Source organism: Aphelocoma coerulescens, chromosome 1A (assembly GCF_041296385.1).
Source record: "Aphelocoma coerulescens isolate FSJ_1873_10779 chromosome 1A, UR_Acoe_1.0, whole genome shotgun sequence".
NCBI classification, from domain to species: Eukaryota; Metazoa; Chordata; class Aves; order Passeriformes; family Corvidae; genus Aphelocoma; species Aphelocoma coerulescens.
Genome location: NC_091014.1, coordinates 49,400,702 through 49,461,649, shown reverse-complemented (window position 1 = coordinate 49,461,649; position 60,948 = coordinate 49,400,702). Strand labels below are relative to the sequence as shown.

Genomic DNA, 60,948 nt, shown 5'->3' with positions numbered 1-60,948 from the left:
GAGCATTCTCCAAAACAGTGCAAAAACGAAAGAGTGATGACATTTAATTGCAACGAAATTCAGTTTGCAGTTTGTTTTGATTGTGGCTTTGATGATGCTAACAGTATCCCTGGAGGAGATCAGTTGAAAAGTAGTTCATGTAACTAGGAAATAAAGATATCTTTTACATTAGAACACACAGCAAATGGGTGTGAGAAATAATTTAAAGTGAAAAGGAAGTTCCTTAAGCATTGAAAAACAAATGAAAACTATCTTCTCCTCCCATCCAAATTAAAGGCCTAAGAGAGGCTAAAGGATTATGGCACAAAACTCTGATACTGCAAACATGATAAATATTCCTCCCACCAAGTGTCAGGGACTGAGTTTATTATCAGATTTTTAATTCTTCTTTTTCAATATGGAAGACTGCAGCAGCACAAAATGAGACCACTGATACATCACTTGTCTTGCTTTTGCTGCCTTTCAGCAACTCATTTATTTTGATAAGGAAAATCCACACACATTAAAATCATTTTTATTTTTCTCCATTTTTGACACCAAAAGTGAATGTCTTATGTTACAATTCTCTATAGGATGGACACAAGTTTAGCTATTTGGATTACTCAAAAAAGCAGTTTAGAAGGAAAAAAAAACATTAAACAGGAAAAAAACCCCAAAACTATTGCTTTGCTACAAATTACCATGTTTGTCCCAAAGTTCACAGAAAGTAAAGCTTCCCCATAGCTATAGTCTACACAATAATTGTACCTAGAGTAAAAAGATATTGACTATTAACTAATGTTCTCAGCTTTTTATAAGTAGCACTTAAAGAATAAGTAGTATGATTTATTGCAATTTTGTACCAAGCAATAAGACTGAACATCTGTATGCTGCAGATTTAAGCACACCAAAAATGTATACATTCACTTTAAAAAAATTGTTGCTTATCACTCTTCATTGGTAGTAGTGAAGTCAGCTGCCTGCTCAACCAAGTTACACAATAGAGAGTGTTTCAGCATGCTTCCACTGAGAAGAATAGTCAATGGCATGAAAGTAGTAAATCTCACCTTAAAAGATGAAACTGTAGCAGAATATGCAGCAATGCCCTCTTCATACAAGAATAAAACTTCATATGGAATTTTCACACTTTGAGAATACTTCTCTACATGACTATTTAAAGATAATCACATAAAGCTGTGTTGGAAAGACCTCGCTTTTTTAGAAAAGAAAAAAGACCACTGCTAAGGTTGGAATTTAGACTGCTTCAGATAACAATCTTGACCCAAAAAAGTATTTTAGTAGCAAATTATTATGATGTAGTTTTTATTTCCCACACATATTACTAATAAATAAAGTTCCTCTAAGACATCTCTTGCCAATTAGATTTGTATTCAGCTCCTACAACACTGTAAGCACTAAAATGAAGGGATACATTTAAATGAAGTTACATTTAAACAGTTACTAATATGATACTAAGACTTTTACAGAAATGCAAACAGGTTTACAGTTACATTTACTAAAAAGTTACAGTAATCTACAGAAAAGGTTGCTGTTGTACTCTATCTACATCCTAAGAGATCAAATTCAGTTATATCATTACCAAAAAATGCATACAGAAATGCATTTCCCTTTATCCCGTGTTAAAACCCTTCTCCACTATAATCTAGAGACAGAAGTACAACTTCTTTTCTGTACAAAGGAAAAGCTTTAAAAACACAGCTTCACATTTTACTACATTTTTGCCCTTCTCAGCTTCCAAGTTCTTGCAAAAACAAATATACATTTTCTCAAAAGTGAATTTAAAGGATGTCCACATTAAAAAAATAAAGCCTACAAAAAGTTCAAAGATTTAAAAAAATGTTACTCCTATGGCAGTGATCTCCTACTAGTCCAAAGTCCAGAAAGTTACCGATGTCCATTTAATATTTCTTCATTTATCCAATTTATCAGGTTCCAATCACATTATTTGTAAGAAGTCCTTGAGCCGATGAGAGGGCAGAAGAGTTCTCTACAATTAAAAAACAGGAGATCAAATTGGGTGTGCCTTTCAGAAAGATATTCACTTGGCACCGCTCTGAGTGACAATATTCATGTATTTAGAGAAGGGATTTCCTTGATTAGTTTCCATTGACTGATAAACCAAAAACATGAAGACTGAAACAACAACAAAGAGAAGAACTTTTATCCACAGGGGAACAGAGCGTTCTTTTTTTATTGGTGGTTTCTCCGACTTGATGTCAGCCGAAGTTCCGTATTTTTGCGCATACTTAGAGTAACTTTCCTCCATTATGAAGTCACTGTGCTCTAGAGGCCGGCTTGCAGCTCCTTTGATTGGTCTACGGCAGCTAGCACTGTTAATTAAAAAAAGAAAATTGAAATACTGCATATTTAAAAGAGCAATCTAAAGTACATAGGGAAGTTTTGGTATAATTAAAGAACTAAGAATTATTTCTGGTGAATACAGTACCTGAAATACTATTTTATCATTATCTGTCAAGCTTCAAGACACATTAAAGTTAGTAATTCAGTGTTCAAGCAAACTATCTTTAAAAAAAAAATCTCAAATGCTACTTCACCTTATCCACATAAAAAGGATCATAACTGGCAGTCAAACTGTAGAAAGCATCTCCCTCTATTTGCTTTTTTAATGATCACTTAAGCAGCCCCTTAAGCGGCCCTGGGATTTCTAAACATAAGATTATCTCTGGCCAATAAAATAGCTACTGATGGCCAAGGCAATACACAGAGCCAGAAGACAAAGCAGTAAGGATTAAAAAACCCCATGTACTCTGCCAAGTTCTTATATACAAGGAGTACACATATATGATTTTTATTTAAAAGAAAAAAAAAAGTGGTATGGATTTAACTAGACTTCAAAACAAGAGAGCAAACTTGAGTGGTTAGCAGGTACACTACAGTAGTACTAACTGGTACTATATATTCACCTTACAAGTAAGACTTTATGCAACTGCAGTTTAAATTGAAGCTATAATTAACACGTTGGAAACACAGGAGATGATTTCACATCTTAACATGGGGAAACTTTTTCTCATATCCTCTAAACAGAGCAGTTTTTAAAATTGCCTAATTAACTAGAAGGTTGTTTCAATTTTTAAATATAAAGATGCAAAAAAAAAACCCAAAAAAAAACCCAAACAAAAAAAACCCCAAGTAATAGCCTTTCCTAGATGCCATCCTTATTCATGCTAAGCATAATCAACATGACTGCCACGTAAATGAAGAAGTAGGGTATATGAAAGTTCCTTCTGGCTTTGCAAAAGAAAACTCAAATATATGCTGCAAGATATTTCCTTAATTTAAAAGCAGGTCTAAGCAGCTGCATCTAGCTAAAAACTTAAATACTGCAAATTATTACTACAGAAAAGCCCTTTCCATTTAAATTCCACATCCAGAAATTCCAGTAATAATTCCTACTACAGTACTACCTTGTTCTCCCTCCTCCAATTTAAATAAAGAGGTGGCTGCTTTGCTAACAAAACTATGTACACAGAATGGAAGAACTGGTGGCTGTCACAAATGTCATTGAGCCAGAGTGCAAAAACTGTTCCTCAGAAATCTATCAATATAATCAAAAAGTATTTCGCAGCTTAAGTAGGTTTACAAGAACTGAGAAAAAAACCCCCATAAACCTTAGAAATACCTAATTCCTGTAGGTGTTGATACTTCATAAGGGAACATTTCTTTAAGAATATCCCTTTCTACTCTTCTTTCTTCTGTAGTTCTCTCCAACACCTAGGAAACAAAAAAGTTAGAGGCCAAACAGACAGCAAAACAAAAAGCTTCTGCATAGCTATCTCAGAGACCACAACCACGTGCAATTTGTAAGAATGAATGAGTCACCCAGTGACATTCAAGAAGTCTGCTTCTTGAGTTTTAGAAGTTTGTTTAACCTTAATTATTGGCATCCAGCCAGTCACTTTTAGTGTCTCAAAGCATCCAGCGATCTCCTCAGTTTCCTTTAAGATAAAGAATACATTGTATAAATCCTATAGCCTGCCAGCCGATGATGTAGATGATCAAAAAAACTTAACCATCACCTCTATCATGGCTGTGTTGAGCAGATCACAGGAGTGGTTGTGGCCAGCATAATTTAAAAAGCAGTGATGTGGGTAATCTGTCTCTTCTTGCTGTAATAAACAATGCCACAGTACAGTAAAATACTGACTGAAAAAAACCATCAGCAGTTTGGAATTAATCATAAGTTTACCCACAACCTTCTACTTGACAACTAAGTCTACACTGCAGTCATATTGTAAATGAAGTGTTAATAGCAGCTTTATCTACAGCTACACGAACAGACAAACGGTATCTTGCAATGTAAAATTCCACATTACAGTATTACATTAATACAATTACATATACTTGCAGGTGCTTTAGACAGTTCTCCAAGAGACATAACTTTTGACAGCTTGAACAGGTTAACAGTAAAAGAATTATTTACTTTCTTGATAACTGACAGGAATCTACAGATGCTTTTTAAATTCAGGCATTTGGTCTATAGTAATCCTACTCCTTAATTTCCTAAATTAAAGTACATTATGTTTTTTCAGAATTGGCTGTTTCACAAGCTCAAAGGGAGACAACCCAAGTCTACTCTATTTTGAGCTATTCAAAGAATTTAAAAGAAAAAAATCTATACTCTGTTCAGAAAAATAGCAGCACAAGGAGAAATAACATATCAAAACATATTTGTCTTAGGAAAAAAGAAAAAAGCAGATTTTCACACACACACAAATCTGAAAGGGGAAGATAAAAATAAGTTTAAATTCTCATGTCATGTGACAACACTAGTTTATTTTGACTGGTGTCACCTGGGCAATGACATCCTCCACCCCCTCTGTACTAAGAAATAAGCACATGCACACGAGAATTTTGTTCACAGAGAGTAAGCAAGAGCAATCTAAGTTTTAATTTATTTACTTCAGCTGCCATCAGTGGTTTCTTTGGTGTTCTTCTGGGCATGTCTGAGAGTTCACTGACTGACAGTGTAGGAGCTGCATGCTTGAAATTTCCAGGCACCCTATTGCCAACCTGCCGAGATTCAAAATTGTTCAAACTCAGAAACAGCCAAAATACAAAATGCAAAGGGGCAAGGTGGCAGAACCAAACAACAAAACCTTTATGTGCATTGAATATATGCGTGTTAGAAGTTAACTCAAGAAGGTTATGTGACACATACTCCAAGGTCAGCACAGGAAACACACTGGTTATCATTCCAAGTAGTTTCCTTTAAGCCATTTAGAAACAAAAGTTATTTAGTTCACTAGAAAAGCCAAACTTAAAAGCAAATACTCTGCATGTACTTAAATTAAGAAAGTAACTAAGCTTTTAAAGTGATTCTTTTCAGCCCTCCCCCCCCAAAAGACACCTAGGTGTCAACCTAGTCCCATCTCAAAGTGAGCATTACATATTAAAACAGATACTGAGTATGTGGTTTCAAAGACTACTGAATAGTCTTACTTTCTTTAAAATAGTCTTCTATTTGTCCAAAACAGAATGATTCTGTCAGTGAAGATATGTTACAGAAGAATACCACAATTGATTAAACATATTTACTAAGAATATTTACTAGGGTCTTGTTGCTTGCAGCCAATATAGTTTCATTTATGGAAGTATTTTCTGATATTACAGCATCATCTATAGGCAACTGTGCTGTAGCTTCCACCTGTTTGTTTAAAACAAACAAAAGACAACAATTGAATAGAAGAGCCACTGGGACCCTAAGAGTGAGAGAAAAAAAAAAAGCTTGTCTATTATAAAAGCCTCTCATCACCCTTTTTCTTGGTGTTCTTCTTGACACTCTTGTAGTCTCCCTAGAAAATGCCTGCAGAGGTCCACTTTTTGAAGATCCACTTGTCCAGACAGTCTCAGTAACTTCATCTTGAGAATAGGTCTATTCAAGCATCAAACACATGATCATATACATGAAAACCAGCTCCAAACATCAGATACTCACAACCAAAGGCCAAAATAGCATGCATACTCTAAAAGCAACATGTCTACAATCAAAAAAAAGTGGATCCTAATACATTCATTAATGAATAGCTAGCTAGATTAGTAGTGTTGACCATAATACTTACATTTGAGCACACTGTTGTTCAAATACACAACTGAATAGATAATACCCAACAGTAAAAACTGCTAATTTGCTCACTGCCCTTGAATGAGCTAACACTAGGAGAAGTTACATCGAGTCATGGACAGCAGACATGAAGCTTTCAGGACCATTATATTTCCTGCCTACACACACGCACGCACAAAAATAAATCTATGAGCATAAGCAGAAAGCATCACCTTCTCTACACAGATGGGGTTCTATTCTCTCAAGCAGAGTTGGGAACTGTTTATGCACAGCCTACATTTCAACAGGAACTAATCTTCAGCCACAGGGTCAGGGGGAGACACTTCATGATCTTAAAAGGTTCCACATACAGGGATGAAATTAACAATTTTCATGTAACAGAAGGTTTAAACAATCAAGCCTGACACAGATCTCTCACAATCTAACAGCATGAAGCACCAAACTTTTATAGGCATTAAACACAGATCATTCCCTATGCTTTACTGCACATTTCACGCTCAAAGCAAATATCCCCCTCAAAGCTAACTCCAGGATGGGAGATGCGGATCTGCTTCTTCTAGATGACACAATATTTTCTTTTTTATTAGGCTATGTTTAAAAATAAGTATTATTACTTTGTTAATACTTTTAACTTTGCATTAACACCTCATACACCTTGCATTACCAAGTTTTTTGAAGTTACACACATTGCTGGATAAAGTTATACACTGCAACTGTCAGTTACAGGTTCAATAGTGGAAATTACTTCACTAGAACAGTATTAGCCCCAAAACAATGTGTTAAGAGAAAAGGCTGAAATGTATTTATTAATTGAGAGGGTACAGTGGAACTAGAAGCTGAGCAGCTTTATGGTTCTATGATAAATTCTCTATTACAGCTACTACATACCCAGCAGAGGGAGCACAAGTGCTTCACTTCATTCCAAAGTCACTGAAGTACTTTATAAAACAAATGCACAGACCTCAGGTCCAAACAGATACAGATTTTTTTGTTTAGAATTGTAGATCTCAGCCTAATTCTCCAAAATTCTTTACAATTTAAACAGACTTCTGATGAAACATCTTCTAACCCCTCCCTAAATATTTACCAGACACTGCATTCTCTTTTCTTCCTGCAACCTACAATCACAGCTCCCCGCCTCAACCCCATATACTTTTTATTTGAGAGGTGTTCTTTAGAAGCTTAGAGAAAAAATACTAATTTCAGAGTGTTTTCTACTCAAACACAGTCCACTCAGGAAAGCAGGAAGGCACTCATACTAGCAATGACGAACTCCCCATCCCAGACTACTTGACTAGGAATTACTTATCTTCTAATGGAAAGTTAGAAGTACTTCGCTTATAACTGCCCCTCTTCTTCAGACACTTCAATCATATGTTTTAAGTACCAAGTTTCAATTTTTTTCTTGCATGTAAAGTCTAAGAAAAACCAGAATCTACTGCATAAAACCAATCCAGACTTCAGCAGAACACAGTCAATGGACAAAATAAAAAAGAAATAAAAATTGTTGTCTATAGTTATAGTTATTCTCACTGTCAACAGAGCAGGCTTCTAACCCTACCAAAACGTAACACTCGTGTTAGGTACACCAACACCCTGTACCTACCCAGAGAAACAACAACACTGTGGTACACAAGCAGTCTTCTGCATGTGCTTTTAACTGTCAAATAACTCATGAGGAGTGGAGCTATAGATTATGACTTTACCTCACCTATCACCTACCAAGTTACTATACAGGTAGTCAAAAAAAAAAATACAGGGAGGAGTAGGGGAACACAGCATATGCAGAAGATCACTGTACAAAGTCTCAGGAGAGAGAGTAGTTCTACATTGCTCCTTAACATTTACATTGTTTAGCCTGCCTCTTTTTGTCCAGTGCCACTTACTATGAAGTATCAGGCTCAGTTTTGAACTCCAACTCTAGATTCACCTACTGGATCAGAAGGGGGTATTTAAATTAGGGTTTTCTGCCAACTTTTCACTATGAAGAGGTAATTAAACACAAACAGCTGAGCTCAAGTTCATCCAGCCCTCCACTGCTAACTGACTGGTAAGACCCATACACCTGCTCAACCTCCTCACCCAATTTCTTTTGCAGCAGTCTACTTTAATAAATATCTATTTGCACTCTCAAGAGAACAGCTACACCCAGCCATGCCAAATGACAGACAATCTTGTCAGCTGTGTATGTCTGGTCTAAAGGGCTGCACAGGACCTAGAAGCAATTAGCAAGTCTGCTCATACCACACTGCCCATCAGCTCAGCCTCACCATTCTCATAATCCTTGAGCCAATGCCACACAGTGCACAACAGTTGAAATAGTTCTGCAGAATAAGCATAGATCCTTGACACATTAGCTGAAAACCTACACTCCGATTCCAAAGGAAGAAAGGGAGGAAAGAAAAAAAAAAAATCTTCTCTGCCTTCTGGTTTTGTTCTCAGCAAAATACATGACTACACACACTTTCTAGCCAAAAGCACAAAGTTGTTCTTGGCTTCAAGCAGCTGCAAAATTTTACTGGGGGGTGGGGCTGTTTGTTGCAGGTTTTTTAGATAGTTTTGTCTGTTTGCTGTATTAAAAAAAAATAAAAAAACAACAAAACAAAAACCAAACAGAAGTCCAAAGGTTAAAGGTTTAACAAACTAAGGGGAATTTCTGAAGAATTTGGCAATTTTGAAATTAGGTAATTCTTTTGATATTCCTGTGATTAACTCCTGGTAATTAAAATATGCAAGTTGCAAAATATTGCATCTATACCGCACATGCAAGATTGCAAGATAAAACAGTAATGACCTGATACTAATATAGCAAAACTGGATGACAAAAATATTGAGTGAACAAACATCACTTAAAATGCCACAAAAATACCTCACTAAATCTCTTCTTTTATTCTGTAAGTGGGCTCCTGAAGACTATAAATGTTGTTTGCTGACAGCAGAATGAAATATCTCTATTGCACTGAAGCTGTCAGGGATTTCTGGCAGAATAACAATCTTGAAAAAAGTAATTCTTAAAATACAAGAACATAAAAGAGTCAGATGCTCATTATAAAGCCCATCACAAGCAGAAGCTGTCTGAACAAATTAAAGAATATTTGGTGTATTGAACTGTGTGTGTGTTTCAATTTTTTGAAGTAAAATCTGTTCAGCTCATACCCTAAAACTCCAACTTAAAATAAGCAGAATTAGTTATGGATCTTCATAACTGTGTTGTATTACTCCAGGCCATATAGCAGCAATTTACCTGCTTTAAGAGACATCCATAGCTAAAGCATGTTTATACATAAACACACTCACTAAATAGCAGCATCAGGCATTTAACAAAGTGTTGAGAAAAGTCACTGCCATCTGCTAAAATACACCAAGCGATTAACAAGTCAGATTCTGAGTCACTGAATGCTTCTATACAAGTCCTCTACTGTAGCATAACTCCACTTCTTACTGGTCAGATGAACACTGTAAAGACTCTAAGTGTCCTAAGCTGGAGAACAGACTATTTAGTGACACTTTCACATCACAAGGACAGATCAGCCATCAACTACCAAACCCTGTATTCAGCAGTTTGAAAAACAGAGGTGCTTCTGTAAAATCCCTCCTGCATCAAGACAGCAGAGCTAGTATTTTTAAGTAAGGGCAGGTAGTACATACAGGAAGATCTAAATTTGTTATTCTTTTTCTTCATAGGAGAAGCTTTTCAACAAATTCATGTCTACTCTAGTAGTGCTGCTACAAACATAGCTGAAGAAAAAAATATTATATAGATAGTGTATGTGTGTACATATACACACACCTATATATGGGCATATATCCAAAAACATTACTGCACATATTTCATGAAAATAAGTCATTAAACAGACATATTTAAAATGCAGATAGAATATAGACAGATATAGATAGAATATAGAATATAGATGCATACCTGTATCTATAGATACCAAACCTGATATATACATGTATTTAAAAACACTCCTTAAAAAAAAACCAAAAAAACTCACACACCCCTTTTTCCATTTTTTTTTAAGAAGCCACTGCTTTTATTAAATCAAGTTGATTACAAACATCCAACAGAAAGCCATCAGCCCATGTGACTTAATCTGTCAGGTTTCCTAAACTAAACATGTTAAGATTGCCTACTATTCTTCTCTAGGAGGTGCTACAGCAGCTGGCAAGTCAGACAAAAGATTTTAGCAGACCATAACTTTGAAAATTATCAGACAGGCTAAAAACAGCCACTATAGTTAATTCACAAGGTTTTCATGCTGTAATAGAACAGGCTTTCTAAAAAAACTTTTAAAAAACAGCATAGCTCACTTAGTCAAATGTGATGTTAAAAGTAGTGAGGCGTTTAGTGAGCACATCACCTGCAGTTAGTAGCTGTTCCACATGCCACTACAATAAACATACCTGGTTGTGTTCAACGACTCTTTTTTGTTTGAGTGCTACTGGTGTCTTCGTCCTGGCTTTCAGAGGTTCTCTCTTCTCAAGCCTCAGCTCAGTCTTCGGATCTGCAACCAGTTTTAATATAATTAGTTTCTATAATACTACTGGTTGTTGTACCAATTGAAACCAAATGTATTTCAATAAAAATTCATTTTAAGAGGCGACAAAACTCATAAGAGTTACCATTTCCTTAAAAAGCTGTGAAACAGTTATTTCTCTATTGAATGTACAAGAACAAAGACTTTTGAAGAATAACCTTAAAATTATTTTAAAACACTGACCCATGTATTTATATTTTGTGCTAAAAATCCTACATTTCAGATAAGCCTTGACCAATTCAGCAGTTCCATTTAGAAACTGGTATCAAATTGCAATTCCTTTAACTGAAGTACTATTCTACTGTTGATTGTAGTAAAGGTATTGAAGCTTGTCAATGTTGTTTGAAGTTGTTAGTTTAGTTTCCTTTAAAATATGTCCTTTTACATAAAAACCCATTTTTGATGCAGTAGAAAGTGGTTAGCAGTCATCTCATCAATAAGAGGATGTATTATTTCCACTGCTTTTCTAAAACTCTAATAGCATTACACCAACATATTTAAGATTTATTTATAAAAAACTTTTTTTGGCAGGGGAGAAGGGAAATTTTGGGTTTGAGTTTTTTCCCCAGTGCGTGAACAGTTCACTAATTATATGAAGCATATGTAATTTTAAGATGTTAGCTGTCAGTTGTGACTGGGCTCTTGGCTGTCCCAAAAACTAATAAATCAATCTCTAACATCCTTTCCCTCTCAAAAGTGCAAGAGAAAAACTGAAAAACAAGCCCAAATATGCAAGGGACATCAATCCAACTACTAGCTGTATTTCAACCCTGTCTGCCCTATGCCCATGGAAATTCATGTAAAAACAATAAAAAAAAAGCCACTACCAAAACCAAACCACACTAAATAAGCATCTTCTAACATTCCATTCAAGTAATTCTTTAAAACCTGTGCTGTTTTTATTTTTTGTAAACTGCACAATGGTGTGTTTTAGGTTCCGCTTCCCCCACCACTACACTTCCTTGATACTCACCTGGTATTAAAACCACAAAAAACACACCCAGGACCAACCAATCAAGCCACCCCCAACTACGTCCATAAGGAACACATTAAGGGGTTGAATCATAAGTCCTAGACATTAAACAAGAAAGTACAAAAGTTTAATAAGCAAACATTCATTCACTATCCAATAGTAAGTAACTACTGTGAGCACCATAAGACAAATTGGACTGGTAGTTAAGTATGAAGTGAGAAGAACATTGAAACACCCAATATGCAGTTCTCCTGCCTATTGGATTTATAGGCTCCTGTCTGGGGAGAATGGATGAAAGGGACCAGTTCAGCAGCAAAAGGTTTCCTTTCCCAGAACAGGCACCTGGATCACTGTGCTAGTATGCATGATCAAGTACATGACTCACACGGCCCCACAGCAGTATCTTACAGCCTCACCCAACAGCAAGACCATACTCTCTAAGTTTTGACTGCAAGTAATATTGATGTATAATTTGCATGGTTCCCATGCAAGTTCCACTCAAGTCTTACCTTCTTCATTATCACTGTACTGGTCGGAATCATTGTTCCCATTCTGTCTGGTGTTCTCAGTAGTTGAAATCGCTGGGAGAGGCACAGGTGCCTTCAGCTCAGGACCTTGTTCCATCAGTTTCAAAAGCTTTTTCTCATAAAGTTTCCTAGTAGTAGCTATAACAAGGAAGGATACATGCTAAAGATACAGTTTTAATATTTCCTGACTTGACTGATAGAACTTGGCTGTTCCATATTCTTTGGGAATTTCTGAACATAATGTTTTATTTTTAATCAGTTTGTAAGGCCCACAGTGTCTATACATATATACACACATGCACACACCTCCCCCCCCGCTACACAACTCTGCCTCTAAGGCTTCTAACTTTTCAGTTCAAGAGAACTCTTAGATAAATTTAGACCTCTTCCTATGCTGAAAGTTACAAAAAGGAAATCTAGCAAAAGGGAATTTACCTGCTTCTTAGATGTTTTGTTTCATATGTTGCAATGTACAAGTTGTTATGCCCTCACAAAAAATTTAGTGAGTTTGATATTGCAACAGTTTCCATGCAGATTGCACTATTATTCTAATTCCCCTACACTGGAATTAATGCCCCTGCCTTTGCCTTGTTGGCAAATTCAGTCCAATGAGCATCAGAGGTGGTGCAAGCAAGCAGCAATAACAGAACTTTCTGCTTGCTGCCATCTAGCCATGGGGTTGGCTTGCTTGATCTAAGAGGATCTAAGAGTTGTTTAAAAGGTATCAAGTCTAGCACATACTTCCATATCTGGACTTTGCTGGCAAAAAGTTCTGTAGAGGTGACTAGTGCCTGACCTGTTAGCTGCAGAAAGAAAATTCTAACCTTTGAAGTTTTCTGATAAGAGGAAACCACCATTAAAAAGAAATGGCAGCCTCTCAAGAAACAGTTCATACCCTTTAAGAATTAATGGCTTTAAATTAGACCAAATCTGAATGTCTTTCCAGTGGACTACATAGGTTCTTGAGTTTTTCATATTTGAGTACTATCCAAAAGGTACAGGATGAATAGCAAGGCATGCAGAATCAGCTAACTGAAAATATTACAGATAAGACTTTGAATACACACAGGACTGCAGGCTCAGTCCCTGACATTTCCATCCATCTAGAATTTCAAGAACATTCCACAGAAGGCTCTGCACACTAACAGTCAACATCTTTTTCGGAAGAGTTGTGAAATCAAATTCCCTTGCCATTAGGCTACTGCACAATCTGAAAGGAGAGGCACTTTGATCCCACATCACAGATGAGTGCCCAAGGCAGATTAGGCTGGGGTCAGGACTACTCCTGCCATAGGCCAGCATACAGGACAGAATGCTAGGCTAGAAAAAAAAACATTAGCAAAGGAAAACATTACTGCACAATGCAGTGCATAGGAAATGCTCTAGGGAAAGGGAAGTTCCCTGTTCTCATTCTGCTCTCAATACTATTAGGTTATTATGTAAGATGTATTTCCTATTTAAGTGGGCCCAAGTCTAAGCCTCTGTATCAGAAGACCTAATTATCCCACCACTGAACTTTAACTAATAGTTACACAGCTCAGAACAGAAGTTGGAACATCTCCAGCTGGCCTAGAACACAAGAAGCAAGCTGCAGACTTGCCCACCTGCAATGCTTCAAGTCTTCTCAATGTAAACATTTCAAATAAAATATCCTATGTGGGAAGTAGGATTGCAACAGTACTGGTATTAAAAATTAATATTAAAAATTAATATTAAAAATACCTGTATCAGGGGAACTTAGAGAACTCACAAGTGAGGTTTAGTGAGAAAAAATAGATTAATATCTGCTAGTTCAGTTGACCTACCTACAATTGGGCCAGGATTTACTCCATACTTCATAAGTTGCTCTTGAAGGTCTTCATTACTCATCTCTGTTATATCTAGGTCATCCTTCTCCTCTGGTCTGGGTTTGTCAGTTTTCTTTGTAGCTTTCTGAGAGCAGGAGGGAGAAATGAGAGACAGGGTGTTTCCAGTTAATACTGAACACATCTTTTTCTTCTAAGGGAATAGGAAGACATAAGAGTACTAAACATATAAACCCAGAAAAAATTAATTCTATTCTCTCCCATGATCACTACTAAAGCTTATGTGAAACAGTACAAACATTTACACCTACTAAGCAAATACACACAGGTTTTCTACTTAGAAAAGAAATACCCATTACAAGCCTCCTCCAGAGTTAAATAAAAAAATCACTCATTATTCTGGTCTTGTGTTTTAATTTGAAATTCAAGTATACAGTGGGAGGGGATTGCTTTCCTGTGACCGGAGAAGTAAGCTTCTAGCTGTTTCACCATCACTACACAAAACTACAAATATTTATGTTACATTGGCATTTCTTTGCATTATTTTTTCTACCTGGTAGGTCAACATTTCTTCCTCTAATGATAAGGAAGAAGTTCTTTAGTATCTACATACTTTCAACCAAGTTTGCAAAATCCCTATTCCTACTTGTCCTGGCATTCTCTGGCATGAGATTACATGATGTTACAAAGTGAGTGCAAGAAAGGCAAAAATCAGAAAACTCTGAAGTTTTCAAAATCCTGCTTGTTTGCTTAGGCCTCTGCTACTTGTAGCTCTAATAAATTCTACACCCAACTCTGGCAACACTACTTGAACAGTTTGCAGTGTATCATCACCACATACAGATGGCTATCAAAATAATCTGCTGAGATGCTAGTCCTAAATTAGCAGTTTCTGCTTGATCCAAACAGAGCGATCATAACATTTCTCCAACTTGGGAAGCCTCTGTTACTGTAATAGGCATTGTGAAAGGGAAGAGGTAAAACAGAAAAAAAGCATGCTTAGGATTTGCACGCTCTTTACTAAGAAAGACCTTGATATTGCTCTGAAATAAGTCATATTTGTATCTCAAAGTTGTATGATATAAACAGAAACTATTTATACACTTAACGTTTTTCTCAACTCAGTTGTCCAGAGGGCCTATCTGGTTTGTTTGGTACTAACAAAAGACTAAAATTCCAAATACAAATATGCTATAAACACTCAGTAATAATTAACAGGTCTTTTTCCTTGTTGCATTTTATAAGATAGCAACAAAACACTTTAAGATGATTAACATGAGTCAACAGTATCTATCTAGCTATTAATGCCAGTTCAATATTTGTTTGCATGCAAGCTTGGTCTTGCCTCAAACATCTTGGTATTTTAAAGGTAAGCAGGGACTGTATGAGGATTTCTCAAATATATCTGACTCCAGATTTTCCTCTAACTTCTGGATTGCAAATATTTTCCAGCATAATGAACTTAAAATCAGCTGCTGAAAAGCAACAATCTCCAAGAGATCATGGTATTTCTTAATTTAAGAAATAGACTCCAAATAATCTGAAGAAAGTATAGGATCATTAAAGTGGCAGATTTGACCAAAGACAGATTTACAACTCACTTTATCAGTCATTCAATTCCTAATTAGTTTTTGAAGCACTTGAGCCTACTTACGAGTACAAGAAATAATCAACCTGCAGATGCACAAGACTTTTATCCACTTTTGAACACGTTGGTCATAACATTATGTCAAGGTAAATATCGCATTAACTTCAATTTCATGTTAAAAGCATTTTTTCTGGACTACTGAACCGTGCAAACAGAAAAAACGCTGGGTTTTCTTGTTGAGATCTATTTAGACTAATGACAGCTTTGGTGCTCGCTCACATCACCAAGCAGATTAACCAAGATGGTATTCTATATTTCAGAAGAAAACGACCATGGTGCAGGAAGTTGACATTCCAATGACACTTCAGAAAAACTGGAAACCTAATTTAATGTACCTCTACCTTTGTTCACTTAGAGACTACAGAAGATACTATAACAATATACACCAGAAGAACTACTCAGCATTCTACTGGATGCTTTACAGAAATCTTAGCCATCAGAAATCTAATTGCAACTAATGAGTACTAGGGTACTCTAACACAAACTCACATACCTCATGGTTTCTTTGTAGTTTTTTTCCTTCAAAATACCATTTCACTTTTCCCTGCACTACTGTCACACACAGAGATCATCAGAATAGTCAGTTTCAGCAAAGAAAAAGGGTAGGGAGGCGATGAAAAAAGTTGTAAGTAATCTGTGTTCTTCAACAATTGGGTCAGATGTGTTGATTTTGTGTTCTGCAAGGTCATAACTTTTACTTTTGAACACCTATTCTCCTTAGAGCAGGAGCACATTACCTCCCTTGTACAAGCAGAAAGCTGCCATTTAACCATTCACTGGACCCCAAGATGAGTCCCTAGAAGCAAAAGGCAGGATAGAAGAATTTCTCATACCTTGGCTGTGGTGTGACAGCATTAACTTCAGCAACAGCGCTAGCTCTAATCACCACTACTATTATAGTATAATGCACTACTACACTTCCTGTGCATCATGACAACTTATCCACTGGACTACACCATGAGACAGATCAAAAAGCTAGCTTAAAAGTTTATCACTGTGAATTAAAAATAAACACAAAAAAAACCATACCTGCATTTTCCTGGTCTATGACCACTAGCAAAATTTGTCTTACTGTGGAGCAGAGATGAAGTGCCTAAAATGAAATTGTGGCAATATCCAGGATTTGCCAAAGTAAGGTGGTGCAGCTGACCACTTTGCCCATAATGTAAATATTTTGCAATAATACACCCAAATCTATGTAAATATTTTTGCATATATACCCAAACCAATAAATCCTTATCTGAAGATCTTCTAATCCCATCCAGAGCTAGCATCATTAAAAAAATATTTCTAGTCATTTCTATTTTCTAGAAAACAAAAGATGGAAGAGTATCCGCACATTTCACTTGAGAGAGATTTGTTCACATCAGAGACAGCAATTTGGTAGTGGTATCTGTCAGTCTCAGTTTCCTATTACCTAGGAACTAACTCTTCAAACAACTACTGTGAATTATAAGCATGAGGCTGCCACACAGCATTCTCAGTGCTAGGGCCACAGAAAAACAAGAGCATAAGAGAAGTTCATCTTCTCCAAGTATCATCTCTTGACTGCACAAAGCTTTCATGGTCTTTTGCTAGCAAGAAGAGCAGAAAATGCAAGCAACTAGGATTCAAACTTGGAAGATACCTATCCCTTACCTCACCTTTGGCATTCCTGCTGAATAGAAATGAACAGCCAGAGATCAGCTTAATCAGGCAAACTTCATGAGCATCTGTACTAGTCCTAGCACTGTTCCAAAGATGAGCATAAGAGACATGTTAAGAGCCAGTAAATAATAAAAACAACTATGGGACATCAGCAGAAAACTATTTTCAAATCCCAAATTAAATAGCATCTAGATCAAGATACACAATGATTTTAATCCCCAACAGGCACAGCTTCATCACTAGAAGTAGTGAGGGTAGGGGCTCATTTATTATTTCTCTGAATGCGGTTAAGATAGGCTAAAGAAAGCCCAAAACATACCAATAGAATGCTGTTTAATTCTCCAGTTTGCAGAGCTCCCTCTAGTAACAACTATTTCTCTTAGGAGAGATGAAGATAAGGAACTGGATATAGAAAGTGTTAATAATAGATTTATACAATGAAATAGATAGGTCTTTATTCCACTTGTACTTTTTATTCTACCATACACAAACATTTCCTGCAGTAGAATTTCCTTTTTTAAAAATCAAGTCCTACTGAACTTTTTAACCTCAAAAGCCTGGAAACAATATTTACCAAAAGCTACAGGACAGATAAAATAAACAATGGAAAGGAAATTATGCAGCAGCAACTCAAAGATACTGATACACATAACTTAAAGAATTCACTACCTTCTAACCAGTTAGTAAGTGCCAGACTTAGAATTTCCAAGCCTATGTACAGTAACAGTCGTAAATTATACTATTATGGACTATTCAACCCTTCCACCCCCTTCTCCTCCCAGACGCAAATTTCCATGTTACTTGGTGAAGGAAATGTACCCACTCAAAGTCTGAAGGTGCCGAACAGCATGGCAGGACTTCTCACTGTAGTGGGAACTATCTTGGTCATCTCATCCCTACTGCCCACAGCTTTCTCTCAGCCAGCAGATGAGCACCTTTTAGAAGGCCACTGAGGTTTTGAACTGTATTCTGGGTCACATTTGCGCAGCACATCATAATTAAGACATACAGCCACATAGGAAACACCAAATAGATTCTCTTCCTTCACTGTCTTTACAGTGTCTCACCTTTCCAAGCATGCAGTTTCACTTTCCACACACTTAAACTTCATAAACTACCAGTTTTACTATTACCTTCTCTTTTCCAATAGGGAAGGGGTTGAAGCTGTTGTTACCTCAGCTACAGATATCACAACCACATCATTCTGACCATGAAGAGCTGAAGCTGGCTCTTTATTTACTTGGCTACTTGATTAGAACAAAAAACCCCAACAAACCAAACAAACACATCCCCCCCCGCCATCAAACGAAACATCTTTACCTGATAGGTCTCTTCTATGACCTTTCAAACAGGCCCTTCAGGTCCAGATGTTCTCATCATACCTTCATTAACAGGAGGAGACATTTGACTGATCTTTTTAAAATTGCCACTTTAAAGGTCAAAAATATCACTCAATATGTGTTCTAGAAGTGATCCTTCCAGGACATGTAATACACCAATAAGCTCAGTCATAGTAATCTACACATTCTAAGTTCTGAACAGTTCCCATTTGACAACAGCATCAAGACAATATTTTCGGTATGTGCTTTAAAATAATGGTCCTAAAGAGGCAAAAGTGTCATTTCATAGTTACTTTTCCTGTGAGCTCTCTATCCTGATATTCAGTCCATAACTAACCAGGACGAGGGACATTCAGATGCAGATGGCTCCCCCTGCAGCAAAACGGTGTCTTGCATACCCAGTCACAAGTCCTCTCATACCACTACCCTAAACAGGCTCAGGGGGGAAAAAAAAGTTGCTCAAAAACATTAGTAGAGCTGGAAAAGCTGGCTCCTCCAGACAATATTATCAGATTGAGGCACAAACAGGCACGATTTTAAAAGCTTTTCCTCTCCCGATAGGAATATATAGCCAAAGTCAGCTGTATACTCTTGGGCTGGATAGAGCTAAACCAGAAGAGTGATGAATTCCAAACACATCATTTGCAACAGAATTCAAACTACGGGACTTTGTCTCCACACAGCTTTTATCAATATTAACTTCTAAGTGCATTATCAAATGCCCAGAACTTAGAAAAAAGAACACTAAAATGACAGTGTAGACAGTTCAAATTACTAATGACTGCAGCCATGCCAAAACACTAACGCCAGTATTAAGAGACCTGGTCTAGCTTTCAGTGACTGCAGCATGGATATTCAGATCATTCCTCTGCACTTGTTGCTCAGCGCCATTCTAAGACACGCGATGGCTGCCGCCCTTCAGGGCCCATAAGCCAGCCGAGCGAGCCCGCGGCGGCCGCCGCTCGGACCGACGCCGCCGGCGGTGCCCAGGGCCCCGGCGCGCCCCCTGGCGCCCGGCCCCGCCCAGCGGCCCTGCCCGCACCGCCGCACCCTCGCCCGCGCTGCTCCGCCCTCGGACTCCTCTACACACGAGGGCTGCAACCCAGCCTGGCGGCAGGCTCAGAGAGGCTTATAACTATTTGCTCTTAATAAAGGGAAGGGTGAGCGGGCCCAGAGAGGGACGGGGGGAGGCCCGTTCCTTTATTTTATTCCTCCTTTCCATAAAGCCTGGCAGTTCCAGCTTCCCCCTTGGCCCCTTATTTCTAATTTCTTTCAGACATTTGAGTGCTTTCCCTCCTGTTCTTTCTTAATGTTATCAAAATGTTTTGCTTTGTTTTTTCACCAGAATCCCAGTCCTCTGAGATGTCAGACTTTCCTCACTCTTCCTCTTCCTTCTAATCGTTCTTGGGGCAAATCACTCTGGAGACACGTGTGCTATGCTTTTTAAAGGAGAGCCGATCAGAGAAACATTATGCCAAAAGACACGAACAGGGATAACAGTTACTCAAGCTACAAGCAGTTTCCGTACTCAAGTGGCACAAAGGAGGAACAAGCACACATCATCAAAGTTTGTTTTGCTTGGCAGGTATTGTTTGTGATTTTTCTGAGTGTTTTGGTTTGGGGTTGGGTTGGCTGTTTGAGGGGGGAAGATGACACAACACAGGGCACAACGGACCCAAATCTGGGCAACTCTCACTAGAATATTTGCTGAAGTTCTGATGATACAGTGCTCTGATACTGACATACAAGATAAGCATAAATAGCACAGAGCCTTCCAGACATTGTTAATGAAAGTGTAGGAGTACCACCCATTCTGTAAACATCAAAAAAGTCACTCATAGTTGTTTAAGCTTAAGCACTGTGGAAAGGAAAAATCAGATCTAGGATAGTAAACTAGCACTTCTGAGACGCTTCTCCGACAAGCATGAAACAAGTCAGATTAAAGCTGATCCTGTTTTACTCAAAAGCACATTATGAATGCTATCAGCAGACCACTCTAAGTCAGAGAAATGTCTGTTTCACTGTAAGGTTACTTCAGCAAATGCCAGTTAAGTGTCTGAAATAGAGAGATGTCAAAAAGGCATAAATAACTTGGTTTTAGAGATCTCTTCCTCTTGAAGTTGCAGTTTTTAATTTCTTAATTCAGGAAGTGTTCTTTTGGGCTTTTGAAGGTTAAAGCGTGAAAGACCTTCAAAGAACTCCGTTCCACGGCACTCTTTTTACTAATGACCTTTGAAACATAGTATCTAAGATACAATTAAAAAGTTGTACTATTACACACATTACAACTCCGGAAGCTGACAATCATAATCCAAGTCTTTTCTTGAGACCAGACATCTTCGAATTATCAATTACAAGATTACTTTCTCAATATATGCAAATATATGGTCCATTTATGAAAATTAAGAAGGAAATCACATATTCCCAAAGAGAAGAATTCCAAATGGCATCAGCTCCCCCTCTTTCCTTACATGTGATAAAGTCTAAGAAAACAAGCACAGTGGACTAACTGAACAGGCACCAGAGGCACTTTGCTATACAACACATGTTAGATACCTACATTACGAAGACCCTCTACACTAAATAACCGACTTCATTATGCGAAACAAACCAGCTGTTCCCTTCACAGCTTCATCCTTTCATCTAGAGGTATTTACACCGAGCAGCGTTGCTGCTGTACAACCGAGACAGTGGACGGGATTCCTTTATTGAGCAAGTTGCAACCGCGGGCAGTTCTCTTGTTTCGTTCCTCCAACACCCAAATAGTCTACTTAGGAGACCGCCCACCAAGACACCATAAAGGTTTCCCAATTTACAGTCGGGGGCCGTCGCACTCTCCACGCGCGGTCGCACTGCCCCTGCCCACCCGAGCCAGTCCCTCCAGGAGGCGCACAAGGCGGGACACATCCCAGAGGCGCAGCCGGCGGCCCCTGGGCACCGACCCGCTGTCCCAGCTCGTGCCCCGGCGCGGGGCGGCCGCCCGGCAGAGGCACTGCCCCTCTGCCCGAGGCGGTGGCACCGTCCTGGCCGGGCACGGTGCCGCCCTCAGCCGAGCCGGAGATTCTCCCGACCCCGCGCGGGGGCCCCGGCGCGTCGTGCCGCTCCCCGAGCCGCGGCCGGCGGGCGGACGCGGCCAGCCCCGTTCGGGCGGGAAAGCGGGCCCGAGGCTGCCGGGAAGCCGAGGCGGCGCGGGCGGGAGGCAGCGGTACTCACCCGCCCGGCGGTGGCAGCGCCGCGGCTCCGGGCGCCGAGAGGTGTGGGCTCCCGCTCCTCGTCGCTGGAAAAGTCGGGCTGCGCAAGGGCGGGCGGGTTGCGGGCGGTGAGGTGCTGCAGGTAGAGCTGCACGTACACGTCCTTGCGCTGCTCGCCGCCCGGGAGGCTTACATTGTTAGCGATCAGCTCGCTCTTCAGCTTCTCCTTAGTCAGCACCGACGGATCCGCCAGGAACTCGGGCATCGCCGCCGGCCGCAGCCGCCGCCGCTCTCCCGGGAGAGGCACCAACAAAGCGCGGGGCGAAGGGGCGGGGGAGCGGGAGGAGGTGGAGGACTCGCCTGCTCCGCGCCAGGGACCAGCTCCACAGCGGGCGGGCGCGCGCACCGAGCGCTTCTTCCCAGCCGGCAATAAACCGCGCCCTGATTGGCGGGAAGGGCAACGAAGCGGCCTCGCTATTGGCTGCCGGGCGGAAAAGGGGCGGGGCGCGCGGGCGCAGCGGCGTTGGTGCTTTGCGCGAGGGACAGTAACGCAGTTTAAATTCGGCTCGGGCGGGAGAGGCGCGCGGGGCGGTGCTCGCGCGCGCAGGGGAGGGCGGGGGTGCCGCCCGCGCCCCGCGGGTGCCGGGGCCTTCTCGGGCCACGGGTACGTCCCCGCCACCGCGAGCGCCCCTCCCTCCCTGCCGCCAGCAGCGGGGAGGCGGTTAATGAGATCCCGGTTACCTGCTGTGATCCCGGTGTCCTGCCGCGACACCTGCCGCCGCCTCTGCCCGCGCCCTCGGCCCCGCAGGCACCTGCGGCCCCGGCGGAGCGCGCCGCGGGCGTCCCTCCTTCCCTCCCGCGCTCAGCACCGCGGGCCGGGCGGGCACGGGAGTTCTCTCTGCCCCAGGATAAGCGCCTTCGCCCAACACGTTAGCTGTCGGGCTCCAGAAGAAATCCAGCCGGGAAATAAGTAGCTAACATGTTAGTGTGACTACCGCCGGTGTGCTGACTTAAACGTAAAAAAACCCCAAACTCGCATCTATAGTTCTGCGGAGGTTGAAAGGCGTATAGTTGTTTTATTTATTTATTTGTAAAGCCGACTTCCAGAATGTCACACGTGTGTCCCTGCTGGGAAAGTTCGACTGGGTTCAAGACCGCAGTCCTACAGTCTTTAAACAAGCGGGTTAAATCTTTCTGTGTTTACACGCTGCTTTCTGGAACACGCACTGCTTCTATTTTATGATGGGAAGGGTTTAGTGTTTAGATTTGACTCTAAATCCTATGCTTTTGAGAACTGCTTTGCAGTACCAGAGATAAGACTTTAAATGTGGATATTTTAATTTTCCCGTCAGTCATGGATCTGAATCAGGATTATTAGTGTTTGCACCTAGTACTCTTTGCGTTCCAGAAAGAGTTCTAAATTGATGTTGGGGAAAGGGATTTCCACTACTGTTGTGTGCTCCATCATGGAGCTGTCCTGGTGGCTGTTGTTCCTGTTTATCTTGCCATAGCCTGAGTATCAGCTAGATGAAGGCGATGAAGATTATTTTTTGTAGAAGGTAATTTCGAGCCGGATCAAGGACCCACCCACAGGAAGCCTGATGCTTCCCACTGAAAAATTGGTGTGGTGCAACAAAGAAGAATTGCTGTGGTGAAACAGAGTAATTAAGACGAGGGAGAAGCTTAGCTTGGGGCATTTACCTTGTTGTGCAAGTAGCTCTAGGAGGTGGCAGTCATCTGAAGTTCATTATAATTTATATCTGAAAGTGCTTGGTTCTTGGTGTACATACTTTACCTGTTCAGTTTGTTTGACAGCGAGGCTGAACAGTGGGTAGAAACGTCTTCCTCCATTAATACCACACATGTACACGGTAAAAAGTAATGTATCAATGTGGATTGACTACTATCACTTACTTTTAAGATTGAATAGAACAAATTAGATGGTTCTATCTATTTTTTCAGCATATTTTACCCAAAATTGTACATGGGTATTATATGCCAGGTGTTTTGGAAATGCTTAAAGGAAATTTAATTCCTCTCCAAAATTGATAGTACTGATTTAAAGCATAGATAGTGTTTTTTCACCTTGAAAAGCTTTTAAGTGGCTTGGAAAATAGTCTTTCCCCTACCTTTAGGAATTCACTTCTTATTCAGATATGGAACCAGTTGCACAGCATCCTTTAGAGAGATTCTTCAGGTATCATACTAATGTAAAAAATAACAACTTCAACTCGTATCAAGTCTAAAATGTTTTAAAGCGGCTTAAGGGGGAACTGGGTCTGGGAAATTTTAGCCAAAGCTACCAGTGAAAATACAATCTAAAAAGTTAGTGCAGTCACCATCTAACATCCCCATGGACAATAATGGTACTATAGGCCTGATGCTTGTTACCTGACTGCTTCTTGGAAGAGTGCAGGCACTGTTTGCAACTCATTGTACTGTTCAGATTCTGCAATACAGTTGGTGCTGGCTTTTCTTGTGAGTGACAGTTTAGGAGTGGAAGGAAATACAACTGCTCAGCTTGAAGTCTAAGTACACTGATGGTAGGTCTGGTTTTAATGCATTAAGTGTAGCATAAAAAAACCCTACAGGATTATGGTATGAAGTAGTAAATCCCTACAGTTGCACCCACAGTTCAGCTTTGGTCATAACAAATGGATGGGTTGACTGGCCTTATCTTGGATCTGTGGGGGTTTTTTTATTTTTGCTGTCAGACGAAACTGGCATAGAAGCATAAAGATAGCAGAAACATATCATATGTTTTGGCTATTTGTTCAAGCTCCAGTACAGTTGTTGTGGAGCCACTGAGGTTGTGGCTCTGATTAACATTGCTTAAACTTCATATTTACAGTACATTTAAGTTTTGAAAGTTATTTCCCCAACTATAAAAAAATTATATTTATTGTGAATTACTTTTTCTGTTACCATGTTACCCTGATGTAACTCCCTTGCACTTACACAGAACTCTTTTATTGGCTGCCTTTAGTTGCTTCCAAAGCAGCCAAAGCTAGAGAGGCACAATATAATACTTCAATGTCACTCTTCTTCCAAGCAGTAGGCTTCTCTGGGAAGCCAACTGCCTAAACAGTCCTTGGCACAAAACTGTCCTTTATTGGTTCTACACTTTTTACTGTTGCACTTTGGGATCAACAGGTGTCTTGCAGGCAAGGTAAAGACAGGGACAGGACTATAAGAAAGCACCTAACTGTGCAGATACATGATGATTGACACTGGAACCTGCAGCTGTCACAACAATTAGACCCTAATACAGCAGAGGATCTGCACCTTTATAGTTTGTTTTGTTTGAAGGAAAGGAAGTCACATTTCATAGCCTGAGACAGCAGTCAAAGGGATGAAGGGAATGAGTTCATTGTGAATGAGCTCAGAAGATCTTTCTAATGTTGTTACAGTGGGGGAAAAAACCCACAAATATGAGGTCTCTGGTCCATATGCCTATTCAATAATTTGCTTTTTAAAGGCTGGAGCATGGAACTGTTGTTTTACCATGCCTCCTGTGACTCTTTCCAGTACTTGAATGTTTATCCCTAACTGCAAGTTCTGGTTTTCAAAGACCAGAATACCTGCCTCTACCTGAGAAACAGGTAGTTACAATTTACCTCTTGTCAGTATAAATGCTGACAAAAGCAAAGTTTAGGGAAAAAAGTGCAAATGTTGTGAGACTGTGGCCATTTCCGGTGGTTAAAAAACTGCTCTAAGCTTGCCTAAAAATGTGAAATATGCTGAAAGGAGAAGCCAAAAATCCTTCCTTTGTAGGACCCTCCCAAATGTCTGGAATTTCTTAGCTTTCCTGAGCGTGAGAAAGAGATTTTTCAATCATACATTCATCTTTGACATGAAAACACTGAGTGCCTTTTAGACTGTCTCAGATTTCTAGCTTGAGTTTCCCTAAGTTCATGATTTGTAACCTCTAATGCCACCTATAAGGATGAAATAATTAGTTTATGACACAGGATGCTGAAAAAATTATTTTTCTATATATGTTCATTCAAAAAAGTATCCGAAATTCAGGGGAGGGTCTGGAAAAAAATCTATAATATAGATGTATAATTTTCAGTCATATGTAACATTTGCCTCATAATAGATAGCATTGTGAAGACTATAAATTCATAGTGAAGGCATTTAAGCAAGTGTTACAGACATGCTCTTGTCTTAGACTGAGCTGATAAGGAAGTGTAAAAAAGCTGTATGAAGTATTAATTCAGTCTTGGTGCACAGCAGGTTTCACTATGAAAATGATATTCCCTTTGAGAAACGCAATGGAAACTGGAAAGCTTTTCTAGAAATAAAATGAGCAGTTGCCTAATCATTAGAGCACAGTGTAACTATACTTTCTAGAATCAGTAATTTCTTTCCCACATTCTTGATTAATTTAGAAAAATTAGGTATCTTTTTAATAACTCTAGTTTTCTCATTAGAAATGTCTGGTTTTGAAGTAGAAATGGAAAAGTAAGAAGAAAGAAATCATGCCTTAGGATAATGGAGCATATTGCTTCTAGAGCAGTTCTGGAGCTGGCAGCCACTGGGAATGCTGCTCTTCCCGTGTCACCTGACACAGTGAACAAAGGGAAGGTGAATAAAGGAATGCCCAGCACTGTATGGCTGTCCCCAGGCAAGGAAATAAATTTGTACAACTGCTTTAAAACTTGTTACTGCTGATCTTGCGATAGTTGATGGCCTATACCAACAAAGATTGAAAACAGAAGTACCAGCGCTGCTTAAGTACGCTGACAGAAGCGAAATGGACAGTTTTCAGGGTAGTTTCCTACACTGAATCATTTCCAAACAGAATTATTTGGATATTTATTTCTGTCAAACACAGACAGAGGCTGTATTTACCATATATAAGCTATTACTTCAGCTCCACTATTTTTTGAAGCTTAAGTGGATTTAAGATTTTGTCTATATTTAGCTAGTAACATTCTCATAAGAAAAAAACATCTCTGTTAAGAGATCAGCCAGGTTACAAAATGCAGTATTTAAAAATTAGGAAAAGACAAAAACACAGAAGCACGTGTGCTGTTGAAATGCTGGTGAGAGATAAATACCCACCAGCATACCTGGATGCCTTGGAATTAATGGGAGTCAACCTGACAAAACACCTATAAGATCGAAGAGAACTATTATGCCCACTTCACCAATAGGAAATTGTGTGGGAGAGTTTGTACACAGCTAAGGCACATTTAATTCTTTCATTTAGTTTTGAAACATCACTAGATGATTTTGATTTAGCGACAGTGACCTCTCTCCCCAAAGAGCAGCTGACAAAAACTTTAACTGAACCACTAGTATTTCTGGTTGTTGCTGAAGGGGATGATCCTGCTCTCTATCCTGTCCCAGGCCATGTGCTCCTGGTGCTTTTCCTGTTTTGGATCTAGTAGTTGTGCCAGCAGATTCGCATGCTGAGCCAGCAGCTGCTGCAGTGCCATTGCAAGATGTGATCCAAGTGGAAGGGAAAATGCACAGGCAGGGATGGACAGGGCAGATCGAGACAGACTGTTTTGTGACAACCTGCACACGTCAAGTATACTAGTGTGAAACCACACCCTGAAAACTTCGACTCCTATAGGCAGATATTAACCTTACTGCAAGCCAGAGATATTGTCTGGCAACAATCTGGAATGTTTAGAGCAGGGCACCTGCTTTGGCAGAGGTACAGGAATGCAAACAGTTTGCTACTGCTTCTTACATCCAACCCTCTGGTGGGTGGTGAGGCTGAGAGATAAGATACTCTGTGGGACCAGGGAGACGTCTAACAGATTATGCATCTCATACAAAATCCATCTAACAGATTGTGCATTTAAAAAAAAAAAGGACTAACCACATTAAATGGAAGTCCTGTTAGCATAGCATATGAGGCAATGCTCCTTGTCCATTGAAACCTGGTAAAATCTGAGTCAACTGAAATACTGTCACCACTTCTGGGCACTTAAAAATGCAGCTTGTTTGGAAAGGCTCCAGAGGCAAGCGACAAAATAACCAGAGGCCCAGCAAACACAGTCTGTTATGCTAGAACAGCTATAAAGAGGCATAACAAATTTCAAATATGTAAGAAGTACCTATAAAAAGGAAGGGAATACACTGTTCTCAAGCACAATGACATGAAGGCTGGATTTAAGTTGTGGCAAAAGAGACATCAGGGTTAAACTACATGTAGTCATTTTGTAATAGTAAGAGTAGCAATGTACTGGAACAGATCACTTAAGGAAGATGTAGAATTTCTGTATTTTAAAAGTTTTAAGGGTATGTAGAACAAACATTAGTCTGTAAAAGCCAAAGTGTTTGGCTTATTAAGCCCCACATAATTTGTTACTCTGCTGAATCTGATTTCTAAGACTTCTGTATTCATTTTCTTCTATGGTTTACAACACTAAAAATCAGTTCTTACAAAGTGAGAATTGCATCTCTGGCATTCTCTCTCAATTTAGGCCCTTGACAAACTATTGTTTCCCTCCCAATTAAATTTTATCAAGTGTCAAACTTTTCAGTCCATCTGAATCACTAAAGTATTGCTTCTAGGACTTGCTATCTCATGTCTAGATCAAAGCTAAGTACTCTCTGTGCCCTTCTGCCGTGGGTACCTGTCCACCTCAGCATGTGGAAATGGCTACTCTGAGAAAACTCTTCTGTTCCGCAGTCTAACCCCATCACTCTCGGAGGTTCCCTCCACCAGCACCCTGGTTCCCTCTCCCTCCCTGTCAGTGTTTCAGTCCTCTGCAGGGTTCTTAAGAGAAGCAAGAATCTGTCTGCACTCTTGGCTCAGTTAGACCACTTGCTGCCTCTGCCTTTACTTTTACTCCTTGTTATTTCTGTACTGAAAACATGGTACCTCTGCCATTTTTGGGGCCTCTGTCCCCTTCAAAATTTACTCTTTCTATACAGCTTTCTGAATTTTTCTCATAATTTCCCCACAGTCGGTTGTCTTAATAAAGTAAATCTTTGACACATTCTTGCCTTTTGTGTTTAGGTGTGTAATCAGACAGTCCTATATACACAAAGACCATAAACAAAAGACATACCAATTTTATCCAACGGGATCTTTATGATTACATTGCTACAGCAGCAATCCTATGCCTTGACCCCCATTGAGCCCTCTCTTCGCGCTGCCCTCAGCCTCAAACAAAAGAGGAGACCGTAAGCTGTGGGGGGAAACAAAAAAAATCAAAATAACAATAACGTCCCTCGGTTTCCTGTGCGAGGAAGGCGGTAAAAGCTAACAGAAGGAGGAAAAAGTTATATGACCCCGACGTGATTCGAACACGCAGCCTTCTGATCTGGAGTCAGACGCGCTACCGTTGCGCCACGAGGTCCTGCTGAGCACCTTACTCCCGAGCGTTACAACTCACCCGGCACTGGCCGCCGGCCGTGCTGCCCCTGTGCCTGGAGGGGCAGGGCGGGGGCCGGGTTGGACCGGCGCGGCCGACGACGCTGCCCGGCCGCTGCGGCACCCGCACCCCTGCGCCGGCCCCTCCGCTCCGACATTGTTCCGTCACCGCCTTCCCGCGCAAGCACGTCAGCTCTCCCCGCCCACACCCCCGCTAGTGGTCTGCAGCAGCAAGGGCCTCTCATCCCCGCTCCCTGGTGGTGCCGAGCTCGCCTCCCGCCCCGTTGCCGCCGTACGCAGGCTCGTGGGTTCATGCTCCCGCTACCGGAGGTCGCCCCTGCTGTCCCTACGCCAACAGCACTGCATTTACGAGCGGCTAACGGGGACACGGTTGTGCGGATTTGCTAATAAAGGGAGTAACGCGAAAAGGGTTACTGTGGCAGTTCCTCGTTAGTATAGTGGTGAGTATCCCCGCCTGTCACGCGGGAGACCGGGGTTCGATTCCCCGACGGGGAGGCCAGGAGTACATTTTCCTCCGGCAGGCGGCGCCTTTTGCCATCGTTGTCACCGGGTCGCGCGGGGCGGGGCAATAGAAAAGGAGTAACAATAAAAACATACCCGTGGAGCTCTCCCCGTCGGGGAATCGAACCCCGGTCTCCCGCGTGACAGGCGGGGATACTCACCACTATACTAACGAGGAGTGGCGGGCACTGCGCTCCCCGCGGGTCCCCCCCGCTCCGCCCAGGCCGGGGGGCGGGTGCGGGTGGGCGCGGCCGGAGCTGGCGAGCCGGGCACAACAGCGGGGGGACGGGCTCGGCCCCCACCGGGGACACGGACGGGCTCGGCCTCCGCTCCCGCCCCGCCGCACGCGGGCCTGCGGGCACGGACCCCTGGAAACCGCCCGCCTGGAGGCGGGGGGAGCGGAGCAGCACCGGCAGCTCGGATGTCTTTGCGTGTGTAGTTCTGCATCTCCTTCACGCAGAGTTTCTTTTTACGGGAACCTGAGAAGGGCTGGAGTCAGCAGTCCCTGAGGTGAAGGAACCCGAGCACCTGCTCCTTACCTACCTAAAAAAGGAACGAGGGAAATGGAAACCAGCTACTGTGAGATTTGAGAGTAAAAGGCAGGAGGATATGGGCTGGCCATCTGGCTTGATGCTGACCCGGTCAGCAGAAACATGGTTGTAAGTTTGTATCACAGTGACATTAGACAAGAAACTATATTTAATTTGCTGACTTCTGAGATGAAGAATTAACCCCATATAATTGGAGCAAATGGTGTTCTCTTTTGATGGCTTCCACTACTGCTAGTATTTCTTTGGATAAAGGAACCCCAGCTTAGCTTTTTTCAGATAATCATAGCTAAAGTGCAAACAGCATCCTATATGTAGACTTCTAAATATAAGTGGCCTGTAAACAATGCATTTCTGAGAATTGGCCTACTCATTTAAACGTTTGAATATAAATACCTGTTTCTCAGGGGATGCCATAGATTCAAATTTTGTTCTGATAAGTGAAAAATAACAACTACAGTCTCATAACAATTTCATTACTTTAGATGTAGTGTAATGAGTCATATTGTAGGGCTGTGATCTGGCAATAGGCTTTAAACCTCCCAGAGCATGATCAAAACCAGTGTTGCTAGGCTGGTCTACACTTGCTGTGCCTGTTTAAATTTTATTCAAAAGACGCTGATGGTTTTCTTGAAGCTGGGAGACTTTCTGGTGGATCAAGCATTGCCTGTTTGCATTTTATGGGACCACACACACTTAGCTTAGGTTTTTTGCCTGCAATTTCTCAGTTCCTTCTGTTCATTAACCCTTGTGGTCAGGGAGCCAAGATTCAGTCATCTTTATGTACCCCAACCAAGATGACTTATCCAAAAATGCCTAAGAAGGGGAGCAAGAAGAGACATGGAGGTATGAGTCAGCACAGCAAAAGGGCTGTTTTGCAGTGGATGGACTATTGTGAGGCTGCAATGATTTGCAGTTACAGAGTAAATGCATTCCTAGTTGATTTGTCACAGAGACATGCAAATGCAAAGCAGAACAGGTACTGGGAACTACTCTCAATGCTCCAAGATCTGTGGAGGCTCTGTCTTCTCCTCAGGATCTACATACAGCTATTGCATGTGTCCAGTTCTAACAGTCTTATTGCATGATTTCCTCATCATTGCATCAGCTCTCTGTTTAGCTTGTCCCTAGTGGCTGCTAAAAGGTGACTGGAGAAAGTCACCTGTAAGAGGCCCTTTACAGCCACAGACAGGAGTAGGGCTGGGATCTAGCACATCATAGTAACTGGATGCTAGTTACCTCCCCTTTGGCTTGCTTAGCTGAATCTCATCTTGCAAAACGTCCAGTTGAGTTTTGAATGTCATCACGGATGGGAAATTCTACTACCTCTTTGCCACAACAGGTTGCCCACCCTCACTGTGAAGAATTTCCATATACCCTCCTCCTTGGAATTTGCCACGTTGCAACTTGATCATTTTTCTGTGCATCTCCAAGAAATGTCTGGCTCTGTCTTCTTTATCTCTCCTAATGGGTAGCTGAAGACATAAGTTAGATCAAACTGTAACCTCCTCTTCTTCAGGCTGAGCAAGCCAACCTTTCTCAGCATCTCCTTGTTCGTCACGTGCTCCAGTTATCTGTTCTTTTGGCGACCCTTCACTTGACTCATTCTAGTTTGTTGGTATCTTTCTTGTTTCACACTGCCCTGGACTGGGCACAGCTCTCCATAGGCAGTCTCACAAGTGCCAGAAGGGGATGGAGACAGTAATCACTCTCCTTGGTCTTCTAGCTATGCTGTTACTGATATTTCCCAGTATATCACTAATTTTCATTGCTGTAAGAGCAATCCCTCACCCAAGCCTACCCTTGTTGTTCACTGGGACCTGTGGGACCTTTTCTGTAAAGCTGCTCTTTACTCAGTCAGCTCCTGGCTGCTTGGCTTATTATATCCAAGGTGCAGGACTTTATTTTTGTCTTAATTGAATTGGAAGAAATTCATACTGGCCCACGTCCCCAGCCTTTCAGAGTCCTGCTAATGACCTGGCCTTGAGGGAATCAGCTGCTTCCCTCAATTTGGTGTCATCCACCTGAGTCACCTGCTGATACCTATTTGCCTTGGCAAGTAACATACATTGTTATTGGCATGTTGAGGTTCAGCACAGCTGATATCATCACGGCAATGTGATCTGTGATGGGGCCTCCTATAGCTGCAGAAATTAATTATTTTAAATCAATGAAAAAACACAAATCCTGGATAAGGAGTGAAGCCTTTTACTGGGTGTGGTCTTTAGGATGCCACAATCCTGAACAGCTGCTGCAACTTGAATATATTTGATTCTGATTAATCTTCGCAGCTATTTTGTATGCTCTTTTTCCTGCCCATTCAAACATATCCAACACTCCATCTGCTCTTTGTGTTTTATTTTCCTTTTAATTTTTGTATGTACCCTCCCTCTGTGAAGTTCACAGGACAAGATTTAATGATCTTTTCAGTAAGAACATATGAGTTATCAAATGGTATCTTAATTTACAGGGCTTCTTTCTGTATAGTTTTGCCCTTATACAATTTCTGTCCAGTGTAATGGGATTGTAGTGAGGTCTGTATGACTCAGTGATCTTTTTCTGTGCTAATGTATTTTGATTAAGCTAAAATGAAGTTTTAGAAGTTATTAGAAAAATCAATTTACACCACTTAAGGGAAGGAGTGATCAGGCATCCCACGTGAAATTAGCAGCTGAAGAGCTGAAAAATTCCAGGTAAAGAGGACTGTGACATTGTACGTCAGTGCCTGGGGGGATTAGTGGGAGGAGGGATTTAAGGGGCTTTCCCCTATTAGCCTAGCATAGGTTATGCAGTACTAAATGCAGCCACACAGCTGGGCAGCTTCCCCTCCGTGTTTAGTCATGTGAGCTGTCTAATAAATGGAGCCTTTTAAAAAAGGGAATTCCTCCTTGTTGGAGGAATCTCAGAGCTTGAATATTTATGTCCTAAGAATTTTGAAATAAAGTAAACAAGAAGTGCCCATGCAGAATTGCATTTTCTGTTTAGGCAAAAAGTCAAACAGTTGAATCTGGCCATTTTTATTCCTATAGCATGGTTTACATCCAGTGGATGCTTCCAATTAGAATAAACTCCTTCTTGGAGGGAATCTGCATTCTCATCACATGTCCTCAGGAGGGATTGCCAAACAAAGGCACTAAAGAGATGCCATAAAAATTGGAAAATGAAATCCAGGAAAAGAAGAGGCTGGCTGGTTTTAATAGATAATTTCAACTTTACAATAGCAAAAACTGAGAGAGGTCCTGCTTAGAAGGATAAGACCTGGTAATTAAAATGAAGATGATTGAAGTTTGTGAGCAGAATAAACCTCTCTTTGTGTGTGAGATATATTGCTTCAGAGTAATCTCAAAAAAGTCTTTATGCAGCGAAGTCTTTAGACACGTATCAGAACACTCCAAAATCCAAATAGATTGTGTACTAATCTAAGTATTCCTTTGTAATGTAGTTCTAGATACCACAGTATGTCTACCAAAAGACTACAAGAATAATCATAACTTTCTAGCTGTGATGAAAGACTACAGTAGACTCAAAAATTTCATTGGTCTGACTTGGGTTGAAATATGGCATTTCTTAGGATCTTGAAATTGTCAATGATTAGCCTCAAAACAGACCTGTCACTTAAAGCCTATTAAGGAAAATTCTAGGGACAAACATGGAAAAAGTCAAATACTCTAATATATATAAGTTATAACAATCAGGACTGACTCTCACATCATATTCATTCCAGAAGTAAACAACTGTTATTAAAAAAAAAAAAAAAAGGAATTGCAAACCTAATAAAGCCAAGTGAAGTATAGAGACAGGAAAAATATGGGATAGCCAAACCCACAGAAAGTAATACAGGAAAATGCATCATAATCTGAAGTTAGGTAACCCAAAAAAGATGTCATGAGATAAAGGCATATGCAGAGAAATTAGTTACACTGAAAAGAGCATGGGGAAAGGTTTATAGGTATTGGTTTTACAAAACTATAAATGAGTCTATATGCAATGAATTTAACTTGGAAAGCATCACACTTCTATGCATTCCAGTGCTCAGTCAATACAGACCTCGTGGACAAGTGCAGGCCACATTATTGCAATGGGGAAATAGGACAATGAAACCAAAGATGAACATAGGGAAGAGTTGCTGTGAAAACCAAAACCTTGGTGCTTGCTTGAGGTATGAAATAAAACATATACAGAAGACCCTGCAGAAGACAAGAAAAAACCCCAAACATTCTGCCACTTCAGAATGTACTAATGTTTCAGATCTTAAACAGTGCTTGCTGTTCTCTAACTTTGACAGATTACACTGCTGTAGTACTGAAAAATCAGAGGGTATAAAAAAAATCAGAGTGCAGAGCCAAGAATTAATAAAAATCAGTTTGGTTTTTATCTAGTAGTTAACAAAAGGCAAACTGACCTCACCTTGAAAACACTGTCAGAATGTTTAACGAAAGTATAAAGGGAAATTTCTGTATGTTTTGCTGCTTTTGTAAAGTTTTTGAGAAGTTCTAACATGACAGAAAGATATGCATCACTGAAAAATGTATTAATGAACACACAAAACTCAGAGTTTAGAAAACACTGGAGCTGAGAGGGAAAGCAGCATTGTGAGCAGATATCAAAACATTAGAGTGCATCATCAGGTATATTTTGTCTGTGAAAGCATTGAACACAAAATAGAAAGCATAACAAATGACAGTCTGGAATCTTCTAGATGGCATATGAGTTAATGGATCTTATATAAAGAGAACAGTTTCTCTTATCAATCTTGCTTTAAGAGTTTGACAAAAACTAGGTGAAAACTACCAGCACTCTAGCAATTTGTTGTAGTGTGGGCTTTGCTGTGTGTTCCTGGTCCTCCAGTCTCCACCTTTTGCTGCTTCATTGTATTATGCATGGGGAGCAGAAGAACAGCTCCCTTTCTAGACAAAACTGTGGCTTCATAGGATAATAGCTTCCTCCCTTCTCCTTTCTCATGATATGAGAACCACATTGGCATGTAAACCACGTTCTTCTTTTCCTTACTTAGGGGTGTGCTCCAATGATTGCAGTAATCCATGTGCACAGGGAAATCTTGAGAAATCCCTGATGGTCCTCATAACTAGTAAAAACCAGTAAGACATAATTCTCGTTTCAGAAGTTGATTTTTATCTTTACCATGTATTTTACTATTACTTCTACTTCTGACTTCTTCATTCAGGAGTTTTTTTGTCTTTCTTTTCACTATTCTTCCTCCCCCTCCTTGTTTTTGTTTAACTCTGTTTCCTTAGGAAAAAATGGGATGCCCTATATCTTATGTAAGTCATGAGGGTGCAAAAGAGTGACCTGATGGCTGGAAGAAACTACTGGTCCTGTTTAGCCATGCCAATGCTGGGATTGGCTTCTTTGACTACTGACACTATTTTTGGTGGGTGAATGAGCAGTAGAAGGGAAGTGGATAGGTTTCTAGATTTAGCAGATGGAAAAAGGAAGATGATATAAAATAAAAGATTAAAAAGCCATTTGAGAAATTAATTGCCATTTCCAAAGCTATTAATGGCAGAGAAAACCAAATATGCACATTCACCATAGATGGCTTCAGATGTGATGGTTGGTTGACTATCTCGCTCAGTTGTAAAAGCCTGACACTTAAAAAAAGAAGCAGAAATCGATCACAGTGCACTTTAAATTTCAAGCAAGAGATGAATATTTAAAGTCAGTTGAATAGCCAAAACAACAAATGAGGAACTGTTGAGAATTATGTGCTTAAAGCACAGCTACTGGAAGTCAGATCTCAATACTGCTGCATATCTGCAATATATTGCCTGACAATCACCAAAATACTCTTAATTCTAGTAAAATCAAAGAAAAAGCATTAAAAGAAAAGATATCAGATGCATTGCTAGGTAGAGTCACAGGATATTTTACAGCTTTCTCACAGCTGATGGTGGGGAGATGGTGATCTGCAACCAGTGGTTTGGAGATGCCTGTTTTAAGAGAAGAGAAAAAGGCTGAGGAATTGGTGTGGGACAAAATATGAAGGGAGAAATTGTCAATGTGATAATAAACAATCAAAATAAGGGGTTACTAGAGTGCAGTGTAATGCAAAATAATGCATTTCCTGGGGAAAAAAATATAAGCACGGTTGTTTTTAATTTATGTTATTGATCTCAATTTTGTGTTATTTTGAATGTGAAGAATTTTTCTTCAAAAGGCAAAACCACCGTGCTTCTGAAGAGTAGTCGTTCTTTCTTTTCAGTCTGCTATTTTGCACGATAATGATCTTTCCCTAAGTGCTTTTTGGGTTTGATTTTTTTTTTTTTTCCCCTTGGAACTTAGAATGTCAGGTTTTCAATTGCACTGGCTCCCTCTGGTGGAATTCTGAAGTGCTCTGCTTTACAGTCCAGTAAAATTACTGACTCACACTTCGTTTGATAGATGACCCGTGACGTTACTGTTTATATAATGGTTACATTAAAAATAGGAAAAACAAAGAATCATAGCTCATAAATCCAATTCAGCTTACACAAAATGAGCTCATGAAATGAAATTTTAGCAATCTGCGTCAAAATGGCTGGAGAAAACATCTTTCTTTTCCCCTCGCTCACATTCTCGTAACTGAAATCATGGTTAGCATTTTGCTAGTATGAGTTTGGAAAGGAAAGGAGTTACAAAAATGTCATAACTATGGGAATGGCCTGTTTTACTTGGCAGCAAAAATCAATCAGTCTCTTACAGAAAGTTTTCATAGGAGAATTTCCGTTTTGAAATTAAGTCGCTTGGCAGTTGTTGCCACTTCCATCCTGAGGGTTCTCACCAGACCTGAACCAGATGTGCAGTCCATTTGTCCATTTGTTATTAATAATGAATATAGAAAAGAGAAAAAAGATGAAGAGGAGCAGGAAATGGGGAAACTGTTAGACTATTTCCTCTGTTTATGCATGTGGGAGGGACTTACATTTTTCAGAATTTTGCAAAAAAATGAATCTAAGCCTTTCACCTAGAGTTGGGTAACTGCATGGTTGCCCTTTCTCAGTGTAGCAAGACTGACTGAGAGGAAAAAATTTTTATACTTGCATCATCACTCCATTCCAGTCCCCTGTCTCGTTTAAGTCCTCATTACTGAACACGAGAGGTTTCCCAAATGAAAGTATGTCCCTGCCTCTTATTTAATAGTAACCAAGGGTCCAAGAACTCTTGCCTGGAGCCAGAGAAAGGGAGAACTATTTTTGGCTCTGCTGTATAAATATTCTCAGGTTGACACACTGATGTACTTTTAATTATAGCACTTCAGAAACTTTGAAAAAAAAAAGGCAGGGAAAAATCAAGTTTTTCTGTAGATTAACTGTTCATATTGGAAGAAATTGTGTAGGCTCCTCTGTTTACATGGATGAGGAGGCCACAGTTTTTTCTGACATAGTTAAAGAAAGGCAGAAAGGGAAATGCTAAAGATATTTTTAGAACCATTGTTCTCTAAGTGGCATGAAGACTGAGTTTTTGAAAGGACTTCAGTGCTAAATACCAATGATATTTTACACTTTTGACAAAATTCAGCTGAATATTTTTTGCTCAGTCTGACATTGGCAAAATCCTGACACTACATACTCGTCTGTTTAAATAAAAGAATTGAAACAAACTTATTAGGTAACTTTTTTTAAAATGAATTTATTGGTCCACTGAGTCCGAAACTTCAGCTTTTCAGAATTATTTCAGGCAGGTTATTTCAGATTTTCACAAGAACTCCACAACCAACAGTATTATGAGTAAGAGCTGTACATCTGTGACTTCTGTGTATAATTCTGCCCACCTGAAAGTTCTTGGAACATTTCTTTAGCCTTTAAGACACACAACATCAGATAAGTAATATATTGCACATGTCAACATGTTACTCTAAAAGATTTGATATGACTTTAATATTGTTAAATCTTGCTTTCTTCTTATGCAGAAGTCCTATATTGCTCAGCAAATTCTTTACTTGACATTCCCACACTGAATGTTTGTTTTACATCTACAAACCCCACTAGTTTCGAACAATGTCTTCTTATTTTTAAAATCAACTGAACCAAAGTAATAAGTTACGAGTTTTTAAATAAATCTAGCCTCTGAGCAAAGAAAGTATATAAGAAATTTCAGCTGTGTTTAAAAGGCAAAAATTATTGCAACTGTGCATTAAGAATGGAAAGTCATTCATAACACTCATAACGTGCGATTAAAAGCTGAGCTTGACTATTTACAGCTAAGCACTGCTAAGAGCAATGCGTGTTAATCAGAGAACCTGACAGACAGTGCACTCCTAGGTCATGTGCATGCTAAGGAGACCTGTGCAGTGCAAGAAAAGAGAGGAAGAATGCAGATAATATTTAGAAACCAGAAGGCATGTCTAAATTGCTTAGATACAAAAAATTGTAAAATTGCAGGCAAAAAGAGCTAAAATAGGTTAAATTGTCAGCAACTATTTGTAAAGCAATTCTGCCTCCTATAAAGACTTAAAAATGTAAACTCGTAATGCTTTAAAATTTACTTCTAATGAGTAATTATATTAGTATTTTTAATAGTCATTTACTACTACTAATAAATAAACCCCCTCCCCATCAAATAAATAAGGATTAATATATGTAGAATGTATCTTTTCCTGAAGGCATTTTTTCAAACAAAGAAGAGGAAGCAAACACTTTGTATAGGGGCTCAATTCCAGTATAATGCTGAATCCAAGCTTTTTCGTTTTTGTTCTATATTAATTTGGGTTATATTAAGGATAATTTCAGGATAAGTGGCAAACATGAAGGCAAGCACAGAGGTATTTAACTCTTAGGGGTGTGTCGCGGGTTGAGTTTGTAACCGGGCGGAAACACCAATTTAGTGTAGTGGTTTGGTCTAAAATACTCATTACTGTTTATTTTCTGTGAGATAAGAATTAGGGGAAATGCAAAGCAGGCACCAACTTGAATGAATATAAAGAAGTTTATTAACAGACCTAAAAGAAGAAAAGAAAAAAAAATTATACCACCTTTAGAACTCTCCTCCTCCCCCCACCTTCCTCCCTTCTCCCACTGACAATGTAAAGACAACCCTTAAGATGTTCAGTCTGTTTACCACTTCCATAATAACCTTGTTCAGTCCATTTAGAAAGAGAAGTCTCTTTTTGCTCATGCTATGAAAACAGTATCACACCGAGACAGCCACCCACTTCCAAATATTGTTCAGTCCATTTAGGAAGAGGAGTCTCTCTGCTTGCGATGTGAGTCCCTTCCCCCGACTTGCAGCTTTTCCCGCAACTGCTTTCGAGGGTCCACTCTTGAAAGTTTTCTGGGGTACAATTTTAAGGTTGAGCTGTTCAGAAACAAAAAAAACAGAGGCCCTTCTCCTTCCCTGGGAGCAAAGGGTCATCTTCATCTTTAAGACTATCTCTGGAAGCATCTCTAGGAATTGAGGTTTTTCTCCTTTCCTCTTTGGAGCAAAAGTCCTCATCTGGTTCATCTGGTTCATCTCTCTCTATCCAAACTTCTCATGAAATTACAGCTGCGGCAGCATCTGCCTATTGCTTATGACTTGAACACTCCACCCCCCATATCTTCATGAAATTACAACAGGATACTCTGATATATCATAGCTTCACAACAGAATTTCAGCTTTAAGCATCTCCTCTCTCTCTTCCCTCAGGTTTTCAGCTCTTCACAGCAATAAAAGGGTTAATCTCACCTCGGCCTTGCAGCTGGAATGTGGCTTATCGCAGTTGGTCACCCGACCTCTGCCGGACAGAGGTGCCGCTTTGCTGAATCTCGGCCGCAGGGGGGGGGGGGGGGGGGGGGTTCCGAGCCGCTCCGGCTGCCCACGGCAAGGCAGCGGGGGGGGGTTCCATGGCTGGAACAGGCCCATGGCTCCAGGCTGGCTGTGGCCCGGCCCGGCCTGGCCCAAGCAGGGCCTGGCCGGGCCTGCTGGCCCCTGCACGGGGCCTGCAGCCACCTGTCCCAGCGCCGGAAACGAGAGAGAGCTTGGGGGGGAGTTTGTCTATTCTTAAGTGTGTATCACAGAGGCGGTCACAACTTTAAGTGGCTTAAAGAATTGTCCATATTCAAACTGGCCACTGATAGGTTCTATCAGGTCCCAGAGGAAGCTGTAAGCACCCCTTAGCAAGGATATCCCTTCCGGGACTATGCTTGCTAACCTATGACAGGGTGTGTCAATCCCTAAGCCTGAAATCACTTCTACAGTGTCCACGAACCTGTACAACTCCATAGAATATTTCAAAGTTTAAGGGATGCAACTTTGTGAGACTATTTAGATCAGTCTGGGAATCTGACCAAAAGGTGTATATTCAGGGCAGAAATTGTATCAGAAGATAGATGAATGGATTAATTGAGCAATCTTCTGGTCATCACTCTTATTCAGAAAAGTCTTTGATGCACAGGAAAGAGTTGCTAAAGTTGGACTGTCTTGTTCAATAACACTGCATTTTCTTTGGATGAAAGATTAAAATATGAAGTGTACAGGTTTACGGTTTTTTTAGGTAAATGAATTATGGCCGTCCTATTGCGGCTTTCATTCTTATCATATGCCACCTCCTGGAACTGCTGAGTGTAGCAATCTGCTTTCCCTACATTTGCAAGTGAAAGAACAACTCAAAAATGGGCACTACGGGGCCCATAATATTTCTGTTCTCTTAACAAGGGATATGCCTGTGTCTAAAGTTTAAATTAGACCTGAGTTTGCTTACAATTTAAGGAGGGTCAGGAGAGCATTGCAGTTCTGCAGACCGGATGCAGAACTTCAGCTGAGATATTTGGGAGAAGGATGTTGTGACAGATACGTATCTCAGATCCTAATACCTTTGTGTTTCAGGATGCATTCTGAATTTGGGTGTTGCCTTGTGCTAGTTCCATATTTAAACTTCCTCTGTGGTAAAACAATTACTTAGTTTGAGATTTTGGTGAGTGAAATAAAAAGGATTCATGGCTTTTGAAAAGACAAGGCAGTGAAAGTTATAGAAAGGAAAATATACACAGAATTCGTGTAAAGAGGATATGAAATTTGGAAGGCTGAAACTCCAGTTTCTGCAGCCCATAAACCATATTTCCTTTATATGTTCAAATAATACAGCCAAGAAATGGTTGTTGTGCAATGTGCTCTCTCCCTTTGACAGGTCACTTTCTGAAAGGGAAAACAGCATGAAGTTATGCATGAAGAATGTTGGTTTAATGGCTACTCCTGAATGGATGGATATGGTTCAAAAAAAGGATGGGGATATGTGATGGTATCAGGGCTGTCCAACAACAGCAGGTGTGCTGTGCACACTGTCAGGAAGTCAGAGATCTCAGCAGGTGCTTGTGCCCACGTTCATCATCCCTCTCTGCATGATAACGTGATGCCCACATTCTGACTGCTCCTGTCCTAGCTTCCTACTGCAATACTTAATGAGAACACTGGGAACACTCCCTCTCTATATAGGCACTTGCACTGGTTTTGCCTGGGGTGGAGTTAACTCTCTTCATAGTAGCTCATATGGGGCAGTGTCTTGGTTTTGTGCTGGAAACAGTGTTGATAACACAGGGATGTGTTTGTTATTGCTGAGCAGTGCTTACACAGCATCAAGGCCTTTTCTGCCTCACAGACCCTACCTCACTAGAAAGGAGGCTGGAGGTGCACAAGGAGCTGGGAGGGGACACAGCTGGACAGCTGATCCCACTGACCAAAGGGGTATTGCACACTATATAGCATCCTGCTCATATACACAGCTGGGGAAAGAAGGAGGAAGTGAGGGACTTTTGGAGTGATGGTGTTTGTCTTCTCAAGGAAGCCTTGCACGTGATGGAGCCCTGCTCTCCTGGAGAAGGCTGAACACCTGCCTGCCCATTGGAAGCAGTGAATGAATTCCTTGTTTGGCTTTGCCGGTGTGTGCGGCCTTTGCTTTATCTGTTAAACTGTCTCTCTTTATCTCAACCCGTGAGTTTTCTCACTTCTTCCACTCTCTCCCCCCTGCCACTGTGAGGGATTGAGTGAACAGCAGCATGGTGCTTAGTTGCTGGCTGTGGTTAAGCCACAACACTGCAGAGAGACAGAGGCAGCATTTCAGAGTGAGGCTAGCAGAGTGTTATTCTGGGCTGCCTGCAGTGTCCAATAAATAAACGTAAGCTTGTTGACAAGGAAATTGTTGTTCCTTGTTTCGTATCTCCCTGCTTGTCCCAAGAAGCTATTTTCTAGAATTTTTTGTTGTTTCAGTGACACAGAAATATTATCTACCTTGACCCTTTTTTTCTTTTCATTAAGTTTGTCTGCAGGAAGATTGTCATATGCAAAAACTTTAATTTATATGCTTGTTATATTATTGCAAAAGAGACAGTTACATTGAATGAGGAGATATTTTTATTGAAATGCTTTTCATTAGGTAATTTGATTGATGCATTTGGTGCTACCACAAGGAACTCCCAAGAAAGGGGAATGTTTTAGCTTAACATACTACGTATGAACACTTCCCAAGCAATTGCTCATCCTTGTGTCTGTGGCAGAAGCTTAATGACTGTTATTCCATTGGGCAAGCTAAGGGTCTGTTATTCACTTAGAGAGTTATTGTCTTAATTCTTTGTGTCTGGATGATCACAGAGAATGTTATTAATAATAGATTGGACATGAAAAATAAGGGGATCTATTCATCAAAGACTGTATCCAGAGGACATAGGAAATCTGGCCAGCTGGACTGATTGTTTTATGCAGGCGATAGTGTCATTTGTTCAGCAGATGCCTAATAGCAGCTGCTGAAGTCACTGAACTGCATTTTTCTCAGAAAGATGTAAGTATCTTACCAAGTTTGCAAATTGCAAAGATACATTTTCATAGATGAGGCTGAGTTTCATAGATGAGACTGCTGTCAAGCAACTAAAGATGTCATATGACTTAATTTCATTGCATGACTCTAGTCCAAATGCAGAAAAGCTGGAATAGAGAGAAAGGTTGCAGCAGAAGGTAGCATGAAAAGACTCAAAAAGGTTTTGGAAATATTTTTATTATTAAGGGTTCTTTTATCATGAATCTGGCTATGGTTTCTAGATTTGTCTGCAGGTGAGACATTTTTCATCATCTTTTGAAGTGCTTAAAAATAGCTGACCTTTTTATATACCCACTATTTGCTCTTCTACAGTCTGTGGTGGGGGAGGATTTTTTTGTTGTTTTGCAGACAGCATAATTTTCTCCTATTCACAGCCATGTATGATAAACTCACAGGAGGAGGACATCTTAGAGGAGAAGGGGTTTGGGAAAGGTGTGGGAGTCAGACAACTGGTGTGCTGGAAGTAGCAGGAACCACAGGAAAAGAGAGCATGGGGCAAGTATTTTGGAATAGAGTTTGCAAACAGTTATTCACGTGAGCAAGGACTGATAGACCAGATTAGTGTACAAATGTAATGGGACTTCATGCTCTACAAGGTCAAAATAGCAAATGCCACATTATGGCAATTATCAACTGGTAAAAGCACAATAGATGAAGTTGCTAAAATACTTCTGTGTTCATTAGCCTCACTATGTGGCAAATGTGTTATATGTGGGCACCATATGCTAATGCTTTACCTGACAAACAGAAAATGTTACTGGAAATGATAGAAAGACAAATTATAAGGAAGCCAATACACGTTCTGCCATTACAAATCCAACTCCATGTTCAGCTTACAAATACTTATTGATGACTCTGTGGTCAACATCCAAAATTCTTTCTTCTGATCCAGGTCCTGAGGGGATTTAGGTCAGGCAGCATCTTTCTTGCAACATGACAAATCAGTAATATTCTACTTGGAGCCAAGACTGAACCATTTTGATTTTTAACTCAGGGAAACAGATAGCTAATTTATTTGGCCTTGAAGAATAATAATAATAAGAAAGCAAATAAATGATCAAGCATTGTCAGGCATTCTTCAGGGAAAAGTCCTTTGTCATCAAGATTTGCAAAATGAAAGACACAAGTAACTTGGATTGAACTAAACTGCAGCTTTTTAACAAGAAAACATACTAATTTTATCTGTGTACATGTGGGTCCCTGCTTTCTATCATAAATATGTCTTAATGTTTTGCATGTAACTATTCTACATATATTATATTTTTAATGTAACATTTTATTAAAGTAATTACTTTTTGTTCTGTTCAGGAAAAGCCTCTAGCTCATCAGGTACCAGTGGATTCAGACATGTTTTTAAGAATTTCACCATTTCCATGTGTGCCTGAGCCAGGATTTTAGTATTCACTCAAAGGTCTGGGTAAACAGAAGGTATAGAGATTTACCAACATGGAATACATTCCCTCCATAATGCTACTAGTTAACAAGCTGTAGGGAGGAGGGGGACACTTTTCCAGATCTTTCTCAAATCCTTCCAGGCAAGTCTTTCCAAAGCTCTAAAAAGCCCTTCAACACACATTCAGAAGATCTAAGGGTTCTAATTACAACCGGTTCTTCACCACTGACACAGATGATGATGATGAGGCGATGAGATCTCAGTGTGTTCCTTCTGGTTTTTATTAACCTGCAGTGAGTGTTACAGACATAACTGGCTTCTCTTGATTGCATATGCCATCACAGGATACTATGATACTCGGGATACCAGGAAAAAATTAAATCAACAGCTGATTTGTATAACTGATCTGATCTAAATTTGGTGCTCATTTCTAGTTTAAGGCCTCAGAACACAGATATACCTGTACAAACTCTTTGGAGTTATTACATTTACCTCAAGATTCAAGCCTATGTAATGCTGGTGCTCAGGAAAAACTATACGGTAGCTGGAGAGGAATAAAAACGCAACAGGATAAAACTGCACAATAATGGGAAAAAAATGAAGATGTACAAAGGAATGGGTTGTTTTTGAGGTTAGTGGAATGGCTAAACTCAGCTGGCCTGGAGGAAGAGAAAAATAGGGTGAATAAAAACGTGTAAATAAGAAGCATTGCCAATTAAGTTTTAATGTGATTTGGGCAAGAAAGTAGCGATGTTTAATAAAAGTTTAACTGGCAGGGGCAAAGATATGTAAGCAGGGATTCTTAAATAACCAGCACATATATTTGCTATTCTCAGCAATGTATTTCCTCCAAAGAGAATTTCAAAACAACAACATAATCTCAACAGTTCTCCCATTCTCTGGACCACATTTTCTTCCCTTTTTTGAATCTCTGCATGGTTTAATAGCTTCAAAAATGTTGCAGAGGGATAGTTATATTGTTCTGTAGTTAACATGTGCAGATAGATGTTAGGAGAGATTTGCAAGCTGGGAGAAAGGAAAACAAAGGAAAAAAAATAAAAAAGGAAAAACAGTAGCAGAGATCAAAGAATGCTTTGGGGCAAGCAGCTCTTTATGATTGCAGCAGGTGCAGCAAGTGGTGTAGCTTTGGTGTGCAATGAGGGTAAGAGGCTACTGTGCACCATCCCGAAGTGCCTTGGCATATGAGTGTCACCTAAGCAGCACATACTGCCTTGCCATAGCTTGTAGGAATTGAAGAAGATAGTCTTGTGACAAACTTAAGGATGATAGGGACCAGACAGGCTTATCAAATTCCTTTGAGCTTTTTCTAAATAAGTAATGTCACCAAAGTGACTACTCCAGCCTTTAGACCAGCACAGCTCCTGTGGGTAGGCTGAACTACAGGACATTTTGGGACAGAGAATGTCTCCTCCTGTCCTTTGCCTAGTGTTCAGCTGGTAAATTCCTCATTAGTGAGTACTAGCACTGACTTAAGCTCACAAACTTCTCATAATTCATATCCTCTGTCTAAATGTGACTTGAGAGCCTTGGGAATGATGAATGAATCCACATGAGCTGTTGAAGTGAAGTTGCTCTGCTGCTACTATGTCACACAGTGTGTTATGTGTTAGCAGCGGCACTGAGTCTGTGCAGTGATCTGAACCCTCAGCCACCAGAGCAATGTGATAGGACAGAAGGACTCAGCTGTCCAGCTAACCCAGCTTCTGCTGGGAGAAGGAGGCAGTGGGACCTTCTGGATCTAGTGTAACCACCTCTCTGTGGAACAGTGCTGATGTCCCCTCTCTTCAGATGTCAGGGGGATTGCTTTTTGTGATTTTGGTATGCTGCTTGAAGGCTCTGAAATATTATGCACATTGAATAATGTATGTAATAGATGTTGCACATGATGAAGAAAATCTAATATGATATTGCCTAATTCAATTTTAATTTCATTTATTTTGAAGTCGAAACTAATTTAAAATGTCAGATGATTAGGATACACTTTGTAGAGTAGACTTTTGCATATTATCCAAGTAGAAAATGCCAGCAATTAGACATGGAGCCAGAGAGTTGCACAACTGCAGTTATGGGATCAGAGCAGTTCACAGAAATATTTTAGAGTTTTGTGTTCCAACCACTGCCCTAGAACTCTATGTTCACATTCATAGTACCATCTATGTCTAACCTATGCTTTTGAATCAATATGAAGCCAGTGCATTTCCACATACTTCCAGACTTTGTTGGAGCCACGGGCTGCAGTACCTTTGTGTTCCATCTTCTGTACAGGGCTTGCATAAAACTGAGGGCAATCACGGTCGCATATTCAGCTGCTTTTGCTGCATCTCCCCTACTTTAAATTCATGGTGTTAAGAATATAATCCACATGGTGGTCAGGTGGCATGAACTTTGAATCTTCCAGGTGTTACTTTTAACTGTTTCTAAGAAAAATAGCTTGTCACTGATTCCCTTAAAAAGGTATAAGTTCCTCCCAGTTTAGTTGAAATGGGAGAGAAAGATAGCTGTGAATTATAGAGTTTACTTTTAGAGGTCAATACAGTGTGATAAAAGCATTTAGAACATAATTGGTGAAGTGAACCCAAACAGAAGGACATTCTTTTTGAAACAAAATGTAACATTGCCCTATCTTATTACTCAGGTCAGACCGCAAAATGTTTTTAGTGTGACTGTAACAGATTCTGCCTTCAGCAGATGCATATGCAGAGTACATACGCCTCGACCTAGGAGATAATTAACAGGAACAGAAAACAGCATGACCAAAAGCCCCTGGTCCCTCTCTGCTGAATTGTATCACCCCTTCTGGGTGTCATAGGATGCAGTACTATCAACCAGTATTAAGATAGGGTTTAATCTCAAGCCTCAGGCTCTGCCAGCTTCAGCATTGCTCTATAAATCATCCTTTCTTCTTAGCAGAGCTTGGTTGGGTATTAAAGAGGTGTTTATATCTAAGCTTCAAAGTCAGCACTTGCTGATACAATTAACTAATCTACAGCTCTCAAAACTGAAGCTAGTTGTTTATTTTTAGGCAGAACTATTTTTCATCTAAAAAAGCTGATTGACTGTTTTGTGGGAAGATGGTTTAGCAAAAATTGAATAGAACTGTCTGCTGAGGAGGCATGAGGAGAATCTGCCAGCTTGATGGAGCAAGGGGCAATGGCAAGTTGAGAACCCACAGCTCCGGAGCCAAGCATGTGGCTCTTTGCAAACTCGGCTTTTCTGTTCTCAGCTTTTGCAAATCTCACCTTAGGACTGCCAGGAGACAGCAGTGGGGAAATCCTCAGTGTTCAGCCCTGAACTGCTCAGCCACCCCAAACATTGCTGTAGCAAGGCTTGGGGAACATGAGGGAACTTTGTGAAAAGGTAAAAACACAAACAGATCTGGACTTTTGAAAACTGTGATTTTGAAATTTCTTTGCTGTGACAATTTGAGTTTTTAGTCTGAAAGAGAAGAGGCTTTTTACATTCTTTCAGAAGAAAAATTCTTGTGACTAGACAATAGTATCTGCAAATGTATGTATACAGCATTAGTTTCCTTTTTCCTAAGCTGTCTGCACATGGCTTCTTAAACCCCACCTGTTTATGAAAACAGAGGCTATGAGAAGCACAGCAGCAGTCACCAAGGGAAAATGCTGACAGAAGCATAGGAGGGACTAACCAAATAGAAATCCCACATTGCAGTTATACCATTTTATGAAAGGAATTTAAGAATGCATGCATTAGCAGATGCCATTCACAGGAGTTCTGGGGTACATACCCACCCCTGTCCTGCTCTCTCAGTCTCTGGGTTGCTGCATTTAAGACTTGAAGTTTCATCTTGTTGTATTTGCCTTTGGACACAGCACAAGCAGAGCATCTTCTTTGTTTCTCTGAACAGTGACTCTAAAGATCTAGGGTCAGAAGCTGTGAAATAACTAGTCTCAATTCCCTGAAAAAGCTTGCTATTGAACTGTCTCCTTTGTTATTATCCTAGGAGAGTGCTCATCTCTGTAATTTGCTTGGCAGCTGAACCACAGCCTCCTGCTATTCAGTGTATTTTGAAGCTATAAAGCATAATTTTAAATATTGTTTTATACTGAAGAGTTATATAAAATAAGAGAAACGCTTACAAAGGTAACTTAACTAGTTGTCTACACAATTACACGACTATAATTATACTGCTAAGGTAGTATTTGTATAATTTACGCAGGATGAGCATCTTTTTTTTTTCTGTGAAGCTCTATCTCTTTTATAGTGACACAATGATACAATTCTTGGCTAGGCTACAGTACTGTGTTTACTAGGACTTGAAACTTTCAGTATTTAGGTACTCTGATCAGTAAAGAATGAAAATTTCATCGGTAAAGGGTGGATCAGTGCCCCCTTTCAGACTTGGCCTCCTGTCTCTATAAGCACTTTCCATAGTGTTCAGTGCAGCTTACTGTTTTGGTGACTGTATTCAAGACACTTCAGGAACCGGCCCCAGCTTATCTAAAACATCCTATAAGGTGACAGGAGGATAAGTGCAATGAGTAACCTCAGGAGAAGAGCAACAATTACCAAAAGGGAGTTGCTCACTTTCTTGAGGCTGCTGGCCACCAGTTTATTAATTCTAACCTTGTGTTGCTTTCCCAGTCCTCACACTGAAAATCCTGCTGTGATTATCAGACATTCCTTGAACTATGCTGGGCAATAACATAAGAATTTTAATTCTTGATTGGCCAAAATATGCCAGTTTTTACAGTGGGAAATTGGAAAGGAATGTGAGAAAAGTGCAGGTGTAGAATTGCAGTTCCTAATACATACTTCTGGCTTCTGGTAATCTGAAGTTTATGAATGTCTAAAGACAGAGTTGGTGTGATATTAGTGTTTTAAATGAGCAGTATTATTGTCTTTTTACAAATGTAGGAGCCTGTTTGGAGAAGTAGAAGAGCATATAGGGGTTCCTCACTTTTGATCTAAATTTTGTTTCTTTCGTTGGACTCAAAATTTTCATAGTTCACATCAGGCCATGAAGTTCTTCTCTCAACCAGGACTTTGGAAACTACTTATTCAGAAAATTTCTTATGATCCTTAATGTTTAATTATATGTGGAATTTAATACTGTCATACCAGGAACTAGAATGAATGCCTTAAATGTTCAAAATTTTATAACTTCCCCTTCTATCTTTCTAGTATTTAAATAGTTCATTTTCATAGTGCCTACAATACCCTTACATCTGTGTAAGTGTTGCTACTACTGGTCTTTTATGGCTGAAATATAGAGAGTTGTATTCAAATTTTAGTTAAAATTTGGGACAATTAAACCACATTTCTGCATTTTTCTCAATAGTGAAGGATATTTGACTCCCAAATTATAAAACAGTTGGACAGATTTTACTGTTTTAGTACCACATATGTTCCCTTGTCTTTCCTTGAATGCAAATAACTTTTTTAAAGAAAGCCGACACTGTGAATACCATGTAATGACACATGAACTTTGCACTGCAGATAAATAGAATGTGGTGACATTTCCATAGCTGTGGGAGAATAATCTGGAAAGGTTAGGCAGGATTACCTTTTTTTTTGTTTGAATACATAAAATTGATCAGTTCACAGCCAGTGGAGGTCATCCATTTTGGGCTTGGGCTCACTGGACCATATCCAAAACCAGCTGATGTGCTTTCCTCTACCCACTTGTATCTGCCTGTGGGGACAGAAAACTCTGGTTGCTGAGTACAGAGGCCAAGCAGTGTTAGCTTCAAATTGGAATTTAAAACAGATGGTGCCCCACACTGATGCTGACCTTCAGCACACTCTCATGGCTTTTCTCATCACCCTTGTGCACTGGCTGTGATATGACCCCATGTACAGAACAGTTGCATTTCTTTAGTTTTTCTGTTCTGTATCCTCTGCCTGTCATGTGTTGCCTCTGGTTTTAGACAGAAATTATCGTCTCTCTGGCTGAGGGCAGTGTAGAGGAATGGGAAGGGTGCCTGCCAGCCTCATCGGCAAAATCTGGGCATGAATGGAAATCAGAGTCAATTAATAAATAATACGATTAACATTTTGCTAAATACACTATTTGCTCTCTGCCCGTTTACCGTTTCTGCTATAAAGCCTTTCACTTGCCTTGTTGGATGTCCAAAGCCCCGCAGCACCACTCCAGAGACAGACAACCCCTGCGGTGCTCCGGGGAGCGCACAGACCCCGCCGCCGGGCCCAACGCGCCAGCCAGAGGCTGCCCGTGTTTCAGCACACGGGCACCCGAGCAGCACCGCAGCGGGGAAAAGAGATCATCATCAACACGAACCTGAGGAGCTGATGCAGCTCCGTGCCGGGGGCGATAGCCGCTGTCAGGAGACGCTGCGGGGCTTATGCTGGTGCGGGGGGACACCTCGTGGGCAGCGGGGGAAGCTCGCCCGCTCCGGCCGCTGGTGGCCCACGGCTGCCTCCCGCCGCCAGGCACCCTCTGCCGAGCCCCCGGACCTGCCCAGCCTCGCTGGACAGAGAGGAGAGACCTCCCTGCTCCCAGCTGAGCTGCGGGAGTCCAGGGCTTATGAAAAAATCGCCTTTCTGCAGTGGGCGTGCTTTGACAGAAACTCAGTCTCTCCTTGACGAACACCCCGGAGCCACAGCCATCAACTTCAACAAAGTTCAGGCACGAAACTGAGTCAGGGGCGGTTTAAGCTGGATGTCAGGAAAATGTTTTTCACCCAGACGGTGTTTGGGCACTGGAACAGGCTCCCCAGGGAAGTGGTCACAGCACCAAGCCTGACAGAGCTCAAAAAGCGTTTGGACAACACTCTCAGGCACAGCGTGTGACTCTTACGGTGTCCTGTGCAGGGCCAGGAGCTGGGCTCGATGATCCGGATGAATCCCTTCCAATTCAGCTTATTCTATGATTCTATGAAAATTGCTACCGTGTGGAGGGTGTTTAGTGTCAGCAGGGAAGTGGGCAGTGTGTAGCTTGCATCAGGACACAGGGATAAAAACCTGCCTTGGAAATGTAATCCGAGACAGGGAGGACGACAAAGCCTCTCAAGCTGGATGCTGTTGGCAGTGATTTGAATGCTGCACCATGTTCAATTTTGGGCCTGTCTCTACAAGACAGACACTGAAGTGCTAGAGTATGTCCAGAGCAGGTCAGCGGAGCCGATGAAGTGGCTGGAGCACAGGTTTGATGAGAAACAGCTGAGGCAGCTGGCGTGGTTTAGCCTGGAGAAAAGGAGGCACAGGTGGGATCTTATTGCCCTCGACAACCTCCTTTCAGGTGACTGTATCGAGGTGAAGATCAGTTTCTTCTCCTAAATTGCAAGTGGTAGGACAAATGGAAATGTCCTCAAGTTGCACCAGGACAGGTTTAGATTGGACATTAGGAAAAATTCCTTCACAGAGTGATCAGACATTGAAAAAAGTTTCCATGTCCTGGAAAGTGTTCCATCCCTGGCAGTGTTCAAAAAACATATAAATGCAGCACATGGGGACATGGTTTAGTGGTGAACATGGCTGTGCTGGGTTAAGGGTTGGACTCAGTGACCTTAAGGGTCTTTTCCAACATTAATCATTCTGTGATTCTATGAATATGACTGTGAACCAAGAATGGAGCCTGCAGTGCAGTCACACAAGCCTTACCCAGGCTGGCCTTACAGACCTTTGAGCCAAATGGGGTTAGGCTGAAAGGGGATCAGGCTGAAAAGGGACCAGGCTGGATTGGCCCCTTCACATGCTGCAGGAGTAACCAGGGGCAGGAGGCAGCTGGGACACACTGGAGGCAGTGCTGTGTGCTGGCCTGGCTAAAAATGGATGAGCGGCAGGTCCCTGGGGCTGTCTGCCCACAAAGGTTCATCAGAGCTGATAGTGTCACCAGCTGTCTGCGTTTGATCTGACATGCATCGGGCACTTCACAGCATCAGGAACAGGAGCAAAAAAGCAATAATTTATCAGAAACGGATAAATTATAAAGCACTGTCATGTGCCTGCCTGGGATGTCCTTGGCAGAGAGAGTCTTGCAAGTACTGTTTCTACTCGTGTCTGACACACTGAACCTGTGCTGTGTGGATGTTGCACAGGGACCACCACGGTAGGCTCACACTTTGGGGAATCACTAAGATTCCTGCTCACAGCTTGTACAGTGTCCACCAGTTCTGTCTACCCAGACACATGGAATCCCAGACACAGCAAATCCTCAAAGGTAAATGTGTCCAAGGGGAAAAGGAGAATCTGGGAAAACACACTGTCAAAAATGACTGTTGTTTTAACCAGGGCTACAGAAGGATGGAGGAAAAGAGCAAAATGGAGGAACAGCAATGAAAAGCATACTAGGCTTTTTTGGGAGCTGGGAGGAGAAAGCCCTGCTCTGTATTTTAAAAGGTATTAACTAAACCTGCACTTAGCCTTCTGTGTGCTTTCTCCACATTCTTCATATGCCCTTTTGTGTTAAGGAGTATCTACATTATGTTTGTGCAAAGTTTACCACAATAAGGCTGATTTTTCTCAATTTTATATCTATTTCTAAAAATAGAGAAGTATTGTCAGCTGCCACATTTTGTCACCCTACTGTAGAAAGGTGAAATTAGTCATGTGAAGGGCATGCTGACTGAACTTGGTAAAGTCTGCTTTTTATGGATCTGACAAAGGCTAATATGGAAAATATAGACCCTTGTGTTTTATCTCAATATAATTCTGTAGGTGGGGTAAACAGATGTGCACCTTACTGTTTTAATCACTGAAATTAAACATTTGTTTTGATATATGAGCTCACTATAATAGAAATAAATATTTTGCTACATTAGGTAATTTGCTGTCCAAAGGTACTTTGTTTAAACTTCTACCCCACAATCTACACTCCAAATTTCTTTGCTGCAAATCCCAAGATTGAGATGACATCCAGTGTTCTGTGCATACCTTTTATATCAGTGAGCACTACCACCTACCTGTTTCGTTGCACCCTGTGCCACTGCCTCCATTAACATGATGTAAACACCTGACCATCTAATTTTCATATTCTTATACAATAGTGAAGGTAATGAGATCCTGAGGCTACAGGCACTACCACAGTAGGGCAGAAGTAATTACAGGAACACCAGTAATACAATTAGTGGCCATGAATTTTGCTGACATGATGTACCCTTAGCAGCACGTCCAGCTTCTGTGGCACTGTGCAGCTGAGAGTTCTGGACAGAAATTGTAAGACAGTTTTGTGATGGAGATTGCTTACTGCCTAAGGGACCACCTTTAAACCTTCATCCTTGCAGCTTAAAATAACTTGAACTTTTCCTCAGAGCTCTGTACAGATTTAGCTAGGCTGCTGAAGAAGTAGGGGCTGTTATTAGTCTGTCTGGAAAAATATATACAGTGATACTAATGAAACAATTCTGCTCAGTCTACTTCCTTCTAGGATTTAATTTCAGTATATAGCTGAAGACAAACAACATTTGCCTCTGATACTGGTATGGATACAGGAACATAGACAATTTTGTTTTATGAGTGCATTTTCCTCTACTTTCTGTTACAGGCTTTTTATATTTATACGTTTTTTACCCTTTTGCTACTGTTAGAACTCCTCATATGACACTGAAAAGTAACATTTTCTTGGTTTGTCTTTGATCTTTGAACATTAATTTTTGAGCTGCATTTTTAAAATTAGAATTTTTCAGTTTATTTTGCAGGTGGAAAGACAAATCCACTAACAAGTTCTTGTTTACTGTCCTCTACATTTATTATTGAGTAGGCTCCCCAAAACCACATACGTTTTTCTCCATGAACAGTTTAAATTCCAGGACTGCTTTTACTTTCTTTTTCCAGTGACTGTGTTTTAAACCATTTTCTTTCAGTCTGCACAATTTGCATCTACTGCACATTGTGTACATTTCTCTCCTCAGAGAGAGATACTGTTTATTTCACAATGAGTAATCAGTAGGTGACTTTTTGCCAAGGCAAAGAGGGCAACCATAGGAGCTAGGAAAACAAATGTGAAATCAGACCAAACTGCAATGAAATGAAAGTTCTTCCAGCTGCAGAGAATGGTAGATTCTCTGCTAGTCTGTTATTGCCTGGCTTATTAACATACAGAACATATCTAACAATATCACATATATTTAATGCATGTCTAACCACATTTGCAGCAGAAAATAGACTTATTTTGCACAGTCATGGCCTAAATGTATCTTTAGGTTTATCTCATATCCCAGTAAGTTTGGGAATGACATTTTTTGTGTCTCGCACATTTACGCTGAAAGGAATGCGTGAAATTAGACAGTTCTGTTTCAGGTTTTGTATAACAGATTCTGTGTGTTATGTAATATATTTAACCTATGAATCAAAGCTAGACAGCATTCAAATATCTGCAGGGCACAGTTGTGTGTAGTTTGAGTCCGTGCTTTCACAGAAAAAACAATGTTTCACACTGAACTGCTGGTAGGAATATAACTACACTAATTTAGCTCACCTTCAACCTGACCTCCATTCCATCCACCCTATAGCCTCTGCTATCTCTCACCACCAAAACAGCACAGGAGTCTAAAGCATGAAGTGTTATCAGTGCCATGGCAGACGAAGCTGTTGCAGTTGTTCCAGAAGCGTTGCCTGGGGCTGTCTGCCTTGCCCGTGTGATGTGGGAACTGCTGTAGCCAGTGCAGTGGACAGTGTAGCTCAGGATTTGGTATGTTGTGGCTTCCCAGCTGGTTTAAAGCCTGATACATCAGTTTGCACAGTTTGAGTTCAGTGATAGTAGTTTAAGCTGCTGTACCAGAATCCGAAGTGAAATGGCTGAGAGCCACCACACAGCTGCTGCTGTTGCCTCACCTGTGGGCAAGAATCTCCTAGAAAGCTGTAACACAGATCTATGAGAATGAAACTCCCCATGCACTGCATATACACCTTTTGGCATATTTGAACCTGCACAGTAATTTTTCAGGAGTTGTTTGCCACAGCTGCTGGTCCCAGTGTATTGACTGAAGGGGTACAGATGGCTGGAAAGGACCACTGACCAAGCTCTTCTTGTCCATTGGTGGTGTTAATGACATGTCACCAGAACTTTGAGAGGCTGTTTTGTAACAAGTCACTGCATTTTAATACATTTGTTTTATTTCTGTGTATAAAAAAGTTGATTTTTGAAATCACAGCCTGCAGCCTACTCCCCCTTAATACAAATGAAATGCGTTGGTATTCCTTTTTAGATTAATCCAGCAGTTGTGATAATGACATTTTTGAAAGTGGCTGCTGCCTAATGCTGTGTAATTTTTTTTAGTAATGATTGATCCATAAAATAGAATTCATACCATTCTTGATACACATTCTAACTAGAAGCAGTGATTGTGTGTGTGCAAAGCAGGCATATCAAGAAGTGTCTGAGTCCTTGTTTCATGGGGCATATTAAAACCCTGGCTGCAGCAAAGTAGGTATTCTCCTTTGGCTGGACTGGAATTTCAATTGTTATCAGCTACAGAGAATTCAGTCTAAGATCCAAACAAGAGCCAGGCTCCAAAGCAAGCTATAGGAAATTAAAAGTAGAATGGTATTATGTGTGAATACTTTACTGTCTGTTCTGGACAGTGAATGAAAAGAAGTCAAGAGAAACAGAGATAGTGTGAGAAATCCCCTGCCTATGCCTGGGGTGTTCTCTGTAATAAAGTAAAATGCAGTTCTGGATAGTTTTTCACTTGTAGGATCTTGGGCCAGTGTAACCCAGTTTATAAATGAAAAGAAATATATATATATATATATATATATATATATATGTATATATATGTATATATATATATATATATAAACTTTTTCTTTATAAATGGTCTTCATAAAATGAAGGCCCACTTGGTTAAACACACTTGGCTCAAGTTCTTATATACAGGATATGCTTGAAGGTAGCTATTATTAAAGAAAATATAAGGAAGTTAGGATGAATCAGAACAGCTTCTCTTTAGTCTTGAGTGAGTGTACTTCAAATATATTAAGTACTTCAGTAAACGGTGTCTTTGTTTTTCAGTGGGGGGTGGAGAAACAGAACATTCCTTTCAGCGCTGTGAAATATTCATGTCATCTGCTGTGACAAGGGTATCTAGGCAAGCATTTTACCAGCAGCACCACTTGGCCACTGGGACAGCAATTTAGACTGATTCCTGCCTATTACAATAATATTATTCAACTTGTGTCTTTTCAAAAAGTTCAAGAATATCTTTTCTCCATTATTGGTCCTTGATGGAAGCTCCATTCTCCTAGAATCCAAGGATCTGGTGAATGCAGGCATTGGCGTTACTTTTAATTTTTGCATCTTCTGGTTTTAACCGCTTTTAACACTTTTAAAAGCCGTTGTACATTAGGTCTAATTTGGTATCTACAGGTCTTAACAACAGTTGTGTTTTAAAAGCAATCTGTTCTAGTTAGTAGAATAAAGTGTACTGTCAAGAGCTGGCAGCATTGAGCTAGAATGACTTTCCTGGGCTATGACATTCTCTCCCATTAGTGTGTGAGCTGCTTTCAGAAAGCTGCCAGATAAAAGGGGTCAGTTCAGCTGTGACCAGCTGAGCACGTATGGGACCCAGTCCTTTGTTTACAGGTAGGTGTGAATATCTGAAAGACCAAAACACTTGAGGGACATTACCAGCAGAAGAATGAAGGTGGGGTTTGTGTGGTTTTCCTTTTGTTTTTTTACTCTTAGAGCTATAATGAAAGAAAACAAACAGAGTCATAGAGTGTTACATCTCTAACATTGCTGCTATTTCTCCTCTACATGCTCCTGAGAAACCTTCCTTAATGAGGGACTCCAATCCTGGAGAGCCCAGCTCCAGCTTTGGTTCTGCTTTGCTGAGACACTTGCTGAGCAGCAGAATCTCTACAGGTAACTGTAATTGTTGGCTTTGTACCAAATGCGGAGCCAACCTTGATGGAGAAACTGATGATCTAAAGTCAACAAAGTGAAGTTTAGTAGAAGTTAATGTAGAAGATGATAATAAGATGAAATCAAGCACAAAATATCCAATGCCTGGCAAGGTAGAAGAGCTGCAGAACAGGGCCTGGTGCTTACACTGGGTCACAAACTGAAAAAAAAGCCAGTGAGTGAGATACTGTGATATAGAAAATCAATCTCCCTCTGAGAAGTATTAGCAAGAGTGTCACTGAACTGAGCAGAATTTGCTCTTTGCAGTGCTGGGATGACATTATCTAGAGAGGTCAAAGCATCAGACATTAAAAGGAAGACATGCCCAAAAAGAGCAATGAGAATAGTCAGAGGCATTTAAAAAGTGTTATTTGTGACAAATAAAAGAGGAAAGGATTTGTTGCTTTTGGAAGAGAAATAACTATGACTGGGGAGAGGTAATGCTGATAACTTTTCAACTCAGTAAAATTTAAAAGATTATAATAAAGAAAGAGGACAGTGATCAATTGTTCTCACTGCTTATCACCACAAGCCAAGGAAAATGGCAGCCAAAATTTCAGCAAACACTACTTTGGTTAAGCATCAGGAAAAAATCAAGCTACAGGTTTTTCAATCTACCAGGTCAGTTCCCATGATAAACACCACCTACAAAGAACTGCTTGCATGACATCCCACTTCTCTCTGAGAAACAGCAATACTCCTCTCTATTCTCTTTCATGGGACCTGGACATGGACTTGTGCCATCTGGAACAAACCTGTGAAAATTGGAACTGCTAATGAATGTAATCATTGTTTTCCCAGTTTGTTTGTGTCTTGACTTCTTTTTGAAAGTCTGCATCTCTTTTCCTACCTCCTGGACTGTGTCTGAAGTAAAGAGAGATGCGTTGAAGGACTTAATTTTGGCAGCCTGGAAGGCAAATAATTCTGTGCCTGGGACTGTAACCAGGCAGCTTAGTCAGTATCAACTTCAGTAAATCAGTATCACTAACTGCTCTCAGCAAAAATCACTTCTTTCTCTAAAAGAGCACATTCTTGGAAATCTACACTCAAACCCCACTTCAAAACATTCCAGAGAATTAATTTGCATCTCTCTGTCTTTTAACTCCCTTCCCCCGACTCCAATAGTTTACAAAACTTGGGCCTCTCAAAAGACCACTGTAGCAATTGCAGTAGCAAAACTCATGACTAGAAATCTGTGCACAGCTCTTTTTGAATTAATGAAGTAGGTGTGGTGGGTTTTTTTGAGCTGGGGACAGAAGAATATGCAGTACTGTTTTGATGGGGCATAATGCATATCTCAGAATAATCTGTATGTAATGATAAACAGGCTCTCAAATCTGTTACTACTCCTGTTTCCTTGGCAGGTACAAAGGTGGGATGCTGCACAAACAAGGAAGATGTCCAGGTGAATATTTTAAATGGTGTGTTGGAAATGGCAGGAATGTCTTGGTTCTGCCCAGGATCTGAGCAGGTGAAAGATGACTTTTTACAAGTCATTGTCCAGACTTCTGCTGTCACTGGTGATCCCAGGGCAAGTAAACTCTATAATCTTTGACTGACTCTTTAAAAGATATCACTAGAAACTGAAACACACTATTTCATGCAAGAAAGGTTTCCTACATTTTGGATTTAGAGAGTCTGACTGCTGAAATACTGCTTTCATACAGCCTTCTCAAAAATTGGTTTTCCCCAAACTTTCTGAAATAACCTGACAAATTGTAATTCCTGCAGAACTTCTTTTCCTCATTTTTGGTGTTATCATTGGTAAACATACCTCTAGGCTGGTATTAAGTGGCAAACTTTTGACGTACTTCTAATAACTTTAACACCTGCTTTTTTTTTCATGGCAGAGCAAATCCCACTGAAAAATATTTATAGTGATCATCATTTCAGATGCTTTTACAATAAGTCCAGAGGACTTAAGAAAAAGTGTTGATCTTTTCTGTGGGCTTCCATAACTGCAGTGAGTCTGACTGCAGTAAATCACAGCTCCCAAAGGGACTTTGATGATATAGAGTCAAATGCAGAGAGAGCAAAGATAAGCCCTGGAGCTAAAAAGCACTGAATCTGGCCTTAAAATTAACAATCACAAAAGCTGTATCTATTTAGAGCTTTGATTTGACTAAATCTCTCAGCTCACAGATCAATCGTAGGCATGGCATCGAAGCCAATCACCATAATGTCTAAGTGAGGATGGTTATTCCAGCCTTATTCTTCCCTGCATTAGCCTAGGCATACAGTGGGATCAAACTCTCTGGTTAAACACTCAGCCATTCCTCCCTTTGTACCTACAAATGACAGGCAAGGGACAGAAACAGATATGTCTTGCAGTCCACAACAGCATATCAATATCCCAATCTGCATAGCACACAACAGGGGTCACCTTGCAGATGGATTAGTGTGCCAGCTCCCTGTTGCAGCTAGGTAATACAATGAGTTACATAAAAGTTAATTAGCAAAGCAAAGAAAGCAGAGAGCCTGAAAGGCTCTGATGTTTTGTTTAAATACTATAATCCTCTGATGTTCTGTAGATTTACAGCAAGGCTCATGAGTTCCTCTCCTTTGTGGGAGCGGATGGGTTACTGCTTGGTGAATTTGACTCTTTAGATGCATAGCTGAGTAGTCCATAAGGCATATTTATAAGACAGCGTAATGCTTCATGAATCAGTCCCAGAGCTACATGTTATTTAGTGTGCTTTTGATTTATTCTGTTAAGATAGCATTTAATAGGATTGTGAGTTTGTTCCTGAGCTTGTCTAGCCAGGGCCAGACTTCCAAAAGGAAAAACTTGAAACAGTTTGGGAGTTCAGGCCTATTTAAAAGCTTCTAATTTCTTTGTTTTACTTGCTTGACTATTGCAATCCTGTAGTTACTTTTATTATTAACAAAATAAATTACATTTTTGTACTAACCCTCTTATCTTTAGTAATAAGTGTGACCTTTAAGTTAGCTGCCGTATACAATCCAGTCTGGTATCACAGAGAGAGCAAATGTTTATTCTCATTATTGCCCTTTTGTAGCATCCCGTCTGAATGCTGCAACTCTGTCGAGCTGAGGAACAAGCTCTAATCCTATGCTACAAGGAATGCTTTTCAGCTGGCTGAGATGGTGGCTGTACTTGTGGGCATCAGTTTTCCTTAGTGAGGATCAGGACTTCATTGCCATGGGATTCCAGACATAGCAACAGGCCGTGATGAGAAAACAGATCTACACAACCTGGTGGAGATCAGATGAATGTGGTGATAACAAAGTAGAACTAAGTGGTTTATAGACCTGGAATAGGAGCAGAGCTTCTTAATTTCCACCTAGTGTGTGCCATGACTCAAAAGAACTGAGTCATAGCAATAACTAATACAGCTACACTCAATCTCATTTCCTTTAGATTAGCACTCCCATTGCAAAAAATGTGGCTACTGCTGCAGATGCTTTTGATAACCAGCAGTGTTCTCCGCAGAAATTAAGCCCTTGGTTGAGTTTCTGCAGCTGTGCCTTGCTCTGGCCAGCTGAAAATCCCAGGGTAGCAGAGGGACAGAGGACTTAATAGAGGTAAAGACCAAATTTGTTCCTGTCAGATCAGTGCTGAGTGTGGGTGACAAGGTGGCAGAAAAAAAGTCACTACCAGTCATGCTCTAACTCTTCTTTGGTAAAGCAGAAGTTAGTTCCCTGTGGCAGCATGTGCAGCGTTCAAAAGTTTCAAACCCCTATAAGGAAAAAAATCAGAAGCAGTTCTTTCAAGAAAGGAGGAAATACCAGGAAAC

General features: G+C 40.5%; 1 protein-coding gene and 3 non-coding genes across 14 annotated transcripts; 1 reads left to right on the top strand and 3 right to left on the bottom strand.

The window, feature by feature from the left end:
- Positions 1 to 441: 441 nt before the first annotated feature.
- TMPO (thymopoietin) lies at positions 442 to 22,180 on the bottom strand. Of its 11 annotated transcripts, XM_069000531.1 has the most exons (12): positions 21,945 to 22,180; positions 21,774 to 21,851; positions 13,926 to 14,052; positions 12,103 to 12,258; positions 10,487 to 10,587; positions 5,774 to 5,893; positions 5,570 to 5,665; positions 4,921 to 5,031; positions 4,038 to 4,127; positions 3,891 to 3,956; positions 3,641 to 3,732; positions 442 to 2,330 (listed from the first exon to the last, which is right to left on the bottom strand). In XM_069000531.1, exons 1-12 carry the CDS (start codon positions 22,014 to 22,016, stop codon positions 2,039 to 2,041), a joined length of 1,401 nt encoding a protein of 466 aa, XP_068856632.1. In that variant the 5' UTR covers positions 22,017 to 22,180; the 3' UTR covers positions 442 to 2,038. The 11 variants fall into 11 exon arrangements, with proteins under 11 accessions (XP_068856632.1, XP_068856625.1, XP_068856659.1 ...); XM_069000524.1 differs by having other exon boundaries at positions 21,774 to 22,180; XM_069000558.1 differs by lacking the exon at positions 21,774 to 21,851.
- Positions 22,181 to 29,007: 6,827 nt separating this feature from the next.
- On the bottom strand, positions 29,008 to 29,079 carry TRNAW-CCA (transfer RNA tryptophan (anticodon CCA)). Its single transcript has one exon. It is a non-coding gene; the product is annotated as a tRNA-Trp (tRNA).
- Positions 29,080 to 29,537: 458 nt separating this feature from the next.
- On the top strand, positions 29,538 to 29,609 carry TRNAD-GUC (transfer RNA aspartic acid (anticodon GUC)). The gene has a single exon. It is a non-coding gene; the product is annotated as a tRNA-Asp (tRNA).
- A 112-nt stretch (positions 29,610 to 29,721) lies between these two features.
- TRNAD-GUC (transfer RNA aspartic acid (anticodon GUC)) lies at positions 29,722 to 29,793 on the bottom strand. The gene has a single exon. It is a non-coding gene; the product is annotated as a tRNA-Asp (tRNA).
- Between the last annotated feature and the right edge of the window lie 31,155 nt (positions 29,794 to 60,948).

Excerpts from the sequence above, each read along its gene's own strand:
- TMPO (XM_069000524.1), bottom strand. The coding sequence starts at position 22,016 with ATGCCCGAGTTCCTGGCGGATCCGTCGGTGCTGACTAAGGAGAAGCTG. Across the intron at positions 5,032-5,569 it reads CTGCAAGCAACAAGACCCTA|GTTGGCAATAGGGTGCCTGG; the intron begins GTAAATATTCTT and ends GAATCTCGGCAG. Across the intron at positions 2,331-3,640 it reads TCAACACCTACAGGAATTAG|TGCTAGCTGCCGTAGACCAA; the intron begins GTATTTCTAAGG and ends TTTAATTAACAG.